Here is a 72089-nt window from a genome sequence, read left to right as displayed (position 1 = left end):
ACCTCATTCTATCGATCAAACTATAAAATAATCCAGTGAACATTGAGGACGTGCCTACTGATGTGACGTCGAATGTTATCGGAAGCTCCAGCAGTGAAACGTACATGACCGTCAGCTGGAACACGGACTCGCTCATCGACGTCTCCAGTGTCGACGTCGTCATATACGGCTACAATGAAGTGGGCGGCGACATCGAGTTTGAGCCGATTTTTTATCTCGCTCGAGGCGTTCAATACGAAAGTGGGACCGTGACGGGTACGATACCTGACATCACTGTCGACTTCGATGTCGGTGTCATTGCTGTGATCGATTCAGCGACGACAGGCGGGTAAGACAGTCGTCTCCTCATCCCTCTCTTCTCTTTCTAATTCTCCTTCTTTAACCCTTAGTGTGCTCTGAGTACCAATTGACTCAAAAGCCCTATAGCATTGTACACATCGTCCAAAGTCCCTGACACAGAAAGGATTAACCCCCTTCCATTTCAAAACATTTCATTTTTCAATCTCTATTTTCACTTTGTTTCCTATACTCTTCCTCACTCACTTCGACCATTTTTCTTCCTCGTTTCTACCGCCCGCGTCTTTTTCTTTTTACACCCATCGTCTCTGATCTCTCCTTGTCCTCCTTTACGACTCCTCTATTTATGCTTCCCCTATGGAGGTACCTGTTAAGCAGGATATCATAAGATTGTCAACCAAATGTTGACAGGTGTGAGAGGTGTGTGAGATGATTGTCTATAAGAGTGATGGGTAAAGATGAGGCTACAAGTCTGGTTCTAGTCTCGCGGATGGTCATCTTGTCTCCATGGTGACAGCGTCGTCACAGCGATGAAAAGACAAAGAGCCAATGATTATGATATTTTCTGTCCCTAGCCATACTTCCATTGTAAGACTATCATTGTTGTTATTCATTTCATCCATGTATAGCTCGTTGGGAGCTGCGCTGTGGAGTGAAGTCCATGTCTTGCAGTGGCTTAGAGGCTATAATCCCATTGATTGGTGTCTCTCATGGCCTTCCGTGGTGGACCTTCCCGCTGGCAACTTAGAACTCGACATACCATGTCCCTGCACGACCGATCAAGCTGTGTTTGACATCTCAAGGTTTAGACCCGACCCATCGTGCAACATCGACTCCACCTCCCCGGAAAATTGCGCCTACAAGCCAGATGCGCAGCACTGCGTTCGAGCCATCACACCCAGGTAAGCCATTTCGAACAAAGGTTAATACATTCTCTATGGCAAATGATATCTTAAAGGAGACCTACGGATGATTTTCAGAGTTTTTACATTTGGAAAACTATTTATGGTGATCAGGATGAGGAATAAGAACGTTTTCGACAATTTATAATAAATCACAGTGAACAAGGATGATGACATGGTAGCCTCACCATAAGAATGCAGGAGTGAGAGCTCAAGGAAGCAGAACAAAAGAAGAAAGCATGCACAAATTCTACACAATCGAATTTGTTAAGCAAGCGGTATTATAATGACATTACATTGCTATATTTCTGAAATATGTAAGCCTCTTATATCATCATCCTTGTTCAGTACAATTTCTTGTTGTTGTTTTTTAGTATTGGTTTCTCTACTCAGTGACCACGTGGAGTTGTCGATTTATCTACTACATGATGTGAATTTATGAAAATCGTTCCCCTTTATTATAGGACGCAGCTAAAAAGTGAATTCAGAGTTTGTACACTTCATCGAGTAATGTTGTACATGACAACTCTGCAGCTTGTACAATGATAGACTTGACCCAAAGGTAAAGTTAAATGCAAATACAATTGAATTCCGAGTGTGGATTTATAGAGGTGAATAGATAAAGAGTATGTTACTTTAATTCATCAAAATGAAGGTATAAAATCCATGGTTTTTAGTTCGTCTTGTACTAGAAGCAAGTGTTTCTATAAGAAACACCCAAAATGAGCAACCTTCTTGTTCTCGTCGTTCGTTGCCATAGCGACGACGGAGAGGGGCAACAGTGTTGCTACGACTCGGCAGGCGACATACTCAACGTTGAGTTAAGTCGAAGCGGAGGCTTTTCGCATCGCTACCACCATGATGGAGTATCACCCTACGAATATCCTGGAATGGTAACCTTATACTCGCCCATATTTTACATAGCTAATTCATGTATACTGTAACAGTGATTTGTATGTTCTTTCTCTGATATACTATCTTCGCACTAGGATTATGTGGTGTGTGTGTGTGTGTTTTTAAATATATATGTTGAATGTCAACCGACAAACTAACCAAAATCCTTTAAGCTCAGCCTCGGACATAAACCAGCACAAAGAAACAAGGTCAAAAGAAGTGTAATAACCTTGTCTGTTTCTTTTTCTTTCTTTCACCATTGTCTCACTCTGGAAATCAGGTACCATACCTGTCTCACTTCCTGGCCGACACACTCGCGTGGACGTACTGCTGTCTCTTCTCCCCCGAAGAGAACTGCATACTGTATGGCCTGCGTAGACCTTCCCAAGTGTGTAACGAGTACGAAGTACCTATACCAGGTATACTAAGCACTATAAGCAGTACACTAAGAATACGTTCAAGTTCCACAATTTTTTTTCACCATGTTTCTTTCTCTCTTTCTCTTTACGGGAGGGGAGAACGAAGGAGAGGAGGAGTTTGATTAGTGATTTCTAACTTCCAGCTTTCACTTTTCAAACAAATGAAAGTGTCTTCTCTAGCTCTTAGTCCAATAATGATTAAGTAATTTTCCTCTTTTCTTTATCTCTCTATTTACTATTGCGTCAACTCCGCTTTTTTTTCTCGTAAGATTGTGAAATGATATGTTTCTCAAATGAATTTATGTGTGCTCTTGGATTCTAACCTCGTACAGTCCTTTTTAATCCTTCATCAAAGAATGTGTATTTTCATGTGTGTTTGTTTAATAGAAAAATGTAGAAATCAAAGCAAATTACATCAAAGGTTCAGGAAACAAGTTCTGCTTTCGACTAGTTCAAGGAAGCCGGGTCTGTACAACGGCATGAAAAACAATTTTAATCCTCAATCGAACCAGATTTTTGAAATTTGTTCTCGTGATAGGAGAATAAAATTAAAATCTTTTATCCGTTCGCGGTATCGTGATCAAAGGTCGATCACCTTGCCAGTAGTATTTTCATTATCATTATCATCATTTCTAGTATTACTCCCATCGTTATTACTATTAACATTATCTCCAATTTTGTCATATGACATCATTTCTTGTTATCATTTACTCTATTGTCATTATTATTATTATTATTAGTAGTAGTAGTAGTAGTAGTATTAGTATTAGTATTAGTAATATCATCATCATCATCATCATCACAGAACAACATTGTCATGAATGTCAACACTTTAATTTTAATCATTACAATGATTATTTTCATTTTGTTATTTTGATTTCTTTGTGATGTGCGATCAGGGGGAGGAACTGGGGATCCGCATTTCACGACATTCGACGGATTGTCGTACACATTCAATGGTTACGGTGAGTTCACACTGCTAGAGGCGCTACAAGGGGAGTTCGTTCTGCAAGTGAGAACAGCACCGTTTTCAGGTGAGAATGATATGATGGATGAACTGGCGTTCAATGTCTTATTTTTTTGTTCTCTCTCCCTTTTCTCTGGATGGGAATTTTGAAGAGTAAAAAATGAAATAAGAATAAAGTTATATGAACATTATAAAGATATAATAATATGAATATATAATAAAAATAATATAAATATGATAAAAATCAGTCTAAAGTGTCTCTCAACTTCATCACTACTCGCTCTGCCATGCTGTCGTGCTTCAAATATTTCTTTCTTCTTCAGTCGTTTCCTTGCATTCTGTGAGAATTTGATTCGGCGTCTATTTATTTGAATAACTTTGTATACTCACTAGCAAAGCAAATCCTTATAAATTCCTCTTGGTTTCGAAAATATTTCTATCAAATTGAACATCGAGTACGTCAAATTTGAAGATCAGTCTTATCGAATTCAACATCTAGGGCCTCAGTCAGAACTTAGTGAGAATACGTCTTCATACCTTTTCTAGAACATCATGCGAACTGTCGATTTATTCTAAAGTCGCGAGGAAAATTTTTACCATTTTTCCGGCAGAGAGCAAATTCACTGGACTACAATCAGGTATCTTTTGTTGGACTTGACAGACATGCAGACATAGATAAAAATTATTTGAAGAATTCATTAGAAGTATGAATCCACGTATTTTATCTATTTCCTGTAAATTGCATTTTCTTTGTCCTCACGCAGGGACCGATGCATCCGTCATCGTTGCCATAGCAGCGCGCTTCGGTGATGGTGACGTCATACACGTTCAGACCAATGAGCGCAGAGTTCTGGATGCTTACATCAAGCCCCGCGGCGAGTCCAGTTTCAGTCGTCTAGATTTCGATGTCAGTACAAGGTGGACATTCACCGGTAGGCAGTCAATCGGGACGGGGATGTTTATCGCTCTGAATTACTGACATCCTTATTTCTTAATAAAAGATAATAATTTCCAATGGGTCTAATCAAGATGTTCTACCCAGCAAAGTTTCCTACAGGTATGCAAGGATACGGCATTGAGTATTCTATCTCATGAAAGTTAATTATATCTATTTCTTTTTTCCTGGGGTCAGTGGTTCAAAACAGGCTCATCTGGCAAACACCGATATGCTAGTTATGCAAATGCATGAAGCTTCTTAACTTTGTTCTCAGTCGTGAAAACATTCCTCAGAGGTATCCCTTTGTTACTTTCATTCATTTAATTTTTTAAAAGTGTCCCCATTGAAGTGAAGCTCTTTGAATTCCTGCAGACATTGCGTTTAATGATATGCTGACTTACATTGGTCAAACTTAAAGATGCCGTTGAGTTTTCATTAAGATTTCTCTGAATCATCTCTACAAAGTTCAGTGTAACTAATTTATATGACTAACAGTGTCCGAATGTTCCTTGATTGTATAGAATTGATCCTTCAAAAGTATTTGAGTGAAGCGATAGTTCAAAAACATTAGATAAATGTAAAGGAATGAATAGGGAGAAATGAAGTAGTGATGGCTTCATTACTATCACGTCGAGCTCATTATGGGGGCGCTGCGCTCTGTGGCATAGTGGATAAGACTCTCGACTCCCAATCTGAGGACCTGAGTTCGATTCCCGCCCAGTGCTTACGTCCTTGGACAAGATGTTTTTACCCACAATGTCCCTCTCGACCAAGGTGTATAAATGGGTACCTGGCAACGCTGGGATAATAATAATGGCAGGGCCCTCTGGTAGAGCAGTGGCAACACTGAAGAGGCTACCCGGGATGAATAAGACCTTATGATACCATGGTGATGTCGAAAGTAATCAAATTTTATGAAACCAATTTGCAGATGTATCAGTTACGGGAGAGGACATCTCATCGCAAGGGATTCTTGTCGCCTTCATTGACCGTGGAGTTGGCATAGAACTGTGGGCAACAGAGGGCGCCATGAGCATCCTTCTTTCGGTTCCGGAAACATTCAAGGGTAACACGAAGGGCCTGATGGGAACGTGGAACAATCGCACCAGCGATGATTTCGTCACGCCGGACGGCCGTGTCCTCCCGACAAATTTAACCACAGAAGAGATACACTACGATTTCGGGTTGGAGTGTAAGTTTACAGCCATGAAATAACTAATTGATAGTAATGTATTGCAATAGAATCAATCAATATCAATCATTAAAAGCTGTTTCCAAATATAATGAGAGAATACTATGGAGGATATGCGTTTAGTAAAATACAATGTATGTTTTGACTTTTTCTAAGAAAGTGATTTCTGGTTTTTCTACCATAAAATATTATTAAAATGAATGTCCTATAACTGTCCTTAATGGGTTCTCACACTGCAATACCCTACAAAGATCGATGCAAGAAGTATCATTATTGAAATAAGAAAACAGAAAAAAAAGAAAAAATAATTGTAATTCAATGACAAAATCATAATGCAATTACAATGCAGGAATATAATACTGGTAATAGTTTGCTATGAAGTGTATCCATCGTGTTTTTACAGGGGAGATTTCCTGGACCGAGTCCCTTTTCTTCTACGATGTGGGCGCTGATCACGAGTCGCACACGGATCGTTCCTTCCTACCTGCATTCGAAATCGTCGTCAACCCGACTGTCAATCAGAGTCGCGTTGACGAGGTGTGCGGCAACAACGGATTCTGTTACTTTGACTACCACACGACAGGCTCGGAGGAGATAGCTCGTGCAACCGCCGCTGCGATCGACCAGCTACAATTGATTCGTCAGGATTACCATTACGGTACATGTGCATTACTATACCCCCTTGCGACTGCCCTATGTTTTCCACGATGTCAGATCGATTTAATCATTTTTTTTTAAACCTCCAGTAGTTGAAATTAATACAGTCGACTGCCGTTATATCGAAGTCCTCGGGACCGGCAGTTTGCTTTCTTATATCAAAATTTCGTTTTAACCGGACAAATATAAAGTGGTTAAAGATGCATAGGTGAGATTTTTTTTACCTGACTTTCACTTCTTTGTATCCAATTTTTTTTTACAACCGTGTTCGTTGTAACGAGAGTGCAATGCATCTCCTATCTCTATATTGATAATTCAGATCAAAAATATGAAGAGGGCGTATCTAGAATTTTCACATGGGAGCGATATGTCAAATGTTCCTATTATGGTAATAAGTTTGGTTGATACCCTATTTCACATGTCAGAGAAAGTGAGACACACACAACAAGGTTTCAGGGCAGCGATGATAATTACTATCATTATTACAGCAGATATATTGCTGTGTTTTGAATGTCAGTTCCAGAGCATATTCGATTTAAAGTACCAAACTATCATATACAAAATCAAAGGAAGTTTATCTTTCACATTATACCTTACAACTCTACCTCCCTTTTTGTGTCTTCAGATAAATTCCATACACTAAAGATACGAGAAAACCAATGAATTCATGCATCATTTAATATAGTAATTTTTGTCAGAACCCTTTGATGACGTCACTCAACTAACTCAAATCACTCCTCCTATTCTCCTCTCAAGGAGACGTTAATTCTCGTCAATCTAAGACTGATACAAAAGTGAACATACTTAAATACGGTGTTCGTTTTCCCATTTCCAAAAAGTGACTTGCCCAACTCTGGATCCGCCCGAGAACGGGGCCGTCCTCGTGTCACGGTACAGCGTGGGCGGTCTGGCTACCTTTAGCTGTGACCAAGGCTACGAGCTGAGTCACGTGGTCATCTTGGCCTGTCAAGCTGACGGATCGTGGAGCGGGGGCGATGTTCCTCAATGTATTTACGTGCCACCGCCACCAGGTATTATATTCATTCATTCATTCATTCATTCAATCAATCAATCAATCAATCATTCATTCATTCATTCATTCATTCATTCATTCATTCATTCATTCATTCATCCATTTATTTCATTGTATTTCAAAGTGCAATTACCTCCATTCCCGACTCTCGTAAAGTACTTCTTTGTTGTCATTGTTGTTGTTTTATAGCTTGTTGCATTGTCATTGTTATCGTCAATGTCATTATCACTACCATCTGACCATTACAATCATTATCATTATCATAATCGTTATTGATTTTATTAATATAATTATTCCAACCATTGTTATCATTATCATTACAAATGTATTAGGTTTGCGCTTCTCCTATTATTATCATCATCAATGTAATCGCTTTAATTGCTTTTGTTTTTGGCCTTATTTGCTATTTAATAATTCTTGCTCTGGAAAGGAATGTTCACAAAATAATAATCTTACTTTGCGGAGTAAAGATTACCTTCATCATGCACTGTTCTAGATTATATTCATTCATTCATTCATTCATTCATTTTTTCCATCTCCAACGGAACTTGTAAATGCATTTTTCACACAAAACATAAGTACTTGAGTTTGTCAACATTACAATTATGATAAATGATATTTATGAATAAACAAATGATAGGGTGATAAAAAAAGCACAAAAAAAACATTCTGAAGTTTGGAAAATGCAGGAGATGGGGAGGAATGCTGAAGAAGCAGTGCTTGTAGGGTGCATTCCCCCAAAACATAGTAAAACAATTATACATATATATCATTGATCTTTTACCTTGTACACGAAATTAAATTTACAAAATGAATTACACAAGAATGTGCAATATTTGTATAAAATGTCACTAATTCATTTTATGTTCTAGAATTAGAAATCATCTGCGAAAGCACGTCGATGACGCTTCTTATGGACCGCACACTCCTCGACGTCGACGATGACGCAAGCGATGTCCATTTCATAGACGAGCAGTGTGTTGGTTACGATCACGACAGCAACCACGTCGCAGTCAGTACTCGCTACGATCGGTGTGGCACAAGACAAACGGTATAGAATGTGTCTTTTTTTTCAAACCTCAACTATCTCATTCTTACTCATTATGACTGGAATTCATTGATGTCAATTATAAGGCAGGCCAATCAACTATCACTTATTCAATTACTCACAAAGTTATTCACTACCTTTTTTCTGTGGTGTTGATTGATAGTATAATTTTCTTCATATTCATTTTGTATTCTATACTTTCAAAAGTAATGATTAAAATACAAGCAGTTTGTGCCGTAGCCGTTCGGAGGTTATGGCATACACCCAGTGCCTTGTTATTTTTCAGATATATTTCTTGAGTTACATAGCCTCGCCAATGCAAGTCCATACCCATGAAATCCTTTCCTTGTCTTAGTATTGTAACAATTTGAAGAGAAAAGTTATTTTCAGTTAAAACAAATATATGCTTCTTACCCTGTTGTACAAGTGTACGTTGAAGATTGTATGTGACCCTGCACCACAAAACAAACAGACATGGATTTTAGTTAAGGGCAGATTCTAAAAGAACAGACTCTAAGCTTTAAAATGATGTATAACTCAATTCAAATGGACTCTCCTAACCTATCTAAATGTTGGAAAGAACTGAAGAAAGCACACACTCTGGAAAAATGTGAACTGAGAAAAGAGGCTCTGAAGTAAAGAGTCCATTCCAGCGCTAAATCTGTTCCAAGCCATGCTAGCTGTGCCATGAATGGGACAAAAAAAACAGGGTGTTAACCACCGGAGCAATAATGAGGTGGGGATTATTAGACTAAGCTCAAATTAGGCGTGCTTTATCAACACATTTTGTCCACGATTAATGACAACCTTCAAATCAGTAGCATAATCCTTCCAAAAGTTATTAGAGTTGAAAGTGAAGAGTGTGTACAGATTTTTTTTTTTAAGAAATGAAAAGGGGACTCTATTAGAAACATCCAATCACACTGTTCTACAATAAAGTGTTTGAGAAAAACTGCTGAAAACACAGATTCCTGTTTGTTTTATGATCCCAGACTTAGACATAATGTAGAAGAAGACTTGCTCTTTCAGAAAATATGAAAAACTCAAGATTGGCTAGGTTGACCCATTCACCTATTTTCAGTCCTCACAAAAAAAAAATCACTGCATGCGACTTTTTGTTCGTTTTGTGATGCACGATCACATATAGTTTTATAAGTAAACTGTGTCAGAGTTCTCTTATACATTAAGGTGTATGTATTGCGAACTCAACGCTATCATGATAAACATACTTGTGCGACAGTCGGCTACTAGTATCATATCCTAAAATGACCGATATGACGAAAGCTGATTGGTTCAAAGTTGCAACCAATGACGTGCTTTGTTTAAGTGACAGTAGTGAAGACAGTACAGTACAACAAATTAGCTATAAAAGACATTGATATGTTTTGTTCCGTTTAGCAAGAAGACGACAGCATCGTGTTCACAAATCGCGTGACGTACTATAAGCCACGCCCTCGTACATCCGGTCAGGTGATCACCAGGGAGCACATTCTCCATATCAACGTCACGTGCAGACTCGAGCGCGAACAGCTCCTGGACGAAACGTTCGTGGTCGAGACCAACCTGGTGGTTGCCGAGGAGGTGAGTTTCCGTTGGTTGCCACAATACCTATCCTGTAAGTGCCACAGAGAAGACAAGATAATCCCTCTCCTCAACTTTTTTCGCTCGGAGAAAGTTAAAAGGGGAGTTATGTGACCTTGTCTGCTCGACATCGGGTCGGAGGATGAGGCGAGAAGTCGAGTTGTGAGATCTCGTCTTCTTGACCTCTCAGGTCAGAAAAGGCGAAAAGGCGTGAGTGAGATCTTGTCTTCTCAACTTCTCTCATCCAAAAGACTAAAAGATGAGCTGGTCTTATGAGACTTCATGAGACAGTCTTCATCTGTGGTCCATTTTTGTAAAGAGTTTTGTGATTACTCTAACAAATGTCTAAGGTTCCAATAATTGCAATTACTATGGTAACACCTCACTAACCAGAAATTTGGCTCGTCTCCTGGCTGCTGTTGCCACGGGAACTTCAAACTACAACAATTATTGTCAATTTCTTTGTAAAACATATAAGACCGGATTACCACACCTGACATTCCGCAAACTTTCAAAGACCTTAGATATTATTTGTGTAGATCTAGTGCAAAGTACAAAGAAATGGAAAACAAAAGCATTCGTGGTTCCGAAATTAAACAGAGATTCATTTCTCCGTATATCAGAATATTATGTCTGTACTGATAATTATGCCGATGTTATTGTTGTTTGGGGATTTTTCTTTCAAGTGAAATTCAAGCACCTCTTTATAAGTACTTTTGGGTTATCATGAGTAAAAGTAATTGTAAACACAGGTTCAGTATTGGCGTGAGAACCCTTTAACATGTTTAAGCTTAACACGGCAAACGACTTTGATGTAGACATGAACTGCGTGAGATGATGAAGGGCTATCCCTCAAGCACCTTGAAAGTGAGTAAACGTCACAAATTATCGTATAATGCAATACTTGGTTTTTGTATTTCTGTTTCTGTTTTCTTTGAGCCAAAGCTTTTAACAGAATCGTTCTTACAAACGATATCATTTACTATCAAATTTAGGAAGGATACGGAGAATTCGTGATCTCCCTGGAGAGGTACACCGACTCCATGTTCCGCCAAGAGGCCGACGATTCGGAACTGGTGTCCCTCGGCGAGCCGCTCTACTTTGGTGTCAACCTGACTACTCTTACCGACCTCACTGTCTTCATGGAATCTTGCTGGGCCACGCCCTATCCACACCCATCGAGCCAGCCCAAGTACTTCGTACTCGACGACGGGTAGGACGGTTCTGCTTCGGAGATCTTCTCAAAAATAATTCCAGTCAATGTCCTCTTTTCAATTTCGGTTTGATTTGTTGTTTCTCTGCATGATAATTTTCCGTTAAAAAAAGAGAGAAAAGTGTCTGTAACAACATCAAATTCTTTCCCCAACCTAAAATCAGATTTGAAGTTTTGAACCAATTCAAGCAGTCAACTGCTATGATGAGCCTCTCCATCACCTTTTCCCCCCATCAAAGATCAAAAGACAAAGAAATGGATACTACTGAAATGTGAGTTGGCTCATAATGTGACCAATTCATTTCTAACATCATTTTAAGGTAGGGCCTACAGTCGACATGGTGTGCTGACATACCAGATACTGATTCTGACTTTACAGTTTTCCTGCGAGATTCTGCAGTTCCAAGACTTTCTTTCATCTCGAATTTACTGAAAGGGATGATTTGACGGATTTGATAGCGATTAGTAATGTATTTGACCCATGTGGACTACATGAACCTTTTGTGTTGGTCTCTTTTTCTTTTTCTACGTTTCACAGGTGTGCTAGTGATTCAACACTCCAGTTTAGGAACTACTTTGGGCCTACTTTTAAAGCTTTCCAAGTTGACGCATTCACATTCATCGGCGATTACGATGAGGTACTGAGACAATCCTTTATGGTTCAAAAGTAAAGACCTTTGCATATGATTGAATCGAGCCAGCCCTGCAGTTACAACGGGTATTGGATCAGGATTTTTTATTATCAAATTAATGGAACGCAAACTTGAATCTATCATGAAAATTTCATTGTTTTTTCTGTTACAACATTGTTATGTAGCGGTGCTGCTTCTCGGGATCAGTATATTCATTGTTTAATATATAGGTACCAAGTACATATGTGTGAAGTAGACGCAATGGGGGAAATAAGCTCCGGAGACTGGATTTTAGTTCAAAGTCGGTTTATTTCTTGAGCTCCAAAGTTTTTAACTCAAGACTCCAAAAGTTTACAAGAACAATTCGCCTTCACAATGATATTTGCGAGCAATCCGAAAGATGCATTATTCCACATGGTGGATGTTGAGTTAGAACTCCTTGCTTCAAAGAGTGCATCCAAACTCTGGAAGAATCTTCTACTGAAGCACCTGGAAAATAGAATTAATGATTGGATGAAATTACCTGTCGATTGCAGTCTTGCCGGTCTTACTCTGTTAGGATTCTCGGAAATAGATGAGGGAGGATGTGGTTTTCATCTTCTCAGTCATTGTTTGGATTTGCTGAGAGAAATGGGAGAGTAGCCGATGACCACATAGCTACCAAGAGAAGGACAAAGGATCGAGTTACTGATAGATGAAGAACAGAGAGAATGAAAGTCTCTTCGTTCTGTCAGAGTAAACTTTTAAAGATTTATAAGAGGCCTGGGTGAATTGTAAAATGAAGAGAACATTCGACTCGCTTTGTGAAACAAAGTTAAGCTGAATAAGATGAATATGTCCTTACATTAATCACTACATAACAATATCTACTAGTATTTGACACGATCTAAAGTGGACCGAGTGATATCGGACAATCATCAACAATCAGTTTCCACACTTTTTCGATTCGTTCAGGTGTATGTTCACTGTGATGTTCTCGTCTGTGACAACGCCGACCCGGGTTCTCGCTGCGCCCAGGGCTGCGTAATCCGATCCCGTCGAGACCTTGGTCCCCCATCCGGATCACGATCACAGCCCCACACCGTCACGATTGGGCCGCTGTCGGCACATCGTCACCAGCGCTCGAACAAGAACAACGAAGGTGAAATGCTTTAACTTACATTAAAAAAAAATCAACTGCAACTTTATGTTTAATTTCATTAATTTTTCATCGGTTAGCTGTGAAAGGTTTTCGACAATAATCAGTCACCTTTTTAAGCTTGATTTCATACCTGAGTATTAAGGAGCTGAATTCTTTGTATAGTTTCCTTCTCTCTCCCTTTCTTTCTCTTGCTCTCTTCCCCGTACGCCTTTTGTTTTTGTTTTTTTCTCTCTCTCTCTCACTCACTTTCTCTTTACGATATCATTAGATAGCCTTTTTTTTCTCTTCTCTGAGCTTGTGTACTTCGAGGCGAATTGACATGTTGGCTCCATAACTCTTATCCTAATCAATTGCCTTTGAGTTGCTTGTATAGATATTTCAATGAAAGTAATCCATTAAAAATAATATTTGAGAGGGAAAACAGGAAAAAAGAAAGTAGGTTATTGAAACGTATACAGGGCGAATTTTAAGAAGAAAGAAAGAGGAATACAGAGAATTGCTATGTTTGAACACAACATTAGTGAAACAAAACGACCTGGAACGATATTTGTTTTAACCGAGTTAAGACGTACATTATGTTCACATGGGGTGTTCACTTGATACAGGTCTCCCCGACACTCTTCTTAAGTGTTATAATTCTACTGTAAATTCTTTGGTAGTTCTTTCGCCTCATGCAATGACGCCGGCCGTCATCGGAATCGTCGGAGCCCTGATTGCCATCATTGTCGCCGTCACCCTCTTGTTGATGCGTATGCGCGCTCGACCCGAGTCACGTGGTTATCGCCCCGTGAGCCACGACTGCGACACCAAGGAGTAACATGGAGATAGCTGAAATCACGTGACCACAATGGGACTGGAAGCAAAGTCTGCAACGGACGGTCCCTGAGTTGGTCTCTTGACTTCATGACTTCAGTCTGTCAGCTCTGCTGCAGAAAATCTTTATTTTCCGTTCTCTCTAATGCATTTCTGCAAAAATTTACAAGCATTCTTAAAAGGATTTAACATGGGCAGATGGGTGATCATATGCTTCGTACCATACTTCGGTAATACAGTACTTCAGTAGTGTATTTTTTCCTTACAAATTCTAATTCTTATATTCATCTTCAAATCATCCGCACTTCATGGAGATAAAACTAGGAATGCTGGCCGTTGAAGAACAAAATATTCATAGAAACGAACGCGAGATTACCTTATTATTGTACATGACTACTTAAGTCATAGAAGTATACTTCCGCGCTCTGTGATACTTTGTTTCGGATGAACTTCAATTGAGCGTTAGATACATTCATTTGAAGGTCAGTATCTCATATCGTTAAGAAAAGAAACATTGACTTCTGTTTACAGACATATTTACGCAGTCTACTAATGTCGCATAGGTCAAAATGTTTAGTGCACTCAGTTTGATAAGGGAGTTTCGGAGTGAATAGTCAGCTACTTTGCATGAGGTAATATCACAAATATCTGAGCAACCAGAAATTATATATTTTTTTAAACTTTTGGTCTACATGTAAAATCTAATGAATATAGTGTAAAACAGCAGATTTACGTAAACTGTAATTTCAAATTACTAAAATCATCTGAAAGAAGTGTTCCTCGAGTATACTTGGGCACCTTTAATGAGCAAAGAATGTGCAATATGGAAGACCAGAATTATTTCTAGTCTTCGTTCTTCGGGGGGCATTTCAAGAAATGTTTTGTCCGACACATTTTTGTCGGACAAATTTGCTCTCAGCCAATCAGATAAAAGGACTTTAGTAGTTTATAACAGTTTGCCAGAAAAAAAAAAAGAATCTGACAAAACGCTTCGTGAAATGCTGCATGATTCATTTGTTTTCTTTCCGGTATAAAAGACAAGGCATTTAAATATCTCATTTGCATGTCATGAGTTGTCCCTTGTATTTAGTAAATGGGTTTATTGTACTTTCGATTGGCAGCTTGAGCGGTGAGCGTGTCGTGACTTCTTAAACTTTATAGAGCATTTACTTCATGACCGAATAGGCAGTTGAAAAACTCAATAAGAATTAGGTGGAAAAAAAAAATCACAAATCACTTTCACCTATCATTGCAGCTGGTACTTTAAGCTGAATTTTTTCATTCGATAAATTGACAATGACTCCGAGAAACTTCGACTTTTTTATTGTTTTGTTTGCATATTTTGTGTCATGGGAAATAGGTGTAACATACTTATCTTGGACAGAGTAACGTATTTTGATGTCTTCAATCATCTTATGACCTTAAAATCTGCACTCATTTACTTAAGTCTCTTGCGCCTGCATTTTCATCAATTGTGTTGTTAGAAGCCCTGAATAAAGTATGAAATACTATGAATGGTATAAGTCAAACAACAAAGTATAATTGCCGCATTGATCTTCTGCTTACTGGAATGCGTGTGTGCATGCGTGTGTGTGTGCGTGTGTGTGTGTGTGGATGTATTGGAAAGAGAGAGTATAATGATCTCCAAGTGCAAACATCACAATATTATCATCACAAAAATCATATCCATACAGACATACGAGATATTTGAGCACACTCATATTTTTTAGCACAGACAAAATACCAGGGCCCCATTTTATGAAAATTTGATATGATAACAACTCTTGCTGGAATGGTCATTGTCATGGTGACGACAAGAATCCAGCTTACTGATTTGCTATTTGTTGCCATGCTGTGGGAAGTTGAGCAAGAGATACTTAGAAACTAATGTTAAAGTGCATACAGTTACTCTAAGAGCAATTCAAAGATTATTTGATGAAAATCGGTTTGGAAATGGCTGAGATATCCAAAAACAAAGTAAAGCAAAGCGATCCTATAGCAGCGACCTGTCAATAGCGGCCACCCTTCTCGTTTCCCTTGGAGCCACTATAGACAGGTGTATCTGTATTCATCATCGGGAAACATACGAAGAGTTTGTTTGCAAAAACCGATAAGTCCATATTTGCCAAATGGAGATATTTGCGATTTAAGGTCAAGAAAAATAAAGAGAATAATAAGAAAATGTTTGCTTCCTTTGACCATAACATCAAAAATAAACCTTTATGTAGTGGCCAATGTATCATTTTAAAGGTATTATTTTGTTCTTTATGACAGGAACCGTACTTCAAAATCTTCAAAAATGGACTTATCGGTTTTTGCAAACAAACTCGACTGCAAATCCCTGTGGATGACCTTCATTCCAATTGATGCATGAACTCTCATAGTGATGGAATAGCTAAGGTAAATCTAACAACTCGTTTCACAGGAATGAAGACATTTTAATAGTTCGTTTCACATCAGGGCTGAAGACTTAACTCATCTGCATATTCACAATAGGGTTAAATCCTCCTCCTGTGAAACTGTGTCGTGGAATGGACTATTGTGTAAGAATTACCAATGACAGCACGTTAAATTATCATTTTAAAAAGTGAAAGGTTATTCCATCTCGATGAAACACAGAGAAAAACTAGGAGTGAGCAACTGATGCGATCTCGCGAATGCTAAGAGGGGGGAAAGGGGGGGGGGGGGGACAGTGCTGGCGGGGGTGTTCCCCCTCCGACGGTATATAGGGAACGTTTTCATTTTGGGATTAGACATTGGGCAATATATAATGCAATTTTACTTACATAATTTTCATGATCTGTTTGTGATACGGAAGATGGCTCTGGGGGCATTATTTTGAGCATTTTGCCTTTTTTGTCTTAATTTGAAGAGCTTGCTTCAAAAAGTCGCTAAACCATCATTTTTCATTGGATTTAGCGCCTTTTGGTTGCAAGCTCTTCATTTGTAGAATGTATAACTGACATAGTTTAAGAGATGACAAAGTTTCGGACACCCGGATCTTAAAAAAAAAAAAAATTTAGAATAGGTAAATAACTATAATATATCCTTTAGCCAACCTCCTATGGGAGGCGTGAGAAAAAAAATAAAAATGATTTCTGGGCGGGTGAGCGTGACTTGGGTCGCAGCTCAATGGGGCGTGACTTGGTAAGTCTTGCATGATGTAGTGGGCCACAAAACACAGCGTGAATGCCATGACAGAAAGCTGGTATCCATTTCCGAGCCATCATCAATTCAAGAAAAAGTGAAATGATAACCAAAAATTTTGGTTGGCTCTGATCTACATTCATTCGTCTGTTTCGTGTTTTTTTTTTTTACATTTTATTGAATACATTATAAAAATCGTAATTATAGGCATGATAGCTACTAGGCTACTCGGTCTCCGTGGAGCAACGCAAAGTATTTTGATTTCACTGTACCATCCATCACCTCTATCCATACAGTAAGTGGGAGTTGTTTCATCTGCCATAAACAATAAACAAAAGAGATAATCTTCTTGCAGTGTTATGGCTGAATTATATCTTTCCCTTGGCACACATCTGCTAGTTGGACCAAGAAGGTACTATAGGCGAGCCTAGTACCTCCTTGACGAAATAATGAGCAAGAAGGCATCCTATTTGCATATTTGCAGAAGTCTGGGCGTCACGTCTTGCTTAGTTCAGGTTTACTAGAGAACTTGGTAAACGAATCAGATCCGAAAATTCCAGATTTGTGGAGTTGATGGTCGAGAGATAAAAACAGAGACTCCTCAACTTGAACTGGCTTGTGTCATGACATTGTACACTCAACCCGCCACAAGGTAGGCTCTGCGCAGACTGGTTGACTGCCCTCTATTGTCCTACCCTATACAAATTTTCGTGATCATTTCACTTTAGCCGGTAGCCGTAGGATGTGCAGAACGTGTGCTGCGCGGTGCTGCGCCGTAATTTTACACAGAGCCGTGCATGCATCACTCTTCGGAGCGAGGCAGGCGAGCTTACGACTGATACGAGTTGCCGACATCGACAGCATTGGGTATGCAGAGCTAAGCTAGAGTTGCTCGCTGAGGAGGTTATGAGAGGAGGAGGAGCCCGTAGATTGTAGGGAGTAAATAGTACGAGGGTCATTAGAGAGGCGGCTCCTGCTGGACGTCTTGGAAATCGATTCTACAGACCGGTCATTGGATTTTGCACACCTATCTTAGCACTTTCTATCACTAGAATCAGCTGAGACTTGCTATATGAGAGTATGAACGTGGTGATGCGGTGGATTTTAGTATTTTAAGGTTCGAAAGATTGCAGATTCCTACATCCTCTGCGAACACTTCTTCAGCTGCCTTGTCCAGGTGAGTGTACGTGTAATTTTGCTGTGTATGTTGTGTATGAGAATCTAGCTATCTATTAAAAGTAGGCCTAGACCATCTAGAAAACAATTAAATAGACTACTGAGTAAATGATTGTGAAATGTAAGATCATGGTAGGCCTATTAAATTTTGGTAAAGGTTAAGTTATCTTCTGTCTAACAGTTAGTAACGTTTACTGATTGTCACTTTGACTACTGTCACTTTAAATAGAGCCCAGCACTTTTTTTGCCATGCAGAAACAATAAATGAAGTGAAATGATCAATTTTATGAAATGCTAGCTGTTGCAACATATTGATAGACAGAAAGATCCCTCTGTCTGGAGGAGTCTTATATTTTGGACTTTATCGCTCTCCGTAGACATACTACAGTACAGAGTTTGAGTTTGAGTTTATTTTATTTCACCACGGGTCACTCACTTCAGCCAATGGCTGTTCTTCTGTGAGTCCGTGAAGTAAAAAATCATACAATTACAAAATACAACATTTTATACATAGTATAGGAAACTTTTAAAAAAAAAGTAACAAAAAAGAAAAAAAAAGAAAAAATTAAATACAAAAATCAAACAAACAGACACTCAAAAACAAATCATAGGAAATCATGCATACTACATAAAGAAAATGAGAATTAAGATACTGAAAAAAAAACCAAAGGAAAACGATTAATGCACAGTGTTACAGTTCAATGCAAACAATTACTACGTATATAATTTATCCACCTTATGTTTAAATGTAAGAAAGGATACACTTTGCTTTACATCATCTGATAAATTATTCCATAATTTAGCGCCTCGATATGTTACACTACGTTTCTTAAAATTAGTTCTTGGGTGTGGTACATCTAGTTTCAATATTCCTTTTCTCAGTATGTAAATAGTCTGCTTAAATGGAAATAAATTACATACAATTTGTGGCATAATCCTATTTACAATTTTATACATCACATACAATAACTGTTTATCACTTCTTTCAATAAATGTATCTATCTTTAACTTTGCATTTGTTTGTATCAAATCAAATAATGCTTCACTCGAAAATCTCCATTTTACATTCATAGAAACTCTCAATGCTCTATTTAATAATTTCTGAATTTTGTCAATACGTATTTTCCCCGCGTTTCCCCAGATTATACTACAGTAATCAATCCTACTTTGAATAATAGTTTTATAGAAAATCAATGCCATTTGCTCTGTTATATAAGGTCGAATTCTTCTTAACAAATATAAAAGGGTTTGTAATTTTTTATACAATGAATCGATGTGATATGTCCACTCTAAATATTGATCAATTTGCACACCCAGATATTTACAATTTGAAACACGAGTAATAACAGTGTCCTTTATCTTAATACATGGTGGCTCTACTGAGTTGAGTTTCTTTCTTGACCCAATTAAAAGAAATTCACACTTTGTAACATTAAGAGCGAGCTTATTTCTGGTTAACCATCTATGTATTCTCACCAATTCTTCATTTAAAACGCCCGTCAATCTCTTCACATCACTACACGAGTAGTGTAGGCAGGTGTCATCTGCGTATAATGAAACCTTGCATTTCTTTACAGATAAAGGCAAATCGTTTATGTATAGAACAAAAAGTAAAGGGCCCAGATTTGACCCCTGTGGTATTCCACATGTGATTGTCCGTGGACTAGATTGTACACCGTTGATGATAGTGCATTGTGTGCGACTGGTAAGATAACTTCGGAACCATTCAACAACAACATCACTGATACCATACATACGTAATTTCTTTAAGAGGATACCATGGTCTACTGTATCAAAAGCCTTCTTTAAATCCAAGGTTACTATCCCAACAAAGTTGCCTTTGTCCATATTATCAAGCCAGTCTTCAGTGGTGGTAAGCAAGGCAGTCATGGTGGAATTGTTTGGCCTAAAGCCTGACTGGTGCTCACTAAGCAAATCATTCGTTTGCAGATATCCGTAGAGTTGATCAAATACTAACTTTTCTATAATTTTTGTGATAATCGATAATATTGATATAGGTCGGTAGTTACTCATATTAGTTTTCTCACCACCCTTGTGGACTGGCGTAATACGCGATCGTTTCCACGACAACGGCACCTTACTTTGTTGTATTGATTGATTAAATATATATGTCAACGGCTTAAAAACATAATCAGCTATTGATTTCAAAACGATAGCGGGAATATTGTCCAAACCAGTTGCTTTATCAACAGATAGACTATTCAAACTGCTCAAAACATCTTTCTCATCTATCTTTTTCAACTTAAAATCATTTCCGTTATCAACGATTCCAGGGTCATTGCTCCCATCTTCATCATTGACTTCAATGCTCCCTTGAATAACCTTTCCAATGTTTGTGAAGTGCTTATTGAAGCTATCTGCTATCTCAACTTTATCATATATGTCCCTGTTTTCATTTGCAATACACGTTATTCTTTCAGCCCGCGGTTTACGAGGTAAAACATAACTCAATGATTTCCATACGTCACCAGAGGTACCACAACTATTTTCAACACAGCTAGCAATATACTCTTTCTTTGCTTTCCGAATTTCATACGTTACTTTATTTCGCAGTAGCTTATACTTATTCCAGTCATCAGACAGACCTGATTTCTTTGCTACACACTTTTGTACATTTCTTAGTCTGATTAATTCGAGGACCTGCTCAGTGATCCAAGGTGATTCTTTTTTCTTTATTCGTTTTTTCCTCAGTGGGGCATGTTTGTCTATAATACCAGTTATCACCTCTTCAAACTTGTTGTACAATATCTCCACATCAGTTTCTGTCATCATATCATCCCATGCTACAGACGATATATCTTTTTTCAACAATTCAAAATCAACCTTCTTTAAGTTACGAGAAACCTTATACAAATGTCGAGCATCTTTCTGAGTGCGTCTTTTCCCAAAGGAACAATACACAAGATAATGATCACTTAAAGTTAGTGGCAATACATCCACCATACCTATTTTTTCTGCTGCATTAGTCATGATGAGATCAATTGTGGAAGATGAAGTAGCTGTATCCCTCGTTGCAGAATTCACTAACTGTTCATAACCATAACATTCAGTTACTTCAAACAACCTTCTAGTTTGCCACGATCTTTTCTCAGGCATTGTATTACAATTCATGTCACCAAGAAGTATACATTCATAATCTAAATCTTCTATCGACTGAAGTACTGACTCCAGCAAATCAAATGCGCTCCGATTTGAGTGAGGAGGTCTATACCACGTAGCAATCAATACTGGCTTTACATATACACGTTTTATTTCAATAATTAACATTTCCAGCTCGGAATTCATAAGGTCATATCTTACAGTATAATCAATTTCATCTCGCACATATACAGCTACACCTCCCCCTGATCTATCCCTGTCTTTACGAATTATGCTATAACCGTTACACAGTAATTCGTTATCATAAATTGATTCATTAAGATGTGTTTCACTCAGTGTTAACACGTGGATATTTGTTTGAGTAGTGAGTACACGTAATTCATCAATGTTCTTTGTCAGCGATGCACAGTTTAAATGTGCGATTTTGATTCCATCCGCACTGCGAAGGTTATCTATATGTTCTTCCAAGGACGCTAATACATTTCTTTTCGCTTTCCAGGGTTCCAAACCTCGATGTTCGTCACTGTGGGATGCATTTTCATTATCAGTGTGCAAACCTTCATCAGATATATCGTAAATGCAATCACTGTTTACATGAAATGGTAATTCAGATAGGCAACAACATCGGCAGATCCAGTCATCGTCTGAGACAAAAATGTCTTCACTGTAAGGGGTGCATTTCAAATGACACCAACGTCGACATACCGAACACAGGAGTGCATTTTGGTTGCATTGAACTTTTTTATCACAAACAATACATGGGTACTTAATATTCAAATTTGTCTTAGTTCACTAGTTGGTATTACAGCTAACCTTTCTTTACTGCAGCCTCTCGATGTCGGACATGTTCCTGATCGGGACTCGCTTGTCGTCTTTCCCGTAGATTTTGACTAGCGCGGTGATTTTTCCGTCTTTGGTCCATACTCGCTTCACGGACGACTTTTTCGCTGCGGCGTTGACGAGTGACCGTCGCTGCAGCGTCAGGTCCTCGTGAACGAAGATCGGGCTGCCTTTGAAGCGGGACTTCGCGTCGTAGACAATTTGACGAGTGTTGTAGACTGCAAATTTGACAATGATGGGTTTGGGCGTCTGTTGTCGCTCTGTTTCCTGTCTGGACCTGGGTGTAATACGATGGCTCCTGGCAATGCATGAAGACTGGAGGGTGATGCCAAGGTGTTTCTTGACAACATCCATGATGACGGCGTCAGTGTTTTCGTCCTTGGTTTCTGGAATCCCGTAGAATCTGAGACATTCTCGTCGGGAATACTGTTCCTGTTCTTCAATGTCATGCTGTACCTTTGAGATGTCGTTTTCCAATGCTTTCAGTTTTGCATTCACTGAGTGTTGTTCGGCCTTCAGCTGTGCAAGGTCCAGTGAAATGGCTTCGTACACACTCTGTGTCACTTTCTCCAAAATGGCGTCGGTGATTACCTCCTGCATTCTTTCAATGATGTCATCCGAGCACAATGCCTCCTTTATTTGCGCTTGAAGGGTTTCTTTGACGTTTTCCATGGTCAATGGTAAAGTCTCACTTCGGTGATCAGCCAAGTTCAAAAGAAATTTATGAGTGAAATTTTTATGACTCTGCATCTCGGCGAGCGAATGTGCGCGCAGCCCCCCCCCCCCCCCCCCCCCCCCCCCTCGGACTTCCACGGCATGGAGCTTTTTCAATTTTTAGCTCTTAATGGTGCAATCAGGTGCATACTTAAGTGACTATTTTGTACTTATTTTGAAAGACAGAAGGAAAATATACCTTCAATGGTAACTATCACTTTGAGTATCCTTGTAACTATCCTTTGAGTTATGCTCCTTATTAATATGGGCCCAAATTTGCAGACTTTGCCCGATGCGTGAGAAAAATGGGTGCCATGCGTGAGATCGTGACACGACCCCTAAATGCTTGAGTCTCACTCAGAATGCGTGAGACTTGATAGCTCTGATACTAGTCTTAGGAGGGGATCCGTGAAACCAGACGCAGTCTCCGCGGAACATATCCCCTACGACCATACAGACCGATCTTTCAGTCAATTGCAACACAGACCGCCTCACACTTGGTGCATTGAAATGCATTCTGGCAGTCTTCTGGCTGCATATAGACAGAAAAATCTGTGTGTCCAGAGAAGTTTTTTTAAATCATTTTTTGGCTGTAACAGCTCTCCTGGAGGGGATCTGTCAAGTGTGAAGCCAGATGCAGTCTCTGCGGAACATAACCCCGATGACAAGATACAGACTAGAATCAATCTAGATCTAATCTTTCAGTCGACTACCAGTATCTGCGATGCTACATCACAAGAAAATTGCACAGTGTGACACACACCCAGGCTTGATGTAACAGGCCTAGAGTAGATAGGTGTATTTAGGCCTAACACTACAGTTATAAGGTATTAAAACAGTTTTAAATGAAATTTCATGTCTTTTTAAAGGACAAGTTCACCTTCATGTACATGTGGATTGAGTGAATGCAGCAATATTGTAGAACACATCAGTGAGAGTTTGAGGAAAATGAGACAATCCGTTCAAAAGTTATAAATTTTTAAAGTTTCTGCTCAGTCATGGCTGGATGAGAAGACTAATATAGCTTGTGATGTCACATGAGTACAACGGTATAAAGAAAGTATAAAGAAAATTCACCTTATTTTCACCTTTCTCGCATAACAAAAGAACACTCGACTTCTCTCTTTCAGAAGGCAAGGGGAATAATAATATCCTTAACATGCATCAGTAACAAGTCCAAGAAATGTGCACTTTATTCAAAAAGTAAAATTTTGTGAAATTCTCTTTTTATTTTCATTATCGTTGTACGCATGTGACATCACACTCTGTAGTAGTCTTCTCATCCAGCAGTAATTGCGCAGATACTTAAAAAATTCATAACTTTTGAACGGATTGTCGGATTTTCCTCAAACTTTCACTGATGTGTTCTACTAATATTGTTGCATTCACTCAATCCAAGGTGAACTTGTCCTTTAACAAGGTATGCATTATACTATTAACTTGTTCAACGCACATTTTAATGTCATTTCTCCGACTCATGCATTGCTGCCTAAATATGCAGGATAGCCACACCAGACATTTGTACTTGTAAAAATTAATGACATCAAGATCAAGGAAAATATTAAATTTGAGTAAGATATTTGGGAAAGAGTTCCTTATGCCCCTCCCCCCCCCCCCCGCTAGTTTGCGCAAAATGGATAGATTGCTATTTTTTTTTCATACTAATAATGGACTAAATAAAGGTTATGCCATTTATGGGAAGACTTCCCATAACCTTTATTTAGTTTATTATTAGTAAGGGGGAATAGTGGTTTGTTTATTTTGTGCAAGTTGGTGGGGGACATAAGGAACTCTTTCCGATATTTGAAACTAGAAAAGCTCTCTGAGAGTGCAGACCTCCGCCAAGGAAACTAATTTCCTCCCATATATACACAAATGCTGAAAATCGTGCAATTTCCTAGATTTTAAGATATGATCTAGAAGCCTTTTGTTAACATCATCAGCTTCCATCTGCATCATGCATTGCCCGAGCAAGGTATACTAAATGTGCTTTAAAGAGCGCATGTATTGTATGCAAACGTCAAATACGCACAGCTTTAAATGACATGTATGCCCCTACCTCTCAAGTTCATTGACCCATTGACACTTAAAAAGTATACGGACATGTTGCCATCTGTATTCATCTTTAACAGCTGTCTCTGTCACTTTAGAGTGCAGTTATAATCGAGATGTTGCTCCATACACAAAGGGATCACTAGATGTCAATCTTCTTGAATTTTATTTGACAAAATTGTATGTGGTATTTAATTTGTACAATATTTACTTTTATTGCTAATGAGAGAATGGCACAATTCCCTTGATCATTTCAAGCTGCACTATGTATTCTAGTTTCAGTGAGGAGTCTACACAAAAAGTAAAACTACCATCACATGATCATGGCAGCTGTTTGTGATTGACATTATGGATGATGCTAAATGTGGATATTGTTTTATGCCTATCCTTTTGATTCCTTTTTTCTTTGCTCAAATCTTAACCCGTTTGGGACAGACTGATTTTACTGTAACACGCATTTCCCATAGCCACCTGCCCAAGTATTCTCAGGACTCGTCTGCAACGGGTTAACTACATGTAATTGGTTGCTTCAATTGGCAACTCACTCAGGTTCAATGTACATTTAATCTGTTAAATGTTCACATAGCCATTGGAGTTTGAAATTTGATGTGCAGTTATTTAAATACAAAGAAAACGAAAGCAAAAGTGTGTGTGTGTGTGTGTTTGTTTGTGTGTGTGTGTGTGGGGGGGGGGGGGTGTCAAAGAGGGAAATCAAAGAGATTCCAAAAAGTAATCAGGAAGAAACCAGTGCATCACAGGATGCCTCTCTATACAGACCAAAATAATTAATTCTCATGTCAGGAGGATGTTGATATTCGAACTCTTTTCAGGACATGAAAAAATACAATACTTAAAGTCTTTTGGGAGCCTCCTACATAACCAAGGAATGACACAGCCTACATTATGACACTGACAAACAAGTTGCTATTAAAGTACTGTAAACGTGGACATTTTCAGGGTACATTAAAGGGACTGTACAGTAGTGGAACAAAGACATCCTACATTTTTGTATTAAAGGTGTGGCCTGTCGCCTTTTATTATTAGCACTTTTTTAGGTATCTCAGCCATTTGAAAAACAATTTTCATCAAATAAACATTGAATCCTTTTTAAAACTATATGCTCTTTCATATTTCATAAGAGGTGGATCTCAGCCATTTGAAAAACAATTTTCATCAAATAAACATTGAATCCTTTTTAAAACTATATGCTCTTTCATATTTCATAAGAGGTTTCTCATTATCTCACTGAGGAATGTTCAAAACATGAATCCCCACCTCAACCAGTACTGTACAGTCCCTTTAACTTTTGCGTAATTCACACTATTTTTGCCCAGCTAAATACTAAAACTTGCACAAATATCTTCACAAATTTCTTGGCACATTTTGAATTGGTTGACAATGCGCAGAGCAATTTCAAGAGCCTGGCACTTTGTTTTTGAGCCTCTCAATAATGTGAAAAAATGAATAAATGTGAAAAATATCGACATTTACAGTAATGTGGATATTGTGTTTGCTCACTGCAAAACTTCTATTTTGAGCAATGTCAATACGTTGTACTAACCTAACAAAATTGTGCTTGGCAATGACAGTAGATCCATGACTTTTATTGTTCAAGCAAATGCATTGTCACGCTTAGTCAGCAATTGAGGGAGCATGTGACTGGCGCTACCCTGTATGTCATTAACTTGGCGCCTATCATACTTGTACCCCACACAGACTCAAAAGTTTTAAAGCAGCGATGAGATACATGTATTGTGCTTCCAATACATGTCCCTAGGTAGTCACAAACCTAAAGGCATTGATTGCCCATTATAAATCTGGATTCCATGTCAAAATATATTCCACCATATCATATTCATATGGAAGCATCATGATTGAAAGTACTCCGCCTTTGTCTCTTCTTTTTCTTGCCTCTGGTTTGAAAGGTTGTTTCAGAGTGTAATGAATCCTGCAAAGAGAATATAGGGTTCTTTGTTGAGCAAGTACAGAGGTTATTTTCATCTCAATTATGGTAACAGTGTCATATGTTACAGGCAAAGTACACATCAATATGTTTATGTTTTATGTTAAAAGGAAAGTATTGTTGTGGAGGGACAATTTTTTTCTTCAAAAAGTCCAAATCATAGTATGCAAAGATGATTTAAACAAAAAGAATTACAGATTATGGTGTAAAATTAATCCATCACAATGAGAAATGGCAAACGTGGAAAACTTCAGATTGAATTGAATTGAAAAGTGACTGCAAATTTGAATGTCAGTTTATCACAATGCCAATCCAATAGAGATTTCAGCAAAATTGTAATATTGTGTAACCATAATGCCAGTACCCAGTGAGATATTAAATGCAGCTATTCTTGGGCATCATTGAAGAGATTAGGTACAGAATACGCTTTTGTATTGCACCAAGGTTGAAATATCACCATACATCGCATGACTGAATTATGTAAATGAGTCTTTTGCATTTAAGTGCAATACCCTGGTTGATTGGAATCAATAATATCCCCCCCCCCCCCCCCCACACACACACACACAGAATGCAGCCATATGGCTGAGTGATATCATCCCAAACCGTGTATTGTGTGTGTTAGGTAGGAGTGTGCATGCAGTGAAGCAGGTAGTGTGCCCTGCTATCCTAATTAGATGCACACCATCTATTCACCCATCTTCCAAGCTCCTCATCCAGCCAGTGTGCAATCACTCCATGGATGCACATTGGACTGTCATAGCAAGGAGATGAGCGCTCGCCTAAAACTGTATCTTCTTGGTTAACCCGTTGAAGGCTAGTCCTGAGTATACACTCAGCCGGGTGTCTTTGGGAAATGCATGTTATAACAAAATCAGCTTGTCCTCAACGGGTTAAAGAAGCACACTTACAACCTAGGCATGTACCGTATAGCAGTTAATGTCAGTGTTACAACTGTACTGCAAGGATTTGTGTGTTGTGTGTGTGTGTGTGTATTCTTTTTTTTGGGGGGGGGGGGGGGGGCAGATGGGTTGTAACTACAACGTGTATGTACTGCCTACCCGCTATGTATTTCAGTGTCTTTATTTTTTAGGCATATATTGCAAATCAGCTGATATAAAATGTTGTGAAATTGAACAACTGAGAGAAATATCATCTATCATAACACAAGATGTGCTGTTTATTGTCTTCAAGGTGGGAAATCACTGGCTTTTTTCCTGAAAAGGGATAAATCTTATTTCTCATGAAATGCTACCGTGGTTCTCAATCACGAATTCAATATGGTAACCTGTGAAACCATACAATTCCCATTTTGTAAAATATACAGGCTCTGTACTTGCAAATGTATGTACAGATATGCAGATGATGATAATTTTGTCTGTATGTGTGGGAGAGCAATAATTCACTACCATAAAGGCACAAAACAGTTTAATCATAAATTCGTTGACAGTTGTTTCTCAGCCTTTATCTCACTTTCTTTTGCAAAACGTTGCCACATTTTGGCAGATTTTAGTTTCATGCCTGTCCCTGTTGGGTAGTATGCAGGGTTGCGTCATTGTTCCTCATTTCCTGGTCGGCAGATTTGCACTAAAATTTTCTTCTGTAGTGAACATGAATAGATGGTTGTCTGCTATTGTAAAGCTGTTGATGCTAAAGCTGAAAAATGAAACAATTGAACTTGTCAAACATGCAGCGATTATGTTTTTTCCTCCTTGCTTTTTTTTTTAATGTGCTGTGCTGACATGTACTTCTCTACTCTACTAATACCATGAGAGAAGGAAATAAAGCAAAATGCACAGTCACCATTCAAAGGCTGTCATGTCGTCAAGCTATACATATGCTTATTTGACGACAGTCTTCTGCATTCACACTCCCAATACATATGTGCCATAATTCAGTCAGATCATTTAATTGACTTTATCCCAAGTGGTTCCCAATTGATGTGTTCTCTTATTCTTTTCTTTAATCTGTACACGTATATTTGATATCTCAGTTTTATATTCGGATGTACACACTGTATAATGTTCTATTATCTTGTAAACAAAAAAGAAATGACTGTATTTCATTTGTTATATACCGTATATTCGATTTAGAAAATTCCTAATAAATTCATTTGAATTGAATTGAACAAATTGTTCCACCAGCATCTACTGAAAAAAAAAAACAACAACATCAGTACTACATCCAAGGAGTGGATTGTTGAGGGTTACTGGTGTTAGGTTTTTTTTTTTATGTACATGTTGTATAGACCTTGTCTTTTCAGTATTAAACATTTGATACAATCAAGTGTAATATTCTCTTCTCTGCAGACTCATCTGCTTTGTGTGTACAGAGTGATATCTTCCTTCTGAATCCTGAAGCACTTTGAAGTTCCGAACAGTGTCACTCTCTTCTAGACCAAAGCCACACCTCTACCTTTTACTCCGGTCCTTCTCCACCGGAGGTAACCACACCCCACCACCATGGGGTCATTGTATCGCAGTGAGGAGATGTGCCTGGCCCAGCTGTTCTTGCAGTCTGAGGCGGCCTATGCGTGCGTGGCGGAACTGGGAGAGCTGGGACTGGTTCAGTTCAGAGATGTAAGTTGAAAGTCATTATGACCTCACAATTATCACCTTTTGTACTCAACTGTAATGTGTTCTTGTTCATTGTTCATTCTTAAATCAGCAAAACTGAGTTCAACATCATGGCAAAATTGCAACTGGTTGACAAATTGCCCTACATCGACGTAAATAAGCACTGAATTGATCAGTGTTTTAGTAGTAGCCATGATAAAAAATCATGGGCGTACAACTACTCGAGTAGGATTCGAACCTACGACTTCGTGTAGGATTCGAAAACATCGATCAATTCAGTGCTTATTTACGTCTCAATGGAGGGCAATTTGTCAATCAGTTGCAATGAAAAACATCTTGACGGAAGAATTTCATGAATTTGAATCATGGCAAAATGTTGAGGACATTTTAATGTGCTGTGGAATTTGTATATAATACATACATATGTACATCAAATACTAAAGTAAATGGAGATATTATTATTAGCTCTCTGGTTTTCAAATGAAAACTTGGTGAAAAATAATCAAACTTGATGTAATTATAACAATAACAACTGTTAGCCTAAAGGAAAAATTAGGTAAAAGTCATGTACATGTAGTCTTGTAAATTCAGGAGCATTTTGGATAAGACTTCAAGCGTATGGTTTTCATGACACAAGTCTGGCAATATTCAATCAAATAGGATATATCCATACTGCGATAGAGTTACCACACTGATATAACTGTGTGCACTGGATTTGTCATTTGCTAACAAGTCAAATTTGTGTTCAGTTTGCAGTAAGACAACACCAGAATTTTAGCAGGCAAAACCTGTGATACAAAGATTACTGGTGACAAATAATGTGAAGAGCATCCAAAAAGTAATACGGATGTGAGAATGTGATTAGTTAATCACAGCTAGAACAAAAAAGTTAGTTTATAGAAGATTTAGAAGTGAAAAGTTGAGTGTGACATACAAGGCTATGATTAATATGGATTCTCTTTTTTGAAACAGTTGAATCCAGATGTGAATGCCTTCCAGCGCAAGTTTGTTAACGAGGTCCGCCGATGTGATGAAATGGAGAGGAGATTACGTAAGTGCACATGCATATGAATTAATCATCGAAAAAAACATGAGTTTGTTCAGAAAACAACTTGGGTTGGTAGCCATGTTTGCAGTGCAGATGAGAAAAAGGGGAATTTTCCATGATATTACAGTGCAAACATATTTTTGCTTTTTTTTATGTTATATCACAGGATCAGTCCACCAGCATACAATATCAAAGTCCATATGATTATTCCACCCATGACTTATGTTTAGCTGCACAAAAGCCAAATATAATGTCCATGGAGTGATCGCTGCACTGTTGTAGGTGAATTTGTTTACATGCCGTGCTGTAGCAATCAAATGTGCAATAATGTCATTTATTTGGTTCGTTTGTATCTTCCATATCGGTTAATATTTAAGCTAAGTTGAAACTTCTAATACAGTTAGTGCTAGTGACCCCTGAGATAGGTTGCAGAAACATGTGAGGAAAAAATGAAATGAAAACCAACAAACCTCTTTGACTAATGACATAAGTGAGGTTATAGTAAAGTGATATTGTTGCATCATAGTCCTACGAATAAACTACAAAGTACACCACCATGTGGCTTTGATACAGTGCAAGCCAGGTCCACATGCAGAAAAACAGAATGTAAGTGGCTCTGTGCCTGTGAGTATCCTTTACCTATATGTGACCCTGCACCTCAAAACAAACAAAAAGTCGCCAGACATGAATTCTTAATTAAGACCATATTCTGAAAGAGCAGACTTTAAGCTTTAAAATGATGTATAACTCAAATCAAATGGACTCTCCTAACCTATCTAAATATTGGAAAGAAAGCGCAAACTCAGGAAAAGTGTGAACTGAGAAAAGAGGCTCTGAAGTACAGTGTCTATTCAAGCGCTTAATCTTTACCAAACCGTGCTGGCTGTGCGATGAATTGGACAAAAAACAGGAAGTAAACCACCAGAGTAACAACAATGAAGGGATTATCAGATTAAACTGAAATTAAGCATGCCTCATTAACACATTCTCTCCATAATTAATGCCAACTTTCAAAGCAGTAGCACTATTCTTTCAAAAGTTATTAGAGTTGAAAGTGAAGAGTGTGGACAAGGTTTTTCAGAAATGAAAAAGGGATTCTAAAGACACACGTAATCACACTATTTTACAAAAAATGTTTGAGATAATCTGCTAAACAAAATATTTTCCTGCCCGTTTTATGATACCAAATTTTAGCATAATGTGAAAGAAGACCCGCTCTTTTAGAAAATATGAAAAAGTCAAGTTCGGCTAGGTTGACCCATTTTACTTATTTTCAGTCCTCACGCAAAATCAATGTGTGCGACTTTATGTTTGTTTTGAGGTGCACGGTCACATATAAGCTATCTGAAGTGAGATCTTGATTTCAATCCTTTTACAACTAACGGAATATCTATTATTGCTCAGTATATGAAATGGAAATCAATTGCTTGCTCATACAGGTCATGGGGCAAATCTTTGAAATGCATTAATTCTATTCCTGACATGCTGTGAACTCTGAAAGCAATCAATATTTGTGCACTGTGAGACAAATGTCTGCTAAGGAGCTCCTCATGAATAAGAAGCGACAGGGATGTAAAGAGAAGCGCTAATTTTACTGTACAAGCATTGTTCACCCCTTGTCTGCTTTGAGTGCTGAGTGGCACAGAAAAACCCCATGGCATTGTACAAACTGTCAAAAGACCCTGGCACAGAAAAGATTAAATGGTGATTTTGAAATGTCGAGTGAGTGCTCGATACGTGTATGAAAGGTGGTGAGAGTGTGCTTCAAAAGCATGCAAATCATAGAAACAGACGTGAAGATTGATAAACAGTGCAGATCTTGGAAGACAATAGGTGATAAAATAGTAGACAGAGTATGCTTCAAAGGCCTGCAGATCTCAGAAACAGATGTGAAGAATGATAAAACAATATGAAGGTTATGAAAGACAATAGGTAATTACATAGTAGACACAAATAGACTATGATTGCATATTTCATAATCAAAGACATCGGTATGATAATTGTACCATTGCCCCCTAGAGAATCCATTTGGTATGAGCAGGGTTCACCATAATCAGTCTGGATCCAGTAAGACCTGCCTAATCAAATACACTGTGTGCAGTGTAAATATTTGATCACTGATATGATTGATTATAGAGTGAAGTAATGGTGTTGCAGTAAATTTGTTGAATGCAGGTACAATGTATGCCTGAACTTTGTTTAGAAAATTTTATTCATAGAAGACAACCACTGAGCCGTCATTCCTCTGTCCAAACATTTGAACAACTACATTAATGGGCATTACATAATTTTTTATTTACCTTTTACTATGAATGAATTGAAAAGGTCAGGATAATCTATTTAGTATAATAAACAGTAATCTACACTGTATTTCTAAAGGAACGAATGTGGCATGAATGTATAAACTCTACTATGACTTACAACAAGTCAAAGACAACAAGTTGATATAGAGCCAACAACATTAAGTGTACACGAACTTGTAATATGAGCAACCCACACACCTTCTTTGTTTTTATAATACCACAGTTTTGCTACTAGTCCAAGAGCATTAGGTCAAAAAAGGCCTAAACCTGGACATTTTTGGTAACAAGCTGAATTTTTCAGGATAGGTCCAGAAAAATGTCTAGAATAACATACTAAAAGTCCTCATAAATCCTCCTTGAGCGTTTTCCGCAATCCAAGATGGCGTCCAAAATGGCCGCCATTTCCAGAAATTCTTATAACTTTTCAACCAGAGAACCCAAATACAAAATTTAAATGTCTAAATATATGTTTTGAAGTATGAAGAACTCAATAAAACACATATCAAGAGATTTTGATGCACGCAAGTACCGAAATCCAAGATGGCGTCCAAAATGGCCGCCATTTTCTGAAATTCTTATAGCTTTTCAGCCAGGTAACCCAAATACGAAATGTATATATGTCTAAATATATGTTTTGAAGCATGAAGAACTCATTGAAACACATATCAAGAGATTTTGATGCACGCAAGTACCAAAATCCAAGATGGCATCCAAAATGGCTGCCATTTTCTGAAATTGTTATAGCTTTTCAGCCAGGTAACCTAAATACAAAATTTAAGTGTCTAGATATATGTTTTGAAGGATGAAGAACTCAATAAAATACATATCAAGAGATGTTGACGCACACAAGTACCGTAATCCAATATGGCAACCAAAATGGCCGCCATTTCCTGAAATTTTTATAACCTTTCAACTAGAGAACCCAATACACAATTTAAGTGTCTTTACACGTTTCGAAACATGAATAACTCAATAAAGAGATTTAGACGCACGAATGTGCTGATTTTAACGCTCGAGCTCTTCCTTATATGGAAAATGGGGTGCAAAATGTCCGAATTTTATCTCACAATTATGTAAATAAATGTCAATATATTTTATAAGAAACTTTTTATTTAAAATATAGTTCTTATGTGTAAAGTATACAAATAAGAGCATTTGCATGTTAACGTCAAGGAGTGTGTCCTTGTTTCGAGAGAAATATTTCACACAACAGATTTGTTGTTAAACAGAAAGCCTACTAGAAGGCAATATCCGTTTACCACATGGTCTATTTTCGTCACCTTTATAAGCACATGAGATGAAAATTTAGTGCTAGCCCCTTTTTATTACCAATGCATTTGATGTCTACCATGAGGTGAGTTCCAGTTGAAACTGTCAGTTATCACTTGAGAAGTAAAAACAATTCTTTGAAAAGTAAAGTTATTTGTGCATGGAGGGGGGATACTCCTCCACCACACGAGGGAGTTTTTCTTTCTTTTTTTTACTCGAAAGTGAAATACATAGTGCAAGCGTTTGGTAAGATATTGAATTATTTCCATCAAAGAGTAGGAAATTGGATATAAAGTAGTATTCAGGGAAATGGGCAATATGATTATGGAAGGGTGTGTGTGGGGGGGGGGGTCCCCTCCCCCTCCCCCCCCCCCCCCCAACATGAGGGAGATTTTGCATTTTCAGACCTGATATTCAGACATCCTGATGCACCCTATTGGTGAAATATTAGATTTTTGTTTCCATCAAAAAAGGAACAAAAAGATATACAATCATGGAAGTGCGCGGTTATAGGGTTGCCTGCTCCCACACGAGGGAAAATTTCGTATTTTCACAGAGCTGTTGCATCCATTTGGTGAAATACCCGATATTTGTTTTCTATTTGAAAACGTGAGGAAAAATATGTATTCAGGAAAGTGTCGGGGAGGGAGAAGTGTGAAAGGAGAATACTCCTTCCCATACCTCAGAAATTTTTGTATTTTCCAATTTGAAATTCAGAGATTTAGCGCACTCTTTGGTGAAATATCTGAGATTTGTTTTTGTCCTAAAAGTAAGAAAATAATACTTATGGAAATATGCGGGGGAGGCGTATGAGGTGATGCACCTTCCCACAAAATGGAGATTTTTTTTTTTCAGGTTACGAGTTTTATGGTGCGCTCTGTTGATGAAATACTAGATTTTTGTTTCTATTAAAAAGTGTAAGTAGAATAAAGACTAGTATATTCAAGGCAATGAGCTAGTAGATGATGGGGGGGGGGGGGTCACTTTCGACTGGAGGGAGTTTTGCATTTCGATGATCGTCATTAAACGGCCTAATGCACCCTTGATGTTATATGGAGAAAATTATCCATTCTCGAAGAGTAGATAATAATAGTCTCATTATCCCCATCCCCCATCGAAAAGAGGGAGCTTTTACACTTGAATAGAAATGAAATAATTATATCATTTACACACATTTGATGGAATATTTGGGAATTGTTAATCAAAAGGGGAATTTAATATATATCATATTGGGGGAAGTGAGCGGTTGAAGAGTTAGGGCAAATTACCCTTCAATATGAGGGAACTAACTTTTGCATTTTGTAAGTGAAAGATCTAGTGCACACTTTTTGATGACAGATTCGGAAATTTGTTAATCTCAAAAGTGTACAAAGTCTATAAAAAGGGGCCGAGCGAGGGACGTTTAGCATTTTTATGATTGCAACTGAATGACAAAGTGCAAATACTTCAGGTTGAATATTTGGAAAATAATGATTGTACAGTCCACCACCTTCCCCAAGGAGGAGGGGGGGGGGGGGGATGCATCCAACCCAACCTATACACGTTTTGTGCACATTTAAGGGAAAGATTCCACTGGACCTTCTGAGTTGTTGAATCTCGAACATTATGTTGAATTTCTTTGTCTCTTGAAACAGGCTAAAAACAGCAAATTTTGATGAACAAACGGCGGCCATTTTGGGCAACATTTGGTTTTCGGGAAGAACTCACGTGGTTTTATTTGTACTTATGTGCTTCATGATCTCTAAATAAGTATTTCGTTGGGTTCCTTATGTCTTAAAATATATATTTATACATTTAAGTGCGTATCGCAATTACGTAGTTGCAGGGTTATGAGAAAAACAGGAAATGGCAGCCATTTTGGACACCACTTTGGATTTCTGGAAGTGCTCAAGTGCTTTATTTGTGTTTTAAAATCTCTGAATAAGTATTATATTTGGTTCCTTGAGACTCAAAACGTATATTTCGACATTCCAAGTGTGTACAGTTGACATCTACTTGCAAAATTATGAAAAAAAAAATCAGGAAATGGCGGCCATTTTGGACGCCATCTTGGATTACGGTACTTGTGAGCTTCAACAACTCTTAATACGTACTTTATTGAGTTCTTCATCCTTCAGAACATATATGTAGACACTTAAATTTTGTATTTAGGCTACCTGGCTGAAAAGTTATAAGAATTTCAGAAAATGGCAGCCAGTTAAAACGCCATCTTTCCGGTACTTGCGTGCATCAAAATCTCTTGATATGTGTTTCAATGAGTTCTTCATGCTTCAAAACATATATTTAGACATTTAAATTTCGTATTTGGGTTACCTGACTGAAAAGCTATAAGAATTTCAGAAAATGGCGGCCATTTTGGACGCCATCTTGGATTTCGGTACTTGCGTGCATCAACATCTCTTGATATGTATTTTATTGAGTTCTTCATGCTTTAAAACATATATTTAGACATTTAAATTTTGTATTTGGGTTCTCTGGTTGAAAAGTTATAAGAATTTCTGGAAATGGCGGCCATTTTGGACGCCATCTTGGATTGCGGAAAACGCTCAAGGAGGATTTATGAGGACTTTTAGTATGTTATTCTAGACATTTTTCTGGACTTATCCTGAAAAAATCAGCTTGTTACCAAAAATGTCCAGGTTAAAACTAATACTCTTGGACTATACATCCTCTTTCATATTGTAAGAAGATATTAAATATACCCCTATAAGTGCATTTTGCTCACCATGTTTATGGTTTAGCTCTAGATAATGTTTTTCTGTGATAGTCGGCTTTGGTAGTCACTATCACTAAGGTGCACCTTGTAAACCCAGTTGACTGATGTAGGTTGATAGCCAATCGTATGGATAAGTTACAAGTGTAGGTGACATATCTTTATCTGAACATGATGTTCCCATCTTAAAAATCAATACAACTCCAAGGCCTTGGTCTTTGATGTCCCTCTGAGAATCAATCATGATATAAAGCATGGGACATTTTAATGCACTATTAAAATTTCTAATTCATGCTAGCTGTATTAGAATGAAGGGGTTGTTTGATGGGAAAGTAGGTTTCCTTGAAAGATTCTTGATATTTAATGATCCCAGAAATATTCTGCACTCCTTGTCAAAATGATGACCATGTAAACAAATGAGACTTCTCCCTTAGATGCTTTGTTTCCCCCATTGAAATAGAAAATGCAGAGTGTCATTCTTAGTGTTGACATCATGGGCCGTTTTATAGGGATCGTATAGTTTTGGTTGAGACTCAACTTCAGGTTTTTATCATTTTTTGGTGAGATATTGAGAAACCTCTTATGAAATATGAAAGAGCATGTAATTCCATGAGGATTTCAACATTTGATGAAAATTGATTTCGAAATGGCTGAGATATCCAAAACAGAGTGATTGTAATAAAGTGTGGGACCCACATTTTATTGCAATTGTTTTGTTTCACTTTGTTTTTGGATATTTCAGCTATTCCAAACCCGATTTTTATCAAATAAACTTTGAATTCCTCTTAAAATGGCATGCTCTGGTCAATTTCATAAGTGTTTTCTTGGTATCTCGCAAAAAAAGTTAAAGCCCAATTTTCATCTCCACCAATACTCTACCATCCCTTTAAGCTTTGAAACAACCTGTCATTAGCTTTTAAATTAAAGTATGCAACTTAAGTGTCACAAAACCATGTAAATTATGTACATGAAGCTCTAAAATGTACACTGCCAGTCTATGTGTAAAACCACTACCTAGTAGAGCATACATTGTATGTGTACGTACAGTGTGTGTGGGAACGGGAGCTTTGTCTCATTTAACATAATATGCAGGTACCTACCGGTAGTCTTTTTCAAAGACCTTCATGCTGTTTTCACCACCAATAATAAGACATAACCTCATGATTAGCTCATCAAATGTGTACATTTCAGAAAATTTTATTTCTTTTTTCTCAGTTGATTATATGCCTGTTCCCAATACTTCCCTTGTTTTCAAAGCGATAGTGCATTAATCATATTGCCCAATATGATAGGTGATGGTTCATATCAAACTAACTTGCGAAGATCAGGTGACTAGAATTTGAAAGGCCCATCTTGGGGGTACATGCCTCCATTTCATTGCTCTACCCTGAAAACATTAAGAAGGTTTTTTCTATTCACTAATTGTAGGATACTCAAGATTTAATGAACACTTTGGTGCTGTCAGGTGGATGCACTGGTAAGCATGAGTCATTTTAATGTAGGATTCCATGAAAAATCATATTACAGATCACTACTTATTAATGAATTTTAAACAGACTTTCTTGTTGGTACAAATGACCTTTTTCCACTCGTGATGCACAAAGTGGAACTCCGAACTACGTAGCTCATTGTGCGTGACGTAAAGTTGAAGCTATTAAAAGGATGTCACTCAGTGCTGTACTGGGGTATTGAATGTGGGCATTTGCCATTATATGTGAACTGATCTGTGAGTGTGGGCATTACAGTTGAACCTCTCTTATCCGGCCTCCCTTTATCCGGATCTCTCTATTATACGGACGCAATCTCGCCGTGATTTTTTAAAAAATAATTACGGGAGGAAAGGGGGATTCCCAACTCCTTGAGATCTCCTACACAAACACAATGAATTACATATACTTGATACATTTCTTAATACCGGTAATTATTTAGGTAAATCATCCCAAGAATTTATAAAAGAAAATGATTTCATTCGTGCAAACACGAACTTCTATTTTAGGGTCTGTTACTGAGTGTAACAATGAAAAGGTTGCAGTACTGTACACACATTACTACATGTGGTACTACAATGGGCTACATCAGTACATGTGTATGTACATGTATACATGTTTAAAGCATTGAGTCTCCCGTATCCGGCCAAATCCCTTATCCGGATGAGCCCCGGTCCCGACTTGTCCGGATACGAGAGGTTCAACTGTATTTGGGTAATTCCATGAAGTTGGGGCAGTGTCCATGTAGCATCGTGATATTTGAAAAATACATTTCAGCATAACTCAATATTAATGATGCTATGCATTTATTGTTTGTAGGCTTTACATTTGCATTGAGGCCGCACATTTTCCTGGAAATTTTGTGCCATTCAGACTCAATTTTGATGAAGTTATTAAACAATATGTAACGGTGTCCTGTAGCATCGGGACGTGTCCATGTAGCATCGTGATATTTTAAAATTTGGTCCTAAGAGACAAATTATGGCAATTAGCTGGACCAAAATTTGATGCAATATGCATATTTACTAGATTAGTCAGATAGCTAAATATTTCAAATTTCCTGTACACCATTTTAATTTTAAAAGAAAATTACAAAATGTATCACTATGCTACGCGGTGTCCTTTTTTGTTACATTTGGTGGACACCGTGTAGCATAGTGACACATTGTGTAATTTTCTTGTAAAAGTAAAACTGTGGAAAGGAAAGTTAAGATATTTAGCTATCTGACTAATCTAGTAATTATGCATATTATATCAAATTTTGGTCAAGCTAATTGCATTAATTTGTCTTTTAGGACCAGATTTTAACTATCACGATGCTACATGGACACGTCACGATGCTACAGGACACCGTTACATTTTTTAAAGATAACTTCATCAAAATTGAGTCTGAATGGCACAAAATTTCCAGGAAAATGTATGGTCTCAATACAAATGTAAAGCCTATAAACAATATATGTATAGCATAATTAGTATTGAGTTATGCTAAAATGTAACACTTTGTGCCCCAACTTCATGGAATTTCCCATTTGTGAACCAGGAGAAATAAACTGGCACATCTTTCCTCATGAATGATTCACTCAGACACATAACCAATGATCAGTGGAATTGCAACATTCACCTGTCAATTCTTCATCAATAACAAATACACATGGATTTCAGCCTCTGTGGATAGTCTGCTGCTGCTGCTGCTGCTGCTGCTGTTGTTGTTGTTGTTGTTGTAGTAGTAGTAGTAGTAGTTGTTGTTGTTGTTGTTGTTGTTGTTGTTGTTTTTAGTTACATACTGCTGGCAGTGAATTCAATCAAATTTAAAAAAAAGAAAAGATTAGTAGTGGGTAATCCAAAGGCCCTCTTCCTGATACTTGCCTCTCACTGGTGGCTTGCCTCCCTCTCATGTGAGGGCCATCACAGCACTTCTCATGCAATTAGTATACCTCGGGAGGGCTGTTGGCAGAGACTAGCTGGTACCCTGACCTGGCTCCAGTTACCTGTCATAAAAGTCTCCAGCAGCGCGTTGAATATCACTTTGCATACAGTCAGAAAACCCTTTATAAATGACAACTGGTGTACAGCTAGTGTCATAGATATACCTCTATTGTAGTGTACAATGAATGCTATTTAAAAAAAAATGGCTGTGAAGGCAATAAAGCTGTGTTCAAATGGTAAAAGTCCAAGTGTTTTTCATCCAGACAAAAGATTCTGGACCCCAGCTATGACCATTAAAGGGATCGTATAGCTTTAGTTGAGACCTAACCTAGGTTTCTAACATTTTTTGGTGAGATAATGAGAACCTCTTATGAAATATGAAAGAGCAAGGATTTCCAAGAGGGATTCAACATTTATTTCATGAAAATTGGTTTTAAAATGGCTGAGATATCCAAAACAAAGCAATCCTAATATAAGGTGGATCCCACCTTTTAAAGGTATCCCTGTGTTTTACTTTGTTTTTGGATGTCTCTGCCATTCCAAAACCGATCTTCATCTAATAAATTTTATATCCCTCTTAGAATGGTATGCTCTCTGTTATTTCATGAGTGGTTTCTTGATATCTCGCAAAAAGTTAAAAGCCCAATCCTCATCTCTACATTGTACCAATACTATACCATCCCTTTAACACTCAGCTCTTCAAGTCAGTTTATGTTCAGTGACTTGTAGGTAGATGTGAAACCTTTCTCAGTGATTTAAAACACACTTTTGATAGAGACTACATTGTTTGTAACACATTATCTATTTAACAAACAAGCAATTAGGCATATCTAATAACAAAAATGTTTGTCAAACTAATTAACTGTTTACTTAGTTCAAGGAAGTGCTAAAAGAGTAGTTACTAAATGATAATGCCACGAGATACTTTGATTATATACCAGTCTGGTGTCATGTGACAGCTATGTCACAAGATCACTGAATTGTGTGTTGTTACTTCCCGTCACAGTCACATGATCCAGACAGTTATTCTGTGTGAGAGAAGCACACCCTGTGACAAACTGATCAATGTCTTCTCAGCCAGGATTACATGTACCCTTTTATATTGGTTTCCAATACGACAAGACGTGATGATCACTAGCTTGCATGGAATTGTTCTTCTTCAAATTAGCTTTTGTCATGGGGAGAATAGTTCCATCAATCAGTTAAGATGTGTAAAGATAGTGCACATTAATTTGATGCTGTAAGAATAAACATGATATTTTCGCAGAGGCAAGACAAAATTTCATAGATTTTTGAGTAGACACACATTGATTGGTCTAGGCCATTATCTTGCATAGCTTTTAGAATTCCTTTGAAATGTGTGTGCTGTATAGGTAGTTCATAGTATCTTTATGGATCATGATTTTGATATAGATCACATACTTTGATCATGTAACAAAAGATGTTGTAATAAGTATGTTGTATGAGATGCACAACATTGTGTGAAGTGACTGCAATGCGCCCGTTGAGGACGAGTCCAAGTATATTCAGGCAAGTGTGTGTATGGGACAAGCATGTTGTAGCAAAATCAAACTGTCCTCAACAGGTTATCAGCGTGCACACACATCTTATAGGACAACACTATTACATCATTATTCCTTCATTGGTGTCCTCAGGTTTCTTTGAGAAAGAAGTGACTACCAGTGGTATCTCCATCCTGAACACAGGGGAAAACCCTAATGCACCTGCTCCGAGAGAAATGATTGACCTTGAGGTAAGTAGGAGGGTATTCTTTGCTCTCCTAGTAAACAGATTTGTAATAATTCAATGTTACTCTTCTTAGAAGTCATCCATAAAGATTGCATGTTTTCTCACATTACATGTAAAACACAAGGGGATGTATCATTGATGTGTAGCACAGTTGTAAAAGTATAGAGAGAGTTGAGTACTTGACATGTGTAAAATGATCACCAACATTCTACTTGCGATTTTTTTTTGTCATTACTAAAGCACATGTACACGTAAGTCCCTTTCAGAGAAATAAAGAAAACTATCTTTTAAAGGGAAAGAAGAAAGAATAACACCACAGGATCAAACCCTTGATATTGTGTTTTACAAGTCAAAATCTTTCAGAGGTACAAGTATGACATGCTGTGTGATTACTTAACATGGCTGAGTCTGTCAAATGTGAATCCATCTATAAATTGTGGTTTACTTTCCAGAGGGAATGCTAGATTTTTTTCTCAGTCACCTTAATACCTGATGCCAGGGCCATCTGATACTCTGCATTTGGACTTTGTTACCATACCTCACCCAGTTTTCTTCAGGGGCACAGTGCACCCTATATTTCTCTTTGAATGAATGAATGTGATACCCATCCTTTCTATGGGCACTGCAATGAAAGAAATGTCAACCGAGTCAGACATTGAATAATGACTGTGATCTCGTGCATGTAGCCAACATCTTTGAAATAACTTTGAAATAACTGTGAATGGCGTGTCTTCTTAGAAATGGGTATGAGTAACAATCAAAGACCCTCCAGGAGAAACACAACAGGAGGACTATGCATATTTTTATTTATTTATTTATACAAAAGCCACTACCATAAACTTTTGGTTTCATTAGATAAATTTACCAAATATTAGTTTCTCTGTATATTACCCTTTCCTCTGAAAAGAAGTGCACAAAAGCTTTCATGATGATAAGACTTTATTTATATGAATTAGTCTGATTCTCAAGAATAAAAAGAATTGACTATACAAACTTCTTGCAGTTATACTAGTTTCAGTTTAGGGAGTCAGAAGGATGTAAATCAGCACAAGTTAGTGCTTTTAGGATTTTGCTTTTTTTTTTTTGCTCTCAAATGCTAGTCTGCTGTATGTTGCACATGTATGCCAAAGTGAAATGTAGCATGATGTGGATTGTTATTGTGCCTTTCCAGACAGCTTATCTTCCCTTTGCAGTAATGCATTCTTGAAACTCGTGATAGCGTCTTTCTGTCTGTCCACTAGTGTCCAGTGGTTAATACTATTCTTAGCGAGAGCCAATGTCAAATCATACCTTTCTGGCAGAAAGGCATAGTGCTGGAGGATTTCCTGGTTATTATCCTCATCGTTAGACTCATTTTTCGATGCCCTTGAGGTGTTTAACTCTGTATGTGCCACGTTCGACCACCCGACTTAATCGATGGCATGCCAAGTTTGCATATTCTGCTCAAATGCGCAAACCCGCCCAAACCGATCGATAAATTGCCCAACACTACAATACAATGAAAGCATTTCTCGCGGTTCCATTTCTGTCACACATAGCTTGCATTTTATGTGATGCTTGAATATCAAGCCGTGTTCCCTACTGGATTTGCGAATAAATTCTAACTTTCTGTCACTGTTTTGTGTGCAAAAGTGATGCCTCAGGTACATCAATTTAGCTGCTGGTCATTTGAAAGAAAAATAATCATATAATTTGTCATTTAATTTACATCCAATCAAAGCTTGACATTTTTTCTACAACTTTTCTCATTGCATGTCAAAGGTATCAAAGTTTTAAAAAGTTACATAGATTTGAAAAACAGAATATTTTCTCAATGCATGACTATGTTGCTGTCTCAGAATAATGCACATGGCACAAAGGAGGTTTCCATCATGGCACATAAAGAGTTAATAGTAGAAACTTGCTTGATGTACTCATTCCCACTCCCTCTTCCCCCATCCACCCATTCTCCAGGCATGTTTCGAGAAGCTTGAGAACGAACTGAAGGAGGTGAACACCAACCAGGAGGCCCTGATGAGAAACTTCCTGGAGCTGACGGAGCTCAAACACATCCTGAAAAACACTCAGACCTTCTTCCAAGAGGTAAAGGGTCATAGGTCAAATTCAAACCCTGTAAAAGAAATATTAAACATTACACATTTGATGAGACAGTAAATATGTTATGTACCATTAAAATTGTACACCTGCAGTACATATGAAAACTACTTCTACTGGTTAGAATAAGCTTTGGGGTGAAGGTCCCATATTTTGAATGGACAATTGACCATTCATTTACTTGCCCAACCGTAAGTTTGAGTTGCCCCTAGCAAGCAGGCAAGCTGTGCTAATGGCAACATGACCTACTGGGGTCTATGAAGCAAGATACCAGGAAGTCCAGTAAAAGCCGGTAATGATGGATTTGGTCATAAGTATCACTTTCAGTATCAAATCACAGCATCAGTGCATAAGGGCCTAAGTGTGTTATACAACCTTCTTGTTCCTGACTCAGAGAGCCATGTTTGCTTTGTTGCTGTTTTCTGTTGTGATTTGTTGATCTCTATTGAAATGCATTGTGTCACAAACTGTAATCTGTGTTTCACCTTGTAGGGAAACAGACCTGAGGAAGGATTTGGCTTCTCTGATATGCAGCTTGGGTAAGTTGGCTAGACAACATACATGTACACGTACCAAGAGAATTATTTTGTGTAAGACAAGTTGAAAAAAGGATATATAAGTCAAGTAGAGCTGCCAAGTCTCCCTTGATTCAGCAGGGGGCTCACCAAAAATGTTAATATCTCCTTATGTCCTGACAAAAGAATCTCAAAATCTCCCTGATTCAGAGCCCATGCCCATGCCCATTGAGGGGCATGGAGATACCTGCAAATTTATGCAGACTGTATAGTGCACACCTCTTAATGCGTAGAATCTGTTTCGCCCTATCAGTGATTTTCGTCAAATTTTTGCATACATGTACACGTGTAATTTCTGAAATTATACATCTGTATTTTGATTAGGTTTGTCACTGGTGTGATTCGACGTGAGCGAATCCCGGCCTTTGAGCAGATGCTGTGGCGGGTTTGCCGTGGCAACGTGTTTCTTCGTCAGGCTGAGATCCAGGAGTCTCTCAAAGATCCAAGCACTGTGAGTCAGGAATCCCATTTTCTTTGCTCATTTTTCCACTAATAAATTATCATTTCTGGTCAGTTTTCTTCTGTTTGCGTTTGTTACATGATGAAAAAGCTGCATCACTTCGGTGATCCCTCGCATTTATCCCAAAGTTGAATTATCCTTCAGGTTTTTGATATGCCAGCTTCAAGTGTGTACTTGTGTGTCACACATAAACATACTGCTATAGCTTCTGACCATTGGAGCATTGAGAATTAAGGGTTTCTGGGACGAACACTGAACTAAGGCTTTCTACATAGCTCGGTCCGTAGAGCACCGGGCCAGCATCCGGAGGTCGCGGGTTCTGATCCCGATGGAATCCCATTTTCTTTGTTCATTTTTCCACTAAAAGATTTTTTTTAGTTAACAAATCGATGACTGTTTGATTATCTCTTTATTGTCACATTCGTTGTGATTTTGATGTCAAATACTCCAATTTTTTACAATTATCTTGCACGTACCAAACAGTTATTGTTTGCCTCTCAAACTTCCCAAGTTTATTGAAAAGAGGTCTATGACTAGTTTGTGCTAATCACCTCTCACCCCTTATCCCTTTGTGTACTTTGAGTGCTGATTGGCACAGAAAACCCCCATAGCATTGTACACACTGGTCATAGTCCCTGGCACAGAAATGGGTAATAAAATAAATGTATGGTAGAGTGTAGTTCTGAGGGGCGTTTGATTCTGATTGAACTTTTTTTCTCAGGTGTATTTGTGGTACTTGCTTATTTAAAAGTTTAGTCAGGAGTTACCTACTGATTCTTACTGTCTGTGGACCACAGACTTTCAATTACCGTAAAGTTCCGTGTATAAGACGCACCCGTGTATAAGACGCACCCCTACTTTCGGACCTAAAATTTAAAAAAAAAACACACACACACGAAAATGTCCACGCAAATATTGCGTGTGTCATACATATTATCTCAGCTCAAAATTTCCCTAGAATACAGCATGTATTTGCTCTATTTTTCGTTTCCTTTTATATTTTCTTTTAACGGTATTCATCGGACATCGGCAAAATATGGAAGTCGCAAAATGCGAGACTTGTCTCGGTACTCACTTGCTATTGTTTTGCCTTTCAACCGTGGTACATGTGTCATGCATATCGTACTCATGAGTGTACAGTACGATCTTTGCTGTCATGATAGCAGAGGGTCTCGCATATTGACGCATGTCAGACTGGAAGGTTCATTACGGAAAATAAGAAAAACATCAACAAGTGTAGCAGAGGGATCATACGGCAAGACGTGCGGTGCGTACGGTAGTACACTCATGCACTACCAGTAACGTGTGTCTCTTGTACCATGCTTGTATGCACAGTGCTAACCTTTTGCAAAAGGCAGCTCGCTATAATTTCAGCACACGCACACAGAGAGCAATGGACTTGCACACACAGCGCGCAACGGGCAAGCGCGCTTTGATCCGATCGCTGTGTGCACGCGAGTCCATTGCAAAAGCCTCTCTGTAGCTGCTGCCTATGCCAAAGGCTTGCTAGCTAGCTAGCTACAGTGTAGCTATGCTATCCTAGCTGGCCTCGTGAAATGAAGAGCAAACGAACGACATGGATATGCATGCATGCTTCACACATCGTTCATATTTGCGGTGACATAGTGTCGATCCTATGGCCATATTGATACTAGTACATTGATAAGTTTTACGGTATCGGTAATTTAGTAATGATACCTGTACATCGCGTATTCCAGCTACTAGGTTGGCTGTTGGTAGCTTGGTAGACTGACATCGGTAGCATACAGCAGTGCTGTTACAGCTGTTGTCTATGGCCAGATTGATACATCGTTACTGCACAAGGCCGATGTAAGTTTATCTCGTACTTGCAGCTTTTGTGTGTGTCCAGATTGAAAGATCGCTAATTTATCCGTAAGTTTTAGTGATTGCTTACCTTCCAAACGTCGATGGGCATACATGGCCCCAAGTTGGCTTATTAAATTGGGTGTACATGACGGATTTTTTTCCGTGATTCGACTGTACCCGTGTATACGACGCACCCCCGATTTTCAACGTTTTCCGACGAAAAAATAGTGCGTCTTATACACGGAACTTTACGGTATTATTGCATAATGCCATCCCCTCCCCCCCCCCACACCCAAAAAAGAAAAAGAAAAAAAAAGAAAAAGAAGAAGAAGCAAATCACAGACTCTAACGATGTTTGAAAACTTGGAGATATAAGAGTACATAGTTTTATATACTGGTGATGTATCAAAGGGACAGACTTGTTCAACCGTCATGTGCCTACCCACTTCAATTGTAGCCTCTTAGATGATTTCTTAGTACAGGTATAAGTTTGGTTAACCCCTAACAACCTTACATTATTACTCAAGTTATGCCACCCACTCAGGCAGTAGTAGTGTCATGATCCCTCATGAATGCCAAGGGGATACAATGATTAAGGGAGTACCCCTGGCCCTTGGTACATAATCCTGTTATACTGACAGTTTTCAATAATCTCAGTCAGTCTGTGTTGATTGGTGAATGTGCAAATGAAGCACCGGGGGATTTCAGTGACAGACTAGCATTATAACCAGAGCATTTTGATTTTAAAATATAAGAGTATGAAATAGGAATGCATTTAAATGTTACATTCTTGGAAACTGTGCATGTTAGGAATCATATTCTGTACAAATAAGATGTAGTTGACTTTGATTCTGATTCCAGTGTGATCCACCTGTGTGGTCTTGTAAAATTCCACACGAGGTATAAAGGTTACATTCTGTAGACTGATGTCATAGTTTGCACACAGCCATATCAGCAGCCAATGAGATTTTCATTGACAGTGGAAAACTAATGCAGTCGCCCAGATTGTGTACTCTATGATAATCACCTAATTAATGAATAATCTGTGGATAGAGTACATTGTCCAATCACGTTATCTTATTGTGTATCCACGGGTTGTGCATTCTCTATTGTGCAAAGAGATAATGGGTGATTGCCATTTTCTGCCATGTTTATAGGCTCTTGAATGTGTAGACAAGGTGCCGAAAGTCATATATGGGCACAAGTATGTTGTCACAATTCTTTTGAATCATTTGTTGCAGCCTCCACTGTTATTTAATGTTGAACCAACTTCTGTAGGAATGTGTACTTTAAAGGGATAGTACAGTTTTGGTGGAGATGAGAATTGGGTTTTTAACTTTTTGCGAGATACCAAGAAAACACTTATGATATAGTACAGAACATACCATTTTAAGAGGAATTCAAAGTTTATTTGACGAAGATCGGGTTTGGAATGACTGAAACATCAAAAAACAAAGTAAAACAAAGCGATCGTAATAAAGTGTGGGTCCCACACTTTATTAGAATCCCTCTTTTTTGATATCTCAGCCATTTCAAAACCAATTTTCATCAAATAAACGTTGAATTCCTCATAGAATTACATGCTCTTTCACATTTTATAAGAGGTTTCTCATTATCTCACCAAAAATGGTTAGAAACCTGAAATTAGGTCTCAACCATAACTGTACAATCCCTTTAATGGTGGGAAAATTTAGAGGTAAAGCCTTAGTTGGTTGAAGTTGGGATTGAAGCAATGTTCTAGCGCATGAAGTGGTAAAATTTGTCACTGGTCACTTGCCAGTACAGAATTGTTCATGTTTTTGGTCCCTGAACTTTTAGAATACCCTTTTTTATCTGTCATATTGCTTGTCAACTCCCCCATAACATTAAGCACATACTGTGTACTATGAATTGATGTGTTAATGTGAGTATTTTGCCTATTACAGGAGTTCAAGAATTAGCAAATCACAAAATATGCTTTTTGCCTTCAGATTATGTTTTTAATGTGCATTAGGTATGATTTTTTTTTTTTTTTAAATCTACAGAGGTTGGAAACCCTGCATTGCGGTACTGAGTGTAGTTGTACTCATTGAAGACCCAAGTGAATAAATTCAGTGCATCCCACCAGTCCATGACCACGTTAGTTTTCTTCAGAGGAAATAGTTTCACCTGAATTCTTCATTTGACTATTAAAAGCTTTGTTGTGTTTGCTTAAGAAAAGGACAAAATCAAAAATAGATATTGTTTGTAAATATTCACATGAAATGATAGGTACCATTTTCACATTCCTCTTTCATTTAGGTTGTATGTACAATTGTTCCAGAGGAGAGTTGAATGTTTAAAGTGAATTCTTCGTGTGAGGTCAGTTTTGTCAGTTGGAAGGGTTACCATAGCAAAACAACAACAACAACAACAAATTAAAGACACTTTTGTTTGCAGGTATGCATAAGGGTATTTTCATCATGAATATTGGCATTTTATGGGTTTGAATTGATATTTTATGTCATTTTTGTTCGTTAGGGAGAAGAGGTGTGGAAGTCAGTCTTCATCATCTTCTTCCAAGGAGACCAACTCAAGATTCGAGTCAAGAAAATCTGTGAGGGGTGAGTGCTTTGAATAGGATGTACTCCTTGGAAATAAGAGCATTTGGGCTGTCTGATTCTGTGCTCTAATGAATTAACTTCCTACTGAAAGATTGATGACAACATGAGTATATTCTTTCCTAGTCATGACTGTATCATTACCTTGATATGTTCTACAGATATTGGCAGGTGACTTTTCTTTGATAGTAATAATGTGCACCATTCAAAACTAAAAACAAAAGGTGTAACTACTATAAATCAAGATAGATTATGTTATGTATATATCATCATAGAGCCTCGTAATCCCTCGGCCTAAGGGTACCCAAAATTTAAACATGTTTGTGTGTCTGTGTGTGTATATGTGTATGAGAACAAATGATACAGTGTGTTGTCTTCATTCCTATAAAATTGTTTTAAAGACTATGATGCAAGCAAGAAGTGATTATAGACTGTTTTACTGGAATGTGATTGATTGGTTTCGACGGGTTCACTACAGTGCATGTACGTGTCAATATTTAATGTTTTAGTCTTGTAGTGTATATTGGATGTTAAATAGAAATTTTAGAGCAGTATTATACAGTTTATATGTTGACTTTGCAAGAGGTTTTTGTAATACCTGGTAGTGTCAATAGACCTTGAATGAGATGCACCTCCATAAATTGGAGCGATATTTGAGTGCAAAGCATACTGACCTTGACACTAGTACATCACATGCACGAAAAGAAGTTATAGGCTGATAGTAGCTCTTTATTGTATATGTTCGCTTTGTTGTATTGAGTGTTTGTGGAAAGCAAACAAAGAGAATACATGCAATTCAAAGATACAAAACGAAATCACTTCCATTTTATAGGATACTATGCACACATGAGATCTTTTATATCCTGCTGTATGTTTGCCGTTTAGGTGTGCATTGTACACTCTGAGAGGAAATTCACAGCAAAGATCGTAAAACTGATAACTTCTACAGCCAAAGCAGTTTGTGTTACATGTGTCGAAATTGTCAATCTCTATTTTGTAGAGAGTAGGATGTTTAAACATACAATGAAAACTTTGTAACAATACCTGGGAGCTCTCACACAACATTATCTTCTTGAGATATAAGATATATCACTACTTAACAAAGATATATGTATTGTCTTGTTTTGTTTTAGTAGTAACTTTCCATTTCAAACCTGTTTTACTTGTTTGTATGCTTCTTTTTGTCTTGTTTTGTGTTGCTGTCATCATATATCAAACCACTACAGTTTGTTTGTTATTTTTTCGTTTTCATACCTTTGAGTTTTTCTGTTGTCTTCCCTCAGATTCCGTGCCACCCTTTATCCATGTAACGAGACAGCAGCTGAGAGGAATGAAACATCCATTGCTGTCCTCACCAGGCTTGAAGACCTGCAAAAGGTATTTCACTGTTAGTCCAGTCTTCGCTCACCCCTCTTTTTCCTACATATGTCAAAAGAACTTACATATTATGCATATGTATGAATGATGTCATTGTTAGTAGCATCTGTAGTTTATGAGGAGAGAAAAACAGAGGTTCACAATGTTGAGAAGTACTCAGAGTTTCTCATTCTGTGCTAACTGGCTACAAGTCAGCAAATTGTACACCGTACACACATTTTTCAGTGGTACTATGACAATTTGTGCTCTTCCATTGTTCATAGCTTTGCAGTTTGGTGTATAATAATTGTGTACATAATCCTTTTGTCTGGCATATACAGTGTACTCGTGTATGTGTCTTTGCATAGTATTCATGTTTGCTGGTGCATGTGACCTGGCAGTCTGTGTTAGCCCCTATTTTTTATGTCACAGCAGATGTGTAAGCTTGTATAATTAAGATGCTAGTGTAAATGAAAGTATGCGATCTAGTGTGTGCTGGTGTAGGTGGATATGGCGGCCTCAGTTAATTCTCCCCTGAACACTCTACCCTGCCAGGTCTTGAGCCAGACTGAGGAGCATCGCCAGCGCCTGCTGACCCTGGCAGCCAAGAGCCTACGGGTGTGGCTGATCAAGGTGCGCAAGCTGAAGGCCATCTACCACACCCTGAACCTCTTCAACCTGGATGTCACCCAGAAATGTCTCATTGCTGAGTGCTGGTGCCCTGTCACCGACCTAGACTCCATTAAGCTGGCCCTTCGCAGAGGAACTGTGAGTTTGAGACAGAAGGACACTTTTCAGGGAATGGTATACTGTAAAACAAGAAATTTCTGCATGCATGAAACTTTCATGATTTTTGCAAGTAGCCAAGATTTGCAAGGTAAAATGCATGTGAAAGTCTTGTCTACATAGAACATTGAGTACCAGTGGCAGTTCACAAAAGTTTCGTGCTGTTAAAGAAGCTGTTGGCTCTGATTCTTGAAGGTTCAATGCTGCAAATATTTCTGATTTTACAGCATGCCATATTCTGTGTGTGGACACAAAGCACCCCTGAATGACGTTGTCAGGTCTTGTTCTGGAGGAACCTTTTATGGGACATTCATCTTTTCATCTTAGCACAGAAGGCTGATTCCACTGTGATACATTTCACTCTCAATGCAATAAGAAGACAAGGGATTGAACCGTAGCTTATTCAAAATAGAGTTATACAAATTCAAAATCTTTATGTATTGCTGGGACAAAATTGTTTCATCATTAATAACCATAAAATTTATGTGGAAAAATGTTGAGAATGACGTATTTCATCTGCACTTTTTATGAATTTTGATCTGTAATTGGTGTGTCCTTACTGTTGATGCTGTCTTCTGGGTGTGATGCGCACCAGTCCAGCACTCTCTTGAAGTTTGGAGTGTGACACATTCACTTTCACTGCTTGTGTTCACTCGGTGTTGACTTGACAGGAGGCTAGTGGGTCCAGTGTGCCGTCCATTCTGAATCGCATCGACACGGATGAGGAGCCGCCAACCTACAACAAGACCAATCGCTTCACCAAGGTCTTTCAGAGCCTGGTGGATGCATATGGGGTAGCCAACTATAGGGAGGTTAATCCAGGTAATACTGCAATGGAAGTTCCATGTCATTTTAACTCTTTGTATGCCCAGGCACTTAGCCTGTATCTTGCTAAGCTCTTTCATTAGCATGCAGTGATCCATCCCTAACTTGAACTAGCAAATCCACTCAGGTGTAGCAGTGTGCCTCAGTCTAACAGGAAGCCCATGGTGACACAATGGGGATTAGGGGGATTAGGTAATCTCTATTCATTAATAGTTTCCAGGCAGATGTGCCAATGGGCAAAGGAAGCTCCCCATTGTTGTGTGCCAATCTGCAAGCGAAGAAGAGTAAAGGTTAAAGTTGACTCTGATCTTTAGAATATGATAAAACAAATAACTGGATGTTTTATATGATAAGATATTATAATGTATGAAAGTTCCAAGAATTCAAACTTAAACATGCTTTCAAGAAACAGTAATTGCCACCTCGTGTATAAAGTTAGTAAGGTGATGATGTTAAGTGCCTTATAATAGTTTGATAAAACTTAGGCATATTAAGTCATGCTCGGTAAGCTCAGTATACTCAGACTTAGGATGTTCTGGTAATTGTGCTTTTAGCCACAGCTGGTACACAAATGATGGAGTGACCTACAGTAATCTCCTGATTACATGCATTTTTCTGTTGCTGTGGCAGAACTTTTGGTGTAAGGGAAAGTCTTTACACTGGGGATTTATATTTATGATTAAACAAAAAAGAAAAAATGAAAAAAAAAAGAAGCTTTCACTCATTACATTAAAGATATGTAGCAATTTGCATTACAGATTATCTATAATTGTGAGCCTGTGTCAGTATCAGTATTAGACTTTGTAAGTTATGGTATTGATTACCTGTATGAGAAGTTCCCATATCTGTGGGATATGGACCCTGCTTTCAGTACGCATGATTATGTAACCGTGTCCCCCTTTCCTTCTCCTACCAGCCCCCTTCACCTTCATCACATACCCGTTCCTGTTTGCTGTCATGTACGGTGACTGCGGCCACGGTTTCCTCCTCTTCCTCTTTGGTCTCTGGCTGGTGGTCAGAGAGAAACAACTCTACGCTGCTCTGGCCAACCATGAGGTCAGTGCAATCAGCTGGACACAAGTTTGATGACCACTTCCTATTAAAGTAGTCAAGTAGATAGAAATCTCTCTGATTTGCATAAGAGCAGCAAGTTTACATACTAGGTAACTTACCAACCTTAGGAAGACTCTATACAATGCAATGCATCTCGTGACCTGCTGGAGCATATTCCTTGCATTGCACTGGTTTGTTATTCCACCAAATTTAATTTTTTCAACAGTTTAGCTCTTATTATTTTTCTTGTTTTTCGTCAGAATGGCACTTCTTTAATTTTCTTTCACTTCTTCTTTTAGTTTGCCTCATGTCACTTTAATATCTCCTTTCCATGTGGAAAATTAACAGATTTTGTCACATTTAATTCCATGCCAATCAAACAGGCGTCAATATGCATGTATTTTACATGGGGCAAGTTTTAAAATATTGATTAAAAAAACAGACTTGCTATCTAGAACTCTCTACCTGCTGGTTAACTTGACCTTTGACCCAATCCTTTTTTACCATGACTACCAGATGTTTGGGATGCTGTACAGTGGACGATACGTGATCATGATGATGGGGATCTTCTCCGTCTACACGGGACTCATCTACAACGACTGTCTCTCCAAGTCTATCAAGATCTTTAGTTCCACCTGGAATGTGTCCAACATGAATTACAGGTATGATAAGGTCTTCTTTATCTAAGGTAGCCTCTGTAGTGTTATCACTGCTCTACCAGAGAGCCCTGTCATTATCATTCACCTAGCCTACCCTAGGCACCCAGTTATACACCTGGTTCGAGAGGGACATTGTGGGTAAGGTCCAGAGACATAAGCACTGGGTGTGAATCAAACTTGGGTTGTCCGATTGGGAGTCGGGAGTCTTATCTACTAGGTATGATGAACACAGAGAAATAAATCAAAGCAATACAGTACATCAATAGCTTTTACTCATTTGTGTGCAGGAAAATGCAAGAGTTCTGCAAACTTTTATTGTATATATTTAGCAGATGTGTAATCTGCAAATGTTTGCATAAGCAGTTTGGTAGTTGTATTCTTCAGATCATCAAAGAGTATACATGGTCATGGAATATAGAGAACTACTTGAGTAAAGACTTTCATTTAAAAGTATTTTATACTTTCATTTCTAACAGGTTCAACTGGAAAGACTTATTGGCTGTTTTTAAGGGAAAACAAGATTTATCTCTTTTAGTTCGAGTGGGCAAAAGTTTCAATGCACAGGCTTAGTAAATGTGTCATTATTTTGATAGAAAGTTTGCATTCATATATGTACTTAGAAGAATTAATATATTGATGTAACAGTAAATTTATTTTCTATATAAGTACAGATATGCGTGCTGTCCCTTCCGCAGGCACTCTTGCGCCAGAGTATTGTACATGATGGGTATCGTGCTCTGCAAATGTACATTATCATATAATTATTGTTGCAGACTAAAAAGAGTAGTGGCACTTACCTAGGAATGAAAAGGCCTACTTGTTTTATGTTTGTACATTGTAGATTTAAGAAAAAAAACAAATCATTTTTATCACAAAGGTTATCAATTTCATGCTTTTAATACCCTACTTGTAAAAAGTCATGTATTGTTATGTTGTGGGGTAACAGTTTTTGTTGTTGATTTAAAGAAAGAAAGAAGAGAGAGAAAAAAAATGGGGCTCTATACAAATAATTTGCCCCAGACAGCACTTAACATAAGACAAACATTATTAATCTTAGAGAGATATAAACAAGAATATCAAATATACTAAGTCTCCATGAGGAAGCTCATATCGTCTCCACAAGGGAGCTCATATTGTGTCCACAAAGGAGCTCTTTAAGTCTCCACGAGGGAGCTCATATTGTCTCCACAAAGGAGCTCATTAAGTAACAGTTTGCAACAAAACAATGTATCCTACGAAGTACTGTTCTTGGAAAGTTCATTCATGAAGTATGGTAGTGTAAAACATCAAAATGTAAAATACTTCTCATATTTGATTTTGTGCTTCTGGTGGTTTTGAAGAAAAGAACTATAAGTAGAATTCTCTTTGACTAAAAGTTCTGATAAGAATACTATCTTCCTCTCCTCAGTGATGCCCTGTTGAATCAAGATACCTCGCTCCAGATCAACCCTGTCTACACTCAAACTGGTGTCTATCCATTCGGGATCGATCCTGTGAGTCAGCTTTCTTATTCTTTCCAAATACAAAAGTATGTGAAATTGACAAACTGGAGCACTTCAAAGCCACACTCAAAACTCACACTTTTCACCAGGCATTCAATTGCTAAAAAACTCTCTTGGAGGAGTCTGCGCCTTTGAATGTTTCTATAATAGATATCTGGCGCTATACAAATGCTGTGGATCATCATCATCATATTTTGTACTGTGCTGATGTCATTGTCACAACTGGCAGGAAAAAGGTCCTCTGAAGGATTGAGGTGGCAAAACTGTTCTCTTCTCTTCTACATATAAAAGCAGAGGCGCACCAGCATTGAAGCAGCTTTCATTGCTAGCATGGAAGAAAGCTACCAACTGACTGGGAAGATTGTGCATTGTCGAATGAATCTTGTGTACTCAGTGTGTGTTCTGTTATAGAAAAGATGAACATATGATGGGCAGCAGCCAGGAAAGAACTAAGAGAGGATGAGTTTTTGGTTGAGTCTGCAGTAACTGCAAACCTCTGCATGAAATAGGCCCCTGAAGTCTTGCAAATTTAGCTTCAATCTGTAATAGAGAGCACTCAACAGTGCCAGTGTTTAATGAGTTGCACTGCTGTCACCTGAGACATGACAAGCCTACAGTACTGGGGAGGCTTCTACAGGCCCAGGGCTAACTCTGTATCTCTTTCTTGCCATATCCCCATACTCACTGGTCATTCCGTCACAGATGTGGCAGCTGGCAGCCAACCAGATCAACTTTCTCAACTCCTACAAGATGAAGCTCTCCGTCATCCTGGGCATCAGTCAGATGACCTTTGGCGTTGTCCTCAGTCTCTTCAACCACAGGTCAGTTCTAGCTTGACCGTTGTCATTGGATATCACTTCTTATTGTGGATGCCTATACTGATATTTAAGGCGACAGGTGGCTCAGTTGATAGCATGTCCGCCTTGCAATCTAATGGCCAGTGAGTCTAGCTCAGGGATGTAGTCATCCCATTCTCTTTAGTCATAGGCTGATAGTTCTGTTCCACTTCACTCCCATCACAGAGCAGGTTGCAAACCCAGTGAAGTGGTCTTTCCCTCATGTACACAAGAAACAAGTGAAAGAAACGAGTGAGAGATGCAGACCCCTTGCTTTTTGCCCCAGGGCCCCATTTCATAAAGAGATGTTAGGATACTTTCGCTACTATTGTACAACATGCATTTCCCATAGATGCTTGCCCAAGTATACTTGGGACTCGTCAACGGGTCAAGAAAGTGATTAATAGTGATGATATCCGCAGTGCATTTTCCCTGAAGTAAAGAATTAATCAGTAAATGAAAGAATTAATGATAGTATGTTTGTCTTTGTGCAGGTATTTCAAGAAGCAGCTGAACGTGTGGTGCGAGTTTGTGCCCCAGATGATATTCATGGTCTCAATCTTCGGCTACCTGGTCATCCTCATCTTTGTCAAGTGGCTGGTGTACAACGCCTCCAACTCTGGCGACGCCCCAAGTCTCATCCTCACCCTCATTAACATGGGTCTCTTTGTTGCTCCAGCTCCGCCCATGTTTGCTGGACAGGTGGGTGTAACACCGCCCTCATGAGGCCAGCATTTTAACCCATTGAGGACGGACTGTTTTTGCTATAACATGCATTTCCCATAGACATCTGCCCGAGTATTCTCGGGACTCATCTTCAGCAGGTTAAAATCAAAGGTGTCTTTTGGGGTTGCTGTTGCTATGTTTATTTGTTTTTTCCAGGGTTGGTTGTTTTCTTTTCTTATTTCACAATTTGGTATTGAATTTGTTTTAGCTGGTACTACTCAGGTTGTCTCCTGGCTTCCTTTATGAAACTATCTCTCAGTGGCAAAAAAAAAAAAATCATCTAAGCTCCCGATTCATTGTCATATCTTCTTGACATTTGAGAGAAACTGTGGAATTGTTATGCAGCAGTGGGATGTCTTGAACTTTTCATTAAAAATAACCACTAACACAAAAAATTAAGAACCTTCCTTTTAGGCTGCAAAAAGAAAGAGATAGTTGAAGACACATCAGTGACTGTTTCAATATTTGACTGCAGTCAATGGTCATTATGGTACTGTGAATAGACATAAGAATGGTCATGTTACTTGTAGAATGTTATGTATGCTTATTTTATTATTTTTACAAACTGAATAAATATGAAAACCCCTCAACTGGTTTCAAGGTGTGTTTGAATTTGTTTCTTAGAAAGATCAGTACTTTACTCCATCTCTGCATTTAATCCTCAGTTTTACAGAGAGTGGTCTCTTGCTCATGCTGCTTCTTCACTTTGGAATATTATCTCATCGTATTTTAATTTGAAGGATTTCCTCACAATTCCCAAGTTCAAAACTCTCTTGAAGATGTATTTATTCAAGAAGCATTTTGAATGAGTTATGTGTGCATTTCAGGGGCAGATCCAGGAGTTCTGTAAGGGAAGGCACCTTTACAATATTAAGGGGGGCACAGCCCCCCCCCCCAAAAAAAAAAAAAAAATTCATTTCTTCTGTTTTAACAAAAAAATAAAGAGGGGGTGCGCGCCCAGCGCGCCCTCCTCTGGATCCGCCACTGGTGCATTTGATAACATCTTTTCGTCCTTCCATTTTTCATCCTTAAAGCGCATAGAGATGCAATGGTAGTGCTATGCACTATAAAGACATTGTAATATTTATTCATTTATTTTGTTAACTGATGCTCAATGTATCTATACCTTGGGGCGTGACAAATGTATGTTAAACTGAATCGTGTATCTCTACTCTCACCCACAGGCCCAGCTACAGATCTTCCTTGTTCTGGTAGCAATCTCGTGTATACCGTGGATGCTGGCCATCAAACCTGCCATCATTTACTTCCAGCGCAAAAACAAATACATGGTGGTAAGTGTTTTAAACGCACAAAATGCTTAACACAGGTGATACTAATAATGGTGTGCCATTTATTTCTTAGATGTGTTCTTCGTGCTGCAAATGTAGTGTGATGTCAACGCAGCAAAAGAAGGAACAAGTCAAAAAAGTTGAAAGAACATTATAATAATCCTTGTTTATGAAAAGTCACATAACTTTTTTTCATTGATGTATACATTGTACATAGGTCTGCATTTAATTCTTTGTTTGCCTTGATGCAAACCCTCTGTATGTCATATCACTCTGAGATTGCAATGCACAAGAGCTTTTGGAAAGCATGTAACTTTTTGTGGAAGCATTTCTGCTTGGAATGCAGTAGAGCAAAATTCTACAGGAAATCCCTAGCCCTGCTGTAATGTAAAATGTCATGACAAAGCTGTAGCCATTTTTCTTGCGATTGACCGTTATTCAAAACATTGATTGTTTTGAGGGTGGTTGTGACTTTGAGCAAAATATGCAAAGTTGGCAAACCGTCAACTTAGTCGGGCATGGGAACTTGGCACACAAAAAGTGGAGAAGTGCAAACTTCTTTGTATTGTTTTCCACAGCTGTCTAGCACAGAGTGAAAACTGATACTCTGATATTGGTGCTCTTTGTAATAGATTTCAATGAACTGTCTATAGTGTAATCTATAGCTTATTGTGTGAATGTCCTTTAGTATCACCAGAGCACCCGTCACGTTCAGGGTTTCGCTCTCTATGTGTAGAAAGATACCAAAGGGGGAAAAAACTGAAGAAAAAAAAACCAACGGTAAACATGATTGCAGGCTCTGTATCTGTTCCTGGATGTTACTTCCCTATTACTGCAGACCAAAAACTATTCCTATTCTTATTCCTGTGATTTCTACATCTATTCCAAACTTTCACATTCATATCTGTAAGTTTTATCAATCCATTTTTCATGGTGGTGCTACTAAGATTTCCCTGATAACAATTTCTATCGTTGCAACTGATTGACAAATTGCCCTACATCGACGTAAATAAGCACTGAATTGATCAGTGTTTTAGTAGTAGCTATAATAAAAGAAATCATGGCGTACATGCTCGAGCAGGATTCGAACCTCCGACCTTCCGATCTCCGGACAGGCGTCATCTCCACTAGACCTCCGAATTTCCGCCCAACAGCAAGTGTAGGTTCTAATCCATAAAGCATGTGGCGGGTAATGTGTAATTATTCAAATTCATAACACTTGCTGTCGGGCGAAAGCTCGGTGGTCTAGGGGAGATGACGCCTGTCCAGAGATCAGGAGGTCGTAGGTTTGAATCCCGCTCGAGTATGTGCGCCCATGATTTTTTTCGTGGCTACTACAATTTGTACTATTCAGATCACTGATCAATTCAGTGCTTAAATAATACGTCGATGTAGGGCAATTTGTCAATCAGTTGCAATGAAAACATCTCGACGGAAGAATTTCATGAATGTGAATATTTTTATCACCTATGAGAACAGATTACACACTTGTGAAAAAATTCCTGCCAATCATCCATTTATTAAACTAAATTGAATTTATTGAATATGCATTCAACAAGTCTACTATATATGAGCTGGTTGTGTGAGATTTAAGATCAGCTTAACCTGTTCCTTACGGGAACCTGGTATACCAGGTTCCCGTGGGAGCAACTGATATACGAGAGCCTGGTATACAAGATTCCTTAGATGAAGACAGAGTGCCTGGCACGGAGTGCTTTTGTGACCTAGATTCATGTTTCTTTGTGTTGTAGTGCCACGAAAAATGAGTTTGATAAAAGGATAACAGTTTATTCTATCAGCATTTGTTCTCTTTCTGTTGGAATAATGGGTTTATGACGGTGTTATTTACCCTTTTTTTCTGATTTAGTTTCCACTTGGTCTGCTTTAAAACTCGTATGAACATGAACATAGCGATCAAAGCTGAGCTCAGAAGATTTCTGTGTTCCCTGACTCCAGTCTTCCCATTCAGGTGTCTGGTTTTGTGTAGAACAAAAGAGTCTGTGAGCCCATCAGCGCATGCTCTATTCATACCTTCCATCCGATCGATATGTTCATTGTTCGATGACACATGTAGTTGACTGTGGATAGAGGAAACATGTACCGCTTGACTGCTTTTGCACTGGTGGATTACCAACCTGTCTGTTCTCTGGTGACGTGCAAAGAGAATCTCGTTTGGGGGCATTAAAGGCACTCAGAGAATTGCGGAAGGAATGAGTTAATAGAGTATCCAATACTCTCAAGACTCCCTGAGCTAGTACATGTAGGATGCTCCTTTCCTTCTATGCTCACCATCTTTATGTCAGTGAGAGAAAGAGATTATCAAACCCTTTGAGCGCCAATGGGCACAGAAAATCCCAGAGGGTTGTACACACTGTCAAGAGTCCCTTGCACAGAAAGGGTTTAAAGTTTGTTTGTTTGTTAGAAATTGTAGATCAGCAGTTGCAATCTTGTTCACTAGATATACAGAGGGTGACACCTGATAAAAGTCTGTTACTTCAAACAAAAAAACTGTGAAAGCCTTTCTGACTTAGGAATTATTATCGTTTATTGTAACACTCATCTCCCTGCAAGATCTTTGTAACCTCTTATTTATTATGTATGCACGTGTTTGCATCCCTAGTATATCCACATTTAATTAAAGGACTCTGCATAGAAATTTTGGTTAAAAAATTGGCTAAAAATGCAATGATGCTAAAGTTTTGGATACTATTTCTATGCTCTTTTATATCCACCCTGTAATACAGATGCGCCATGACCCAGGCGCTGCGGACAGCAGTGGTCTAATGACCTCTGACACGACGGCGGTCATCAACCAGGATGAGCTGGCGATAAATAATAGTGACCCCGAGGAACCGGAGCTACCCAGACAGGAAGAGATGGCTGTCGCAGAGGAAGAGGTCAGTTTCAGCTAAGGCCCTCCCCTGTCCCTCTCCCAAATAAAATTGTCGTATTAGCATTACCCATCCAACCCCATCACATATGATTGTGCTGCCTTTGCAGTCAAGTTTGTTGTGCAGAAAAATCCATAAGTGTTACGGAAAGAATAGTTGTTTTCTCATTGGAAAATAATATGTACGTGAAGTGGTTTCAACGAGAATTTAACCAAAATAACCCACAGTAGTAAATACATATTTTGTTTCAGCCTACGGCAAGACGGTTTTTGTTTGTTTGTTTTTCTCCGTATTAGTAGACAGAAGTCACAAAGAGCTATGAACATGCAGTATTTCATGATATCGACATTTTGTAGCATTTCATACTCTACTGAATTAGTGTAGTAGAAGCAACAGGCAAATATTTCTTTAACATATCAAAATATGCACAGAAAAGCTTTCAACAACAAACATAATGAACTTCACTGAACTTGTCTAACTGAGAAAACAAATTGTTTGAAAGTTTCTCCTTTACAACACACAAGCCATACCAGTTTTATAAAGAACAAACAACTAAACTGAATAAAAGTTATGAGGATGCTTGCATTGATATAAGAATAATTATATGAGTATACCTTAAAGAGAGAGGCAGAGAGAGAGAGAGAGCAAGGGGGGGGGGGGAGACAGAGTAAAAATATTTCAGACAACATTTATAGTTGATGCATTATATCTTCATTTTGTCTGTTATAGGAGAGGAAACATTGTCAAGCTACATTTATATTCACCAGTATATTTTGTACGTCACAACTTGTTTCTCTCTCCTTCTAAACCAGCTTGATATAGGAGAACTGTGTGTCTACCAGGCTATTCACACCATAGAGTACTGTCTGGGATGCATCTCCCACACTGCTTCTTACCTACGACTCTGGGCTCTCAGCTTGGCCCATGCTGGTAAGATCTTTAGATCAATATACTTGGAGAAAGTATTATGATATGAGATAAAAGTGACTGGATACTATGTGTACATGTAATCTTGTTTTTCACTGAGCTTCATTGTCTGAATTGCAAACATATTAGATGTAATATAACAGACATACATGAACTGATATTTGCCATTGATACATCCTGTTCCTGTTGCACAGTCTACTCTATCTTTGGTTGTTTTCACCAAGTAGAAGGGAGTAATAGTGGTAGAAATATGTCTTTTGGGCCATTTGTGACATAGAGTACAATATGCCCAAGTTTTGTGAGTATGCTTTAAGAAATTCCTTGGTATATAGTTATTCTTGATAGTAACTTGTATCATTCTTGTATATTGTCTATTCTTGTTCTTATTTTTCTACTTGTTTACTCTTTATCATTTTCTGTTTATGAATAGTGATTTGAAAGGACATAAAATTGTATTATAATTAACTCCATCTCAGTATATGAGGCAGCTAAGGTTGTAATTAGTTTGGTTCTGACATCACAGCCACTGTGTCAGGGGTCAGGGTTGTCAGTGTCTATGATATTAAAGTTCTGTTAAAGGTGGAGTCATTCATAGATGATGTGGCATATCGTATTTGGGGCGACAAAACCTCATACCTCAAATATGTCACATGTTCAGGAGAGTGAAAAAAAGTATGGAAGCCAAAGCACTGTTACAAAAGGCATCACCTATTCTTTGACATGCATAACCAACCTAGTCCAAACAGATATCCTCCACTCCCTCGTTTCTCAATCTGTCTATCCCAGAATTGTCCGAAGTGCTGTGGAGCATGGTACTGGCCATTGGCACCAGGCTGGAGGGCTACTTGGGTGTGGTGGGCATCTTTGTCACCTGGGGGGCCTGGGCCATCCTCACCATGGGCATCCTTCTCTTCATGGAGAGTCTCTCAGCTTTCCTCCACACTCTCAGACTGCACTGGTAAGACCTAGATTTAAATGTGCTGATGATTGGGATGGACTTGTCCCCTCTTTGGTTGCCTTCTCATTGCTCTTCCAGAAGGCTCTCCATCATTATCACCCCAATGTTGCCAAGTATTCATCAACTCTTTGTTTGCCATGTTGTAACCCCCCTGTATGTCATATTATTCTGAGACCCCAGTGCATGAGGACCTTTGGAAGACATTCTGTTTTTCAAAGCCATGTAACTTATTGTAAAATTAATGTTTATGCCAGAAATGCAGTACAACAAAGTTGTAGAGAAAATTCCAAGCTTTGCTGTGATGTAAATTGTTCAATAAATTCTGTGATTATCATCATGATTATTGTTATCATTTTTTTTTTTGCAAATGGCCTGTAGTAAAAACGTAACAATAACAATTACAACTAGAGAAGCACTCTGAGAGCACAGACCTCCGCCAAGCATGCAGCTCACTTCCACCACTGATCTTGTTCTTCCATAGAGATATCAGTGATTTCCACCCATCATACGTACTTATAGCATGTGCTGAAAGTCACCCGATTTCCCATTATAGAAGCCTTTGTTACGTCATAAACCCTCAGCTGCACGGCGCGCCTCGCCCTAGCAGAAACTAGAGCATGCACTTTAGTGCGCGCATGCAAACCTCAAATACATGCAGCCTGAACTCCCAAGTTCATTGACCCTACCTGCCAAAATGCCAAAAATCCTTCATAAATTCCCCCAAAATTCTCGGATCACTACCAAAATTTAATCATCTGTTACTTATATCATTCTAAACCTTTCCTGCAAGTTTCATCCAAATCTGTCAACTACTTTTTGAGTTATTTTGCACACGGACAAACTAACTAACTAACTAATTAACAAACGAACGAACAAACCAACAGTAACGAAAACATAACCTCCTCCCTTGGCGGAGGTAATAACAATAAAAATATCATAAAAATAAAAGGAGTCGTGTGTGTGAATGTGGTACACAAAGAGTTAAACACCACTGTAAAGAGGGGCTCATTGGTAAAAATATGTTGTCCGAGGATTCGACCCTAACTGTGCTTTGTGTGATAATTTGCAGACATGCTGGAGATTTTTAATTGATTGGCACAGATGTCTGGAAAATTGAATAGAGATTACCTAATTCGCTCAATCCCTATCGTGTCACCATGACCATCCTTATGGACTGAGGCACATTGCTACACTTAAATGGGCTTTGCTAATACTTCAAGTTGGGATGGATGACTGGATGCTGATAATAATAATAATAACAACAACAACAACAACAACAACAACAACAACAACAACAACAACAATAACAATAACAACAACAACAACAACAACAACAACAATAACAATAACAATAACAATAACAATAACAATAACAATAACAATAACAATAACAATAACAATAACGATAATAATAATAAATGATAATAATGATAAGGTCTTATTTACCCTGGGTAGCCTCTTCAGTGTTACCACTACTCTACCAGAGGTCCCTGCTATTATTATTACCCTAGCGTTGCCAGGTACCCATTTATACATCTGGGTTGAGAGGGACCTAGTAGCTAAAAACATCCTGTTGAAGGATGTAAGCACTGGGCTGGATTCGAACTCGGGTCCTCCGATTGGGAGTCGGGAGTCTTATCCACTATGCCACAGCGCCCCCACAGAAGAAAAAGGATGACAAGTTGAAGGACAAGTTCACCTTCATAGACATGTGGATTGAGTGAATGCAGCAATATTGGTAGAACACATTAGTGAGAGTTTGAGGAAAATCCGACAATCCGTTCAAAAGTTATGCATTTTTAAAGTTTTTGCTCAGTCATTATTATCGTTGTACGCATGTGACATCACACACTGTAGTAGTCTTCTCATCCAGCAGTAATTGTGCAGATACTTAAAAAATTCATAACTTTTTAACGGATTGTCGGATTTTCCTCAAACTTCCACTGATGTGTTCTACTAATATTGTTGCATTCACTCAATCCACATGTACATGAAGGTGAACTTGTCCTTTAAGCTAAAACCATGGGCACATAGAGGGCTAAGCTTCAAGCAATATTTGGACTCAGGACCTCCATTGTTAAAGTCCACAGCCATAACCACTCAACTACAATACTTTCACTTTACAACACTCTGCCACAAAGACCTGTGACATACAGACATTGGCCATTTCAGTATCAGAATAATTTCACAAAGTGTATTCAGTCAGAACATCCAATTTCGATGAGTTGGATATCACTTTTATGCTCAGAACCTTTTTTTTTTTCTTCTTTTGAATTAGCCCTTAGCTCAAAAATCTGATTGGGAAACTCCTTGCTCTGAAATGCAAAGTCATAGATGTGAACACACAGGAATGAATGGTCCTGGTGTCTTCTCTTCATGCCGTAATGAAAGTTTTTATTATCATCCCTCCTTCATGCAGGATTGAGTTTCAGAGCAAGTTCTACCACGGCGAGGGTCACCCCTTCATGCCTTTTGCTTTCCAAGCCATCCTGGAGGGCAAAGAAGAGTAGAAGATGATGCACATAACGTGTCTGACAGAGTTACTGCCCCCGGCTGGACCCCAACTCGCATGTATCAAGGCTCAGCATCACAACTCTATGTTTTGGGACAACGAGAGTACCAGGCATTATATCTCCATTATGATTTAAGAATTGCAGCAGTGTATTAGGCATTGTCATTGTTGTAATCTATCTCTGTTGTTAAGTGAAGTGTAGCTGTCATATGGGTCTGTAACCAAAAGTGAAAGTAAGACTGTGTCATGAGTTTCCCCACCCCCAATTATTAACTGGTTTGAATTGGTTTGCTTGTTATGATAGGTCTCTGTATTTTGGTAGCTGTTTGCAAAAGCATTATTTTTTAAAAATCATTTCCTCAACACTTCAAGCACAACAATGCTACATAATTTTTTACGCATGTTAAGTTCACAAAGGCAAGAAAAGAAAAGAGATAGAGAAAAAAGAGTGTTCTCAAGGCAGGAAATTCATACTCAAGGAAGCCATGACAGTTTATTGGTAATTTTCTTTGTAAATCAAGGAACAAGCAAGATATTTAAAGCTACCTTTCACTCATTTTGCTGTCGAGTTGTTGGACATGTATTGAGCAGCAGGTTTAACCATTGACGCACTCCACAGCTACAGTTTCATGTGTGGAACCAAACTCATCTTTTGAAAATTACATGTTTACTTATTTTGTTGGTATTATGGGGGAAAACTTGTGTTAGGGCATTTCTGGTCTCAAGATAAAACTTCCCCAATTCTGCACAGAGGCTAGTTTCAAAACCAGCTCTATGCTTTCCATCGGAGTGTACACTTGGTATTTGATTTGATATCTGTATGTCTATTAAAAAACATGCAAGTGAAGAAAATCCCTTCCCATAATGCTCTCTTGCACCCTTGATATAAATCCTTGCATAATGATTGTTGAATGGCAAAATTTAACTTTTATAGGGATTCTGCATCTGTCGCCCAGATGCTTTCCATGCTGTTAAACATTTTTGGGGGTTGTAGAAATAATGTGATTTCATTGCAGGAATGAAATTGGCCATTTTTCAGCATTATAACTTACAGGGTTTAATGATAATCTTATGAATAGATTTATGAATAGCAGATAGTTTTCAGTAATAGTATTTTGTGTTATGTTTACAATGTTACAGGTTTCAATATTGTCATACTTGTACATACTTGTATGTTTAGGGGAGTTAAGGGGAGTTGGAACTAACTGAAGAAGTTGTGATGATCAGTGTGGCTGAAACTAAAGGGTTTACTTCAAGGAAACTAACATGTGCAATTTGTAGAGGTATGTTACAAACTCAAACACATACATAGCTGGCATGAATGTGTTTATGAAATACGCATGTAATTATGTTTGGCTGGTGCTTGTTTGGTACAATTCTTTTTATATTTTTCATTGACTTCGCTTTCACAGAATCATGTGTAAGAAAAAGAAAAACAACTTGGCTCATTAGATATTCACTGAGATAAATCACTGCACAATATTAAAGGATGGGATGAGCACAAAGTGAATCTTCTTTGTGACACGCGTACAATGGTGATGACTTTTTGCCAGTGTTATTTTGTGTTGAAATTATCAAACCAAAATGCTCCTTGGATATCTGGAGATGTTGCTCTTAGAGGTCAGAGGTGAAACTATCGCTCTCGTTTCCATGAGGAATTCAATCATGGATGTAGGAAGTGTGCAACATGCGATGTGTGACCAAGCCATCAGACCTGTGTAAAGAAAATTCTGCCGTATCAGATGTAATTACAACAAGCTGCAGTTCTGAAATACTATTTGAAGAAAGGGAAGAATACCTAATGCCTACTCATGCAGAAAAAAAAAGTTAAGTGGACATTTCCTTGAAGATTAAATTGCCTGCAGTAATTCATAGTACAGTAATATGGTATGCACAGTAACATTTGTCTCTAAAAATGTTGATATGAATTGTTTACTAGTAGGTTTTATGCAATGTTGTACAACAGTGTATTGCTCCCTTGCCAGAAAGAATGTATTGTCCTTAGCTATTTGCTGTACTAGGATTTTATACCATATGCAGACATTATCAGAGGTTGAAATCATAATGATTCTGAAGTTGGTGACGATTGAAAAGAAATTGTCCTTGTGTTTCTAGTTGTTGATTTTCCAAAAGATAGGATTAAGCATTGTCTCTGAGCCATTGGTTATATGTGCGTGGATTTGGGACTTGACAAATATTAGATCAAGTGTCAAAGTGGACTCAGTCTGAGATACCTATGGTCTGCAAAGTCTCAGTGTATGTCATAACGCTCGATGGAAGTATATCATATAATGTATTCATACATACTTTTCTTCATAGCTGTATTTCATGTGGATTGGAGAAAGAAAGTTAGAGGCTGTAGTTCACAGTGACTAGACTTCAAAGTATTGTATCACTGTTTACTTTTGTATATGTATTTATATTCTGGTCTTAAAGAATTGGTACATGTTTATGTTTTTCAGTTTCCCTGACCCTTCACCTTGGCTATAGTATCCCCCCCCCCCCCCCCACCCATCACATCCAAGTCATTAAAAAAGTTGCCATGACTGCTAACTAGATGTATTGATTGATGTGGTGGTAGCTATGATGATACTAAAACTTAAAAAAAAAATAGAAAAGAGATGATGTTATTTCTAAGGCTTCATAATAGTTGAAATCAGCGTTGGTAGCTCATATATATGCTTGTCAATCATATCAGATAAAAATGCTTCCCTCCCATGGTGTAGAAATGTGCACAAATTTTATGAATTGTTTGCTTTCTCCGTCGATATTTTACCTGACATCAGATGGAATGTATTGATGAATTCAAAACTTAGATTAACCGTGGCTTCTCATCAGGCAAAACTGTATGCCGCTGACGTTTTGTTTCTTCGCAAATGTATAAGATCCTACTTTGGATTGAGTTGGGGAAGGAGTCGAAAGTTGCAAAATACCCTACCCGATTTGACAGCTTGTATTCTTTGTTTTTAATCTTCTGCTTTTGCATTCCTCTTTGAGTGACTAGTCTGTATTCAGTTGTCTTAGGTGTAATGGTATATTGTTTTATGCATCTGATTCATCTAGATTACAAGCATCTTGTGTTCTTATCTTTTCAAACAATTCCTAGTATTCATGTGAAACTGACCCAGTTGTAACCTGTCAGAGTGTTTCCTCTTTTCTTTAATCTTGTATTCACGCTTGTCTCTGAGTCTAGGAGAAGAGTTTGTGATGAAATCTTTTCCTCCTCAATCTCTGTTCTCTCCAAGATGAGAGTATTCTGTCAGATCAAAAACCATACTGACAAGCTTTGTGAAAACCAAAATCAAACCTTGTGAGATCTAAAACTTTCTCAAGCTGTGAAATTCAGACAGGAGATAGCCAGAATAATCAAACTTTAAATTGTTGAACTGAAAGACAGGTGACCATCAGAGGAAGGTCAGTTCACACGTGAACGAATTGTAGAAGTCATTATTGCACTCAATTATCACAATAAACCCCCACAAGATTGCCCTGATAAAGTCGATTTTGTTTTTAAAGCTTTCTAAAGCTGTAATGTCAATTCAATTCAATTCAATTCAATTCAATTCAATTCAATTCAATTCAATCATTTATTGTCTGATTTAAAAAATACAGAAAATCTTCCTCCACTGGCAAGATCAGAGCATTACACGACAAAAATAACAAACAGGGGCCCGTTGCATAAAACTTACCATTGAATTCCAATGGTAACTACCGTCAAAATTAGGCATCACAGCCAATCAACATCAAGGATTATAAAATTTACCGCTGATATTGAAGACTTACCGCTAGAAAGGAGCGGTAAGTCCAGCGGTAAGGGTTTTATGCGACAGGGCCCAGATCACATTTTAAAAAAAAAAGACTGATAATTAATTAACAATTTGATACATCATCAAACGATATATCGTAACTAATTAAACTGAAATACTAATGAAATGAAGAGAGATGACTTTATCAGGGCAATCTTGTGAGGGTTTATCATGGTAATTGATTTGAAGAATGACTTCCTACAATCTGTTCAAGTGTGAACTGACCTTCCTATGGTGGTCACCTGTAAAGTAGTCATGTGTGAATTCTCCCCTATCATCACTTTTGGACGAGAAGGACATGTGTGACAGTTTCGCCAGCCAAGCTGAGATCATTCCCTGGACTGTTTCTTGAATCAGAGACAGGTGTGAAAGAGAGAAATGGGACTGCATTGTGATTTGCATCACGCTCAAAACATCTAGCGCTTGTAGTAGTCAAGGCCATTGTGTTCATCAATTTCTTTGCCAAAATATCATAATGTATATCTGCACAATATTCTCACTCAACACCTTAATACACCATTCAAGCTATAGTCTGTTTTCAAAAAGGAATATTGTATAACAAGACGAGTAAATAACTACCTGTGTAGCAGTGCTCTAGATCTCTCTGAAGAGACGGAACAAAATCTATAGAAGATATGATTATATGACAATAATAAGATATTGTGTGAAATTGAATCGGTAAGAAAAGGTTACAGTGGAAACTGTAAGTTACTGCTTTATGATCAGAGTCGCTTGGTCCAAACACTGCTTTGAAGATTACCTTTATTGTTCTTCCTCGCAATTATCAGTCATGGTCAGCGATAACTTGCAATGTGCAAATAAAAAAGAGAAAATCTATATGTACTCATATATATGATATTCTTCCTCTGCCAACATGTGTGGTGTGCGTACCAAATTAAACAATATACAAATTACTCTATTCCTTATCTAGTTGGCCACATAAATATACAATAGTCAAAGAATATACTGTGGCATGGAGTGTTCCATTTGTGTAGCAAGAAGAAGTGTAAATGAAGTATGCTATATTGGTTGAAATGTGTTTGTATTTGGTGGGTACAATAATATATATCTATTAAAATAAATATATGGTCTATATGCATCACAACAGACTTGTGGAGTTGCCTCTGCCTTATTTGGTGTTGTTTGTATCCATGATGCTATCAATATTAACCCGTTGAGGACGGTTTGATTTTGGTACAACACACATTTCCCATAGGCGCTTGCCCGAGTATACTGGGGACTCGTCCTCAACAGGTTAATGTGTGAGGGCATCTTTTTGCTATGTGCTGTATACATCATATATTTGGTGAGTGTAATGACTTCCCATTAATAGTGAAATATATGGTGCATACAGTATGTTGTCTTCTCTATGTCTGATGTTATTTGGACTTTCCACTAGAAATTCTCTTTACTACCCCCACCCCCCTTCTCGAGCTTGTGTTACGTCTTTGGCGAATGAATATTTTTGAAAAAGAGGAGATGACTCGAAGGGTTAATAAGTGAGAAGGAAAGTATGAAGTATTTTCTAATCCATGTATTTGCATGATTCTATGTCTTATATGAGAAACGTTCATGTATGCATCCTGTTAGGATAAAATATGAGATGCAATATTTTGCATGCACTTTGTATTTGCCCGTCTTGATAGATGGGCGTCAAACTTGATCAAAATACAAGTACAATAGATCTGATGATGTCAAATCAGTAAAATGAATGACTAATGTAATGTAGTAGTGAGAACGTGATTGAGAGAAAAAATGTGGACAAGATCGAGATGGTTCAGCGACGAAGTGCACGTTACGTGACTGGCGACTTCAAATGTCACAGTAGTGTCACCGCCATGCTAGACAGGTTACAATGGCCATCACTTGCTAGCAGGCGTCTACAAAGCCATCTTGTAATGCTGTATCGCATCCGTTATGATCTGGTGGACATTGACTGGCAGCAATACCTACAAAAGTCAACATCTTCCACAAGAGGGCATGATTCCCGCTTCAGGACACCATTATGCACCAGTCTGGTGTATAGCTCATCCTTCTTCCCCAGAACTGTTGGAGACTGGAACCACCTACCAGCAGACCCAGCTGACTCACCCTCCCTCGAGGCATTCAAGTCCTTCTTGAGGGAGACGTAACTGCAGTTCATGTATGAAATTATGGATTTTTACTTAAACTCCATGTATATATTTTGTAAATACACTACTTGTGGAATTTGACTGGTGGAGCACACATACGGCTGCACACTCTCACACACTACAGTGCGTAATCTTCAGGCATGAAGCTGCACTTAACGGAAGAAGAAGAAGACATACTTAATATAGTGGGTCTTACTAGTCTTATATCTCCATTAAGCCTTATCGTGTTTCTGCAGCAGCCGACGTGGAAACGGCCTGATGAATCAATAATTTCGCGGAAGCTGCAACTGACATCAACCGTAGAGGGCAGCAAATTTCAACAGTGATCATAAAATTATCTAGCTAGCGTTTGAGAAGAAGCGACTACCGAGCAAGAGTCAAAATGCCGAAAGTTGTTTCACGGAGTATTGTTGTGTCAGACAACAGGGAGAAAGAGGAATATGATCGTGACAAACCCTTGATGACATACTTCTGTCTGTGTGGGCAA

At 38.3% G+C, this 72089-nt stretch overlaps 3 protein-coding genes across 3 annotated transcripts in view; all 3 read left to right on the top strand.

Annotated features, from left to right (window-relative positions):
• The window catches only part of LOC139727183 (protein mesh-like), a 22308-nt gene extending 8578 nt beyond the window's left edge, over window positions 1–13730 (top strand). Inside the window, exons 8-22 of the mRNA XM_071638142.1 lie at window positions 37–328; window positions 927–1199; window positions 1960–2092; window positions 2374–2512; window positions 3412–3546; window positions 4244–4411; window positions 5348–5608; window positions 6012–6266; window positions 7105–7296; window positions 8171–8349; window positions 9745–9927; window positions 10923–11140; window positions 11679–11778; window positions 12727–12913; window positions 13573–13730. Of these exons, the coding sequence (XP_071494243.1) occupies window positions 37–328; window positions 927–1199; window positions 1960–2092; window positions 2374–2512; window positions 3412–3546; window positions 4244–4411; window positions 5348–5608; window positions 6012–6266; window positions 7105–7296; window positions 8171–8349; window positions 9745–9927; window positions 10923–11140; window positions 11679–11778; window positions 12727–12913; window positions 13573–13730 (2873 nt within the window). The remainder of the gene's footprint in view (window positions 1–36; window positions 329–926; window positions 1200–1959; window positions 2093–2373; window positions 2513–3411; window positions 3547–4243; window positions 4412–5347; window positions 5609–6011; window positions 6267–7104; window positions 7297–8170; window positions 8350–9744; window positions 9928–10922; window positions 11141–11678; window positions 11779–12726; window positions 12914–13572) is intronic.
• A 3886-nt stretch (window positions 13731–17616) lies between these two features.
• LOC139727218 (V-type proton ATPase 116 kDa subunit a 1-like) lies at window positions 17617–65916 on the top strand. Its single transcript, XM_071638175.1, has 21 exons — window positions 17617–18050; window positions 29048–29317; window positions 30287–30365; window positions 41716–41813; window positions 43763–43891; window positions 44396–44442; window positions 44803–44929; window positions 49265–49347; window positions 50628–50721; window positions 51256–51468; window positions 52158–52308; window positions 53228–53367; window positions 53881–54026; window positions 55432–55516; window positions 56228–56346; window positions 56856–57063; window positions 58272–58379; window positions 61121–61273; window positions 62080–62197; window positions 62981–63152; window positions 65572–65916. Exons 2-21 carry the CDS (start codon window positions 29201–29203, stop codon window positions 65660–65662), a joined length of 2478 nt encoding a protein of 825 aa, XP_071494276.1. The 5' UTR covers window positions 17617–18050; window positions 29048–29200; the 3' UTR covers window positions 65663–65916.
• A 6068-nt stretch (window positions 65917–71984) lies between these two features.
• The window catches only part of LOC139727206 (STING ER exit protein-like), a 9016-nt gene continuing 8911 nt past the window's right edge, over window positions 71985–72089 (top strand). The window contains exon 1 of the mRNA XM_071638164.1: window positions 71985–72089. This exon is cut by the window's right edge and continues 16 nt beyond it. Coding sequence (XP_071494265.1) covers window positions 71985–72089 — 105 coding nt within the window.

Source organism: Diadema antillarum, unplaced genomic scaffold (genome assembly GCF_040938485.1).
Source record: "Diadema antillarum isolate AM-2024a unplaced genomic scaffold, OU_Dant_1.0 seq00000122_RagTag, whole genome shotgun sequence".
NCBI classification, from domain to species: Eukaryota; Metazoa; Echinodermata; class Echinoidea; order Diadematoida; family Diadematidae; genus Diadema; species Diadema antillarum.
The sequence above is the reverse complement of the archived record's forward strand: the minus strand, read 5'-3'. Positions and strand labels throughout refer to the sequence as shown.

Excerpts from the sequence above, each read along its gene's own strand:
- LOC139727218 (XM_071638175.1), top strand. The coding sequence starts at position 29,201 with ATGGGGTCATTGTATCGCAGTGAGGAGATGTGCCTGGCCCAGCTGTTC. Across the intron at positions 49,348-50,627 it reads GTCAAGAAAATCTGTGAGGG|ATTCCGTGCCACCCTTTATC; the intron begins GTGAGTGCTTTG and ends GTCTTCCCTCAG. Across the intron at positions 51,469-52,157 it reads TGGCCCTTCGCAGAGGAACT|GAGGCTAGTGGGTCCAGTGT; the intron begins GTGAGTTTGAGA and ends TTGACTTGACAG.